This window comes from Phocoena phocoena, chromosome 9 (assembly GCF_963924675.1).
Source record: "Phocoena phocoena chromosome 9, mPhoPho1.1, whole genome shotgun sequence".
Taxonomy (NCBI): Eukaryota; Metazoa; Chordata; class Mammalia; order Artiodactyla; family Phocoenidae; genus Phocoena; species Phocoena phocoena.
In genome coordinates, this window is record NC_089227.1 from 83,960,962 (window position 1) to 84,032,485 (window position 71,524).

At 44.7% G+C, this 71,524-nt stretch overlaps 3 protein-coding genes across 3 annotated transcripts in view; 2 read left to right on the forward strand and 1 right to left on the reverse strand.

The window, feature by feature from the left end:
* The first annotated feature begins 1,066 nt into the window (after positions 1-1,066).
* Positions 1,067-20,276, forward strand: CPA5 (carboxypeptidase A5). The gene is given in 11 exon segments (XM_065883483.1): positions 1,067-1,182; positions 2,346-2,427; positions 3,429-3,563; positions 12,083-12,181; positions 13,332-13,433; positions 14,627-14,728; positions 15,084-15,194; positions 15,659-15,749; positions 19,057-19,256; positions 19,511-19,595; positions 20,089-20,276. Coding segments are annotated over 11 exon segments (1,311 nt in total).
* An 11,156-nt stretch (positions 20,277-31,432) lies between these two features.
* Positions 31,433-37,967, forward strand: CPA1 (carboxypeptidase A1). The gene is made up of 10 exons (XM_065883388.1): positions 31,433-31,515; positions 31,986-32,067; positions 32,525-32,758; positions 32,996-33,097; positions 33,632-33,733; positions 33,925-34,035; positions 34,661-34,751; positions 35,259-35,458; positions 35,973-36,057; positions 37,703-37,967. Exons 1-10 carry the CDS (start codon positions 31,451-31,453, stop codon positions 37,888-37,890), a joined length of 1,260 nt encoding a protein of 419 aa, XP_065739460.1. The 5' UTR covers positions 31,433-31,450; the 3' UTR covers positions 37,891-37,967.
* A 9,610-nt stretch (positions 37,968-47,577) lies between these two features.
* Positions 47,578-71,524, reverse strand: part of CEP41 (centrosomal protein 41) — a 35,660-nt gene continuing 11,713 nt past the window's right edge. Inside the window, 10 exon segments of the mRNA XM_065883582.1 lie at positions 47,578-47,764; positions 48,447-48,620; positions 48,623-48,661; positions 49,104-49,218; positions 50,262-50,329; positions 50,735-50,886; positions 52,587-52,731; positions 58,227-58,296; positions 59,598-59,659; positions 64,087-64,134. Coding sequence (XP_065739654.1) covers positions 47,616-47,764; positions 48,447-48,620; positions 48,623-48,661; positions 49,104-49,218; positions 50,262-50,329; positions 50,735-50,886; positions 52,587-52,731; positions 58,227-58,296; positions 59,598-59,659; positions 64,087-64,134 — 1,022 coding nt within the window. The 3' untranslated portion in view covers positions 47,578-47,615.

A 71,524-nucleotide genomic window follows, 5' to 3' on the forward strand; every position in this document is an offset into this window, starting at 1 on the left:
TGTTAGATTCATCGTTTACCATTCAGGCATCATCTTTCACTTTCTCCTTCTAATATGACTGCTTTGTGTGCTGGCCTCTGCTTTATTCCTACTGTTCCCACACTGTAAAGGGGGCTGTGTGGGGCTTCAGCAGCACTGAGAAATTGACTCTGCTCTCTGTTGAGAACTATAATAATGACTGCAGTGACCTTCATGTATAGCAGAAAATGCACTACCTATCCTGGCATAATGGTGACCACCTGAAGATAGAGAAAAGGGACTCTTCACTGAATTCCTCCTCATAGAATAGACATTTCCTTTGTTCCCCTCTCCATTTTCTTCTCTCCCCTTCTCTCCACTGCAACTGGAGTCCTGAGCTAAGATGCAGCTGTGACTAAGAGCTAATGCTTTGAGATAATGACATTATATTTTGCAGGCTTTGTCAAGCCAATTCACCCAAGTTGTTTCATCTAATGCCCCCCAAAAATCCTGTGAAGCAGGGAGGAGAGATTTTATTAACCCCGTTTGATTGACTGATGAGTAAACTGAGACTTAGAGAGATTAGGTCAATTGCCCCAGACCTTTTAGACAGGAAATGAGCACCGGCTCTGTGTCTAAACACGGCATTGTTTCAGTGGTGTCCACATCCTTATGGGCAAGGAGGATATGTGTGAGTGGATGGGGAAGGAGAAGGAGCACAGAGAAAGATTAGGAAGAGGGAGGAAAGGAGTGGTTTCCTTTGGCCTCTGGCTTCTCTCATCTTTCTCTGGAGATGGAGGATTCGATGTTCACGAGAGGCTGGCCCAGCAAACCTCTGGGGAGGAAAACAGCTAAAGGCCTTGTCTTCCTCTTTTTCCTCTTTCCCTCCCCTCCTCCCCTTCTCAGGAGAAGACTCACCTAGGAGTGGGGAGGGGCGCCCGAGCTCTCCAAGACCTGGCGTGTGGGAATCCCACGCAGGGTCTCCCCAGAGAGAGCCTAACGCACATTCTCGGGTCTGGCCTGTCGGCCTGTAGGTGCTCTGCTGTCCTGAGGCCTGGCCGTGCCCGTGCACGAGGAGAACCCCTGAAGTTCGCCTGGAGGAAGAAGCATGCAGGGCTTCCCCAGAGGAAGTGTGGGCCGAGGGCTGTCCCCTGTGGACAGGCAGACGCTCCTGGTCTGCAGCTTTGTCCTGGCAGCAGCTTTGGGCCAAATGAATTTCACAGGGTGAGTGGCTGCTCCTTAGTGGGAGGGAGGATTGCTGGGAGCCAGGTGACCGGGTGGCCCAGCGGGACCTGATCAAGGTGAAGGGATTCAGGATTTGAGTTCCCATCCTGAACCCACTTCCAACTCCGTCACCTCTCAATTTCATGTGAGAGGGCAGGACACGCAGCTGTATTATTGTCCCTCCTGCAACCTAGAGTTCTTAGTCTGGACTCCAAGGGTAAGCTTTCAGGGCTCCAAGAACCCCCTGAAATCATATGTAAAATTTTTTGTGTATCTACTTTTTTTCTGGAGGAAGTGTTTGTAACTTTTCTCTGATTCTTAAAAAAGTTATAACCCCCCAAAGACTATGTACTCCTAACGTATGGGTGTGGTATTGTCTTCCTTTGAGTAAAAATAAGTATGAGTATTATATACTCTCTACGGACATGATTTCTCAGCTTCCCAAAGATCCTGCAAGGTAACCACTCCATAGTATTTCCATAGTAGAGAAGAGGAGACACAAGCTTAGAGAGGGGGTTCATCATCCAGGGTGTCAGAGCTGGTCAGGGAGGGAGCCATCGCCATCCCAGGCTCAGACCCCAGAGGTCACACTGCAGGCTGCTCAGTTACATGACCTCCCCACCCCTCTGGAGGGACAGGAAGGAGCTCAGCTTCCCCCTGTGGGGTAGTGTGAGATTGATCTCTTCCATGTCCTGCGGCTCTTGGGAGAAGGCAGGAGAGGGCACGGGGCTGGGGGCAGACATGGCCTTGGGCCCTTGTATGAAGAGCACATGGGGCCACCATTGGTGCCCCCGACTCCCTGTGTCTGTTCCTTTCTCTCCTTTATTCCTTTTGTTCTCCCTCCCTCCTCCATCCCCCACATTCCTTTCCCATCCTGTTTCCCCTGTCTTAGCATTGGGTTCATCAGCGGCACTGACAGGCTTTTTTATATTTAGTCCCCTGGGTGGTCTGTCCTTGGGGCTGGAGAGACCACTGGTCCTGGGCTAAAGGGCTTTCCTGCTTCCCAGGGCTACAAGTCCTTCTGCTCAGGGGTCCTCTAGCCTCCCGGCTGTCCTGCCAGGTCCCCACAGTCTGGCCTCTTTTCCACTCTGCCTCTCCCAAGCAGCACAGTCTTCCAGGAATCCCTCTGAACAGCTCCCTCCACCCTCTCTGTGTCTTTCCAGTGACCAGGTTCTTTGAGACCTGGCTAAAAATGAGAAGCAACTTTCACTTCTTAGAGATCTGGAGGGCCTGAAGCCTCAGAAGGTGAGGACTCCACAGGGCTTGGGGACGAGTTCTCTCCTCCCTCACAGCAGCCTGCACCTTTGGCTCCGTGTCCTGCTTCCCCCACCCCAAACCTGCCCTCTGGGTGTGTCTGCCAAAGATCACAACACTGTGGAAAAATCAAATGTGCCTCCTCTTCAAAAGAGGTTGGGAACACTCACCTGGAAGGTTGGGTGGCCCTTCTTGGCTTTCCCCTCTGTCCTGTAGGGGGGCTGCTCTGAAAATGGCTGGAATGTCCTGAAGCCACACGAGAGGTACATGTATCTCTGGGTGGTATGCGATGCAGCATGCAGACTGGACACATCTGTTTCCCAATTGCAATGGCTTAGCTTGGCAAACCTGTGTTTTATTTGGGTTCGTCCCTGTCAGCCTGAGCATTGGTTTCTGAGAACATTTGTCCTCAGCAAGTATTCCACAAAGGAAAACATTTTCTTCAATAATAGAAGGGTTTTGTTTGAGGGCTGTTGAAACAACCGGATATTTCTGGATGTGGCCCAAAGCCCACGTTCCTATTTGTTTGAGTGCCCCTATCAACCGGGACTCAGAAAACTTTATAATAAGTCTCTCCATTTTACAAACTGAAAAATAGACATGGCAGTCGGATGGCACAGGGATCCAGATCAGGCCTCTCCTACCCCTTTGGGGTTTAGGGGCAGTGATGTCTCCCTCTTCTCACCAGGGTTCTTGTCCATGTTAATGTTCCAGATGATGAGCCGTCTCATCTTTAGAAATTATTTTGGGCTCTTTGCATCCAGGTGAAGTTACATTTTGTGAGTGAGGCTGGGAGATGAGGTGCTTAACATCAGGGAAGGAAACTCAGTGACTTAGGGATTTTGTTTGTCCCTGTCTTTCTGCTCGGCCTTAGGGGTTTCATTTTGGAACTGGGGCCCTTTCAACTGTATAAGAGAAGAACATCTGGCCCTCCCGGGTGCCTACAGGATTGTGTGATAAACATGCCCATTTTTTTCTCCTTTGTGATCAAGGTGGACTTCTGGCGTGGCCCAGCCAGGCCCAGCCTTCCTGTGGATATGAGGGTTCCTTTCTCTGAACTGAAGGACATCAAAGCTTACCTGGAGTCTCATGGCCTTGCTTACAGCATCATGATAAAGGACATCCAGGTGAGGTCCTGCCCCAGCGCTGTGGCTGGGGTCTCACCTTCATATCCTGTTTTGGTTTGGGCCCAACATGGAGAAAGAACATCCAGGGCTAAAATGGACGTTTTCTTTCTGGAGTTTCATCTGCATTTTTGTGAACCTACCGTGGAAAGAATGAAACCTCACACTTCTCAAGGAAAATTTAAATCTAAGACAGACTTCATAAGTCATAGTATGGTAATGGCAGGGTAGCTTGTGGAGTCCTCTTTTTTTTTTTTAATTAAAATTTTAAAAAAATTTATACAATTTTAAAGGTTACTTTCCATTTACAGTTATAACAAAATATTGGCTATATTCCCCGTGTTGTACAATACATCCTTGAGCCTGTCTTACACCCAACAATTTGTACCTCCCACTCCCCAACCCCTATACTGCCCCTCCTCCCCCCACTGGTGACCACTAGTTTGTTCTCTATACCTTTGAGTCTGCTTCTCTTTTGTTATATTCACTAGTTTGTTGTGTTTTTAAGATTACTTGTGGTTTCCTCTTATGGAGGAATTTGTAGTTCATGACAAAGGAGGAGACGGGAGAGAAGGGAGACAGGAAGAAATAGCTCAGGTCTTCTCTAGGCACCATGGGGAGGGAGGCACCTCTTCTGGATGGCTCCTTTTGCTTTTCTGACTGCTCCCTCCTGTCCCTGTTGTGCCTCAGCCATTTGATAGCAGGGGATTCCTTCACTCCAGAGAGGCAGGAAGAGGTGAGAGAAGCCAAGTGTGAGCCCTGCTGCAGTTTCCCTCCCCCAACCTCCACTGCGGGGCTCTTAGTACTGGGGGCCTCTCCCAGGCAGGATTCTGCCAGAGGAACAGCTTTGGGAGAAGCAGCTGCAGGCCTGCCCTTGGGGAGGGCGAAGGGAGACTTCATCCCAGGCACCTGCCCTCACTTGTTGCTGCACCTTACAGCGTCTTTTCTGAATGTCGTGAAATTCTATTTTAATTGTCCTGTCTTCAAGGATATCCCAAGGAGTCTCTTTCCTAAATCGATTCTTTCGGGCATCACTGGGTCAGACCCCTCTGGCCGCACCCCTCCGCAGACGCCGTCGTGTACCTGTAGATTTGTATCCACGGAGATTCCTGCGCAGCCACGTTGTGCTGCAGCTAATCTCCTCTAAGGGCTCTGCGTGTGGGATTACACAGTGCCCAGAGCGCACACACTTGACATCACATACCAGTAGGTGCCTTCCTTCCCCTGTAAGCACGGGCCTGGGGCACTGCGGTCCAAAGACCTTTCTTCCTCCTCAGGCACATCTGTTTCCCGCTCGACATTTCCCTAATTAAATCCCCCACAAACAAAAATGGGGAAACTCCCACAGACAAGAGAGGCTACCACATCAAAAGACTTAGTGCTCAATTCTCATTTTTCACCCGTGCCTGCATTTTGAAGTTTGCATTTCCCTGCTTCTGTCCTGCCCTGGAGACCCTGCAGCATTTGGCAAAGAGATAGGAAGAGGTCTCTGACATTTTTCTGTTGATTTCTGCATATCAGGAATGGACCCGGAGGCACCTGTGAGTCTCCCCCGCTTCACCGGCTCCTCTGGAACTGTCCTCTCCTGTCATCCCCGGCCCCTGGATTCCCTTCGCTGGTGGGAAACGGGGAGCTTTTCATACCCTCTCAGTAAAATGCCCTCGACTCCGGGCCTTAACCCAGTCTGGCAGGATTTTCACCAACAACTTGCTCTGTCGGCAACGCATCAAGCTCTGATTGTTATACTTGAGATCACATTTTGGCTCCCAGGGAGCTGGGGCCGGGAGGAGGCTGCTGTGTTGAGTTGATTTGTGGTGATGATGGGGGAAGGTGTCTAGGAGGAGGGAAGCTCAGAGGTGCTAACAGGAGGGAAGGGCTTTGCACCACTCAGGTTGTTGGCCTCCAGTCTCATGTTTTAGTTATTGACGCACAGACCTGGTTGCCTTCTGTCTTCTGGATCACCTCACCCCAGTGTCTGGCATAGTGTCTCCTGCATGGTGGGCCCTCAACCACTGTGTGCTGAATGAATCGCTCTGTTGGCAGGTCCAGGAGGAGCATGCCCGAAGAGAGACCTGGCTAATATGCTGGTCTTTGTCTCCAGAGCCCCCTCCCCTGAGCCCCTCAAGGTACAGAATCATTTGCCTTATCTATCTTTATATTCCCAGCACCTACCATAGGGCCTGCCACTTAGGCGGGGCTTAGTAAATGTTAGTTGACTTAATGGACATGAGAAGGAGAGGGAAGAGGAGAGAGTAGGCTTGCTTGTTAGTACCAGGCTGAGAGAAAGTGTGAAAAACCTTGGTGCCAGCTTTTACTTTGGCCAGAGGTGCTGGAGATTTTTGAGGAAGGGAAGTGCCCCCTGCCACTCCTGCCTTGTGATCAGAGGGATGCTTGAGATCTGCTTATTCATTCCACCCACAGATGCAGAGATACCTACTGTGTGCCAGGTATTGGGCAAGGCACTGGAAAAACAAAGATAAAAAAATCTAGTCACTGGATCCAGGGGCGCTTGAGTGCTGTGGGGATGGGAGAGTTGAGGGGAGTAAATCAGTGATTACAATGGAGTGGATGATGCGCTGATGGAGTGGAGCAGGTTGCTATGGGAGCGAGTATAAGAGGCACTGCATGTCGCTCCGAGAAGGCGGTAATTACGGTGTGGCTGAAGAGCGGGAGGGGGGGGGTGGGGAGGGGAAGGGGACTATGATTGGCACTGAGGCCAGACCAGAGCACAAAGGGCATCCTCCACCAGGTGAACAAGTCAAGATAAAATCCCGAAAAGCGTGGGGGAGCCATCGGAGGGCTCTGACATGATCAGATTTGCATTTTAAGAAAAATCGCTCTGACAATGTTGACAATGTTGAGGTGGGGACAGGAACAGGGAGAGACTGACAGACAGGAGGGTGGTGAGGAAATTGCAGTGGGCCAGGGAAGAAATTATCTGATTCTGAGTGAGCTGTATTTGCATTTAATTTTTCTTCACCTCCTCATTCTTTTCAGCCCTTTGGTTTTGTTTTTTTTTTTTTCCCTGGGATGAGTCACCATGGAAAAGCTTCACTTGAGCAATCAGCTCTGTGGATTTTAATGGCTTTTTTCTGATTACAAAATTAATAAATATTCATGGCAGATAATTTGGAAAATAGGGGAAAGCACAAAGGAGAAAATAAAAATCACCCATTCTCCGAGCACGCTCTAGAGCAAAATACAATTTAGTGTAAATACTGCTTCTCCAATTTTCCCCTTTCTCCTGGATCATTCCCATTAGCATACAAATATAGAGTTATTTCTCTCATCTTAAAAAGGTCCTCTCTTGATCCTTTCCCCCACCTCCAGCTATCACCCCATTTCTCCTCTTCCTCATAGAGCAAAACTCCTGGATATATTGACTGTACTTACCATCTCCATCCCTCTCCTTGGGTGGACTGTCCACCGCCTTCTTCACCTCAACTGCCCTTGACAATGTCACACACAGCTCCTAGGTCCAACGCAGCAGTCAGCTCTGAGTGCAGTGTCCTGTTCTTTCATCTTTCAGCCTGACTGGTCACTCTCTCCTCTCTGGAACACGTCTCTCCTTCTGGCTTCCACGACACTACACTCTCCTGGTTGTCCCATCTTACTGGCTGCTCCTTTGCATGTTGTTTCCCTGTTTCCCAGCTCAGTCCTTTGACCTCTCCTCTATCCCCTCATCCAGGATCATGGCATTGAATACCTTCAACCTCCTGAATACTCCCATATTTATAGCTCCAGCCAGACTTATATATCCGACCTGAACTCCAGATTGACGTATCTGACCATCTACTTGGCATTTCCACCTAGGTGTCTAATGGGCATAGCAAACTTCACAGGTACAAACCTAGCTCCCCTGGCCACTCCCTGGCCTGCTCCTCCATAGCCTTCCCCAACTCAGGAAATGGCAGTGCCATCCTCCTGTCACTCAGACAAGAAACCTGGAGTCATCCTTGACTCTTTTCTCACATCCCACAGACAGTCCATTAGCAAATCCTACCAGCTCTCCCTTCAAAATATATCTTACCACATCCTGTTCTATCACCACGGGTCGACACCCCATCAGCCTTCACCTGGATTATTCTGGTAGTTTCCTAACGGTTCTCCCCTGATTCCACCCTTGCCTCCTTATTGCCTAGCCTCAAAACAGCAGAGGTGACCTTTAAAAATATGCAAGTCCTATTATGTCACTCCTCTGCTTAAAACCCTCAGTGTCTCCCCACATCATTCAGAGTAAAACCCAAAGTCCTTAAGACTGCTGTAAGGCTCTACACGATGCAAGCCCTACCCCACGTCACTGGCCATTCTCCCCTTGCTCACTCTGCTCCAGGCACTGGAACCTGCTTCATGTTCCTCCAGCTTGCCTGACCTATTCCTGCTTCAGTGCCCTTGACTAGGATCATACCTCAGGGCCTTTGCACTTGCTGGTCCTTGTAGCTGGAATGCTGCTTCTACAGATACCGGCATGGCTTATTCCCGCACTACTTTCAACACTTGATTCACGTATCAACTTTTCACCCTATTTTAAGTTGTACCCTTCTCCTCCCACACTCCCCCAGTTCCCCCCCCTCACTTTTCTCCTTGGCACGTACAGCGTTCTAATATCCTATATGATTTACTTATTTGTCTTTGTTTGTTGTCTGTCTCCCCTACCAGACTGTAAGCTCCATGAGGGCAGGCAATTTTGTTTTGTTGGCTGCCATATCTTTAGTGCCCGGTGTGTGCTTCACAAACACTGGTCTGCTGAGTAGAAGAGACTAAAAAGTGGGAAAGGTGTTGGCTGGGTGGCAGCTCTAAAGAGGAGAGGAAGACAGGAATAGGCAAGGAAAGGAAGGAATCATGGGTAAGGCCCTGAGGGAGAGCCAGAGTCTGGCTGCATGGGGATAGGGGGCTGAGGAGGGTTGGGGGTAGGGGTTGGGAGACAGGGTCAGCAGAAGGACTAGGCCCCTCTCTCCCAGGGAGGGGCAGGGGCTGCCTGACTCACCCAAGTGACCACTAATGGGGGTCACCTGCTGTCCAAGTCCTGCAGACACCACTTCTCCCTGGAGGAACCCAGATTTCCTGGTCATGCCCTGTAATGATTATTCCACCAGAGTCCTGGCGTCACCCAAGAGTCACTGTTGTTGTCCTGTCGTTGTCATCATCATCATAGCTGGCATTTACTGCATGCTAGGCAGCGTTCTAAGCATTTTACATGTATTCACCCTTCTAATCCTCACAAGAACACTTCAAGTATGTGTGAAAGTACATGGTAACATGACCCCCATTTTATGAATGTGCAGAGAATTTCCTAATTTAGGAGACTGAGGCACAGAGAACTTTGCAATTTGCCCAAGTTAGTGACAACGTCAGGATTTAATCTGAGACAGCCTGACTCCAGGCCCTGGACCCTTTACTCTTATGCCGTCTGCCTTCTCAAGCGGTGTCGTTGTTCGTATGGCGTTTTAGCTTTGCCTTTTGGGCAGGGAAGCCCCGGTTTGGTCTTGAATTCTGAGGGATCCATTCCAACAGCCCCAGATCTGTACCCCCTCACCCACCATCCAAACGTAGGCATGGACTGTAACTGCCACCGGCCATGCAGCTGCGACTGCAAATGTTAGGCCTGGAAGAGGAGGCATGGGATGCATGAGAAGAGGTGACTGCCCTCCTCACAGAGCGGACATTAGAGCCCATCTCCTGCCCGCCACCACTGTTTCTGTGAACTTCGTCCATTTTACGTCTGTGGTTGGAGTGAGCTGTGAATGCAGATTCCCCTCAGGCGTCATCTTCACCGTTATGATCAGCTTCCCCCAGCCCCCCATCTTGGAGGTGCTGTTCTTAATGTCCCCATCCTTCCTTGCTCCTGTCATAAATTAATTTACACCGAGGTATTACTTTCCCTGTCAGCTTACGGCTTCCAGGGAGGCAAATGGCTTACTTCTGAGTCTTTTTTTTTTCTCTGAGAAGCCTGACAGGGCTGTAATTAGGCAAGCCTGCGGCAAGTCTGCATTCTTAGTTCTCCCATCCCCTTCCCTCAGCCCTGTGAAGGGAGCAAACATCTGCGTATTTTTCAGGCCAGGGTAGATTAATGTTCCTGGAATCAAGGGCCCAGCTGTGAGGGCTGAGCATTCCCAATTTGTAAGCGGGTGTCATATCCATTCACAAGGCTGTGAGCGTGTTTGGAAAGTTATTTGCAGTTTAGTGCCGACTTCCCATTTGCCTCCAAGCTGTTGTGTGGAACAAAGGACAGCCTTATTGGAACTCTCTTCCTGTGGGTGTCCCTGAGCTGTGGGGAAAGAACTGGGTCCTCAGGTCCTATCTTCCCAATTTTTCTTCCCTCTCCTCCACCTTCACTCACCACCTCCATCCCTAGGAAGTTAGATGTATGGGCCCTTTAACTTTACGGCATTGGGGCCCTGACTCCCTGTGTGTTGGCCTGACCTGCTCTGTGCTCTGCAGCTGCTCACTGCAGCTGGTCATGCCCGGCCCACAGTGAGGGACACACATTGGTCATGGAGGCTGCTGAGATTTCCGTTGATTTTCTGGGAAGAAGACAAATTTCCTTTGTTAGAGCTTCCCAGGCTGGTGCTTGTGCCAGTGAGGATCAGGGCTCCTTCAGCCATCTCTAACTAAACCAGCAATCCCAGCGTTGCCCAAGTGGGAACGTCCCCAGCCCAGCGAGTTCAGCTAGAGAACATTGCAATTACAAATGCCTAGCGTGTAGTTGGTGCTCAAAAAGAGAATGAAATGAGCCCCAAACATTGACTTCCACTCCCATTTAAAAATCTGTGAACTTGAGGGTTGTGAGCAAGCTGACAGGGGCGATGGGGTGAGTGTGTCATCTGATAGTGGCCTCGGCTGCAGCGGGGCAGGGCGGGAGTGTTTCTTCTAGCCCTGGGACTAAAGGTGCCATGGCTGCTGCTTTATTTTTAGCCATTTGGGTGTTTTGTCTTTGTTTTAGTATTATTTATTCATTTAGAAGATTTTCCTTATTGAAGTAGTGTGAGCACGTTGCCAAAATGCAAAAATAGAGAAAAGGAAAAATTGCTTGAAATCATAATCTTTCTCTCCTAACAGGCATTTTGGGGTTTTTTTTGACATTTTACTGTGTTGTTTTCCTATGCTTGGGGTATTGCCTTTTCATTATTTTAAAGCATTTTTAAATTACAAGAATAGTATGATGGACTTTTCACCTGTTGTTCATATTTTATATGTGTGCTTACTCTTTCTCTCTCTATGTACACACACACACACACACACACACACACATCGACATGTGTGTGTGTGTGTGTGTGTGTGAGAGAGAGAGAGAGAGAGAGAGATTCTTATTAGCTTTTAGTTTTGATAGCTAGCTGGCCTTAAGGAACATAATGTTAGAAACTAGGATATCTGGGTTTTTATCTCACCTCTGCCCCTAGTTAGCTTTGCTATTAAGTCTCTTCACCTCTCTAATTTGCTTTTTCTCTAAAACATGAATAGTTAATTCTTGCCCTGTCATCAGGTCATCTGACCAGATCAACCGAGATGACGAGTATACAGATGCTTGGTTAAACTAAAAGACTCTGGCCTGAAGCAAGGCATTATCAGGATTTACTTGTGACCCAGAGCTGCAAACCAGAGTAGACTCTGGGTTGACGGCCTCTGCTTTCCCAGCACCCCTGTGGCAAAGGGGCCCAGGTACCTCCCATGCTGCACAGGCAGGGCTGAGTCCTGGGGTGCTTCGGTCCCTGGGTGTCAATGTAAGGGTATGAGCTTAGGGTGAAGGGCACCTGCCCACCTCACTGAGTCCCGAGCTGAGAAAAATGCCCCAGGATGATGTGGGAGGTCAATTCAACCCAGGCACTATACTGCCCTCTCTGTGGGAAGTACCACATGAGGACTGTGTGCCAACTCCAAATTGCCACTCAAGGAAGGACATTACTTTGGCTCATCTGTACTTGTGTTTAAGAGGCAGTTAAGATGGTGAGTGACAGACTGTTGGCACATTAAGTATAATGATTTGGACTGGCTTTTCGAATGGCTTGGACATCAGCTGTCTGGGCTACTTCCTGGGGCAGAGTGCATGCTGTGGGTCAGGGGAGCCCTCTGCTCCCCCAGGGGTCAGTGTACATAGTTCAGCTTGGGCTTTGGCTCAGCAGTGTGTTCACAGAGGACAAAAGCAATGTTGGCAGTAGCTCATGAGCATCTCTTCCAAGACACTTTTATATCTTTTATTACATTTTATCCTTTTGAGATGGGCAAGGCAAGTCCCAATTTTAGAGCTGAGGAAACCAAGATCAAGGTTCCACAGCAAGTTAGTGGCAATGGCACACTTAGAACCAAGTTCTCCAGACTCCTTGTCCTGTGCTCATCTGGGAAATGGCAGCATGAATGCCAGCTTGCCAAGCGGAAGAATCACCCAGCAACCTGGCATCTCCTCCTTTTGTGCAGTTGACACTCACAGCGGCTCATTCTCACGTGTCGATGCTGTGTTTGTGCAGCCAGCTGAGGCAGGGCCTCAGAAGAGACATGCCTGGCCCAGCCTCCTCCTCCCTTCCTAGGTGCTGCTGGACGAGGAGAGAGAAGCCATGGCGAAATCCCGCCGGCTGGAGCGTAGCACCAGTGGCTTCAGTTATTTCTCGTATCACACCCTGGAGGAGGTGGGTCTGCCAGGTCAGACTCTGGGCTCTGTTGTCCTCTTGAGCCCTCAGGATCTCCAGCCTCAGGACTCTGGGGTCTACAGGAGACTGTGAGCTGACGCTTGGGGAGTGCAGAGCACACACTGGGCGACAGGAGGTAGACAGCTCAAGGAGGTCCAGAAGCCAGGATTCAGATAGAGGCGACTGTGGCCTGGTCCAGAGCAGGCGTGGGAGGTGGAACACTAGAGCAGGGATCCAGCACCGGCCAGAACAGAGCAGGTAGAGGCACCTTCCTATCTGACATTCTGGCTAGGGATCCAGGGGTTTTAACCTCTGAACGACCATTCCTATGTTAAGTGACCCCAGCTGTGAGTGCTAGAGCATAGAGGGACAGGAAGCTAGGCATGTTAGAGAGCCATTTTGTAGAATTAAAGAGTTGCGTTCAGCTGGAGAAAATTTATGATTATAGTTACAGCCATCGAGGGCAGGCATGACTGATTGTGACTTGTTTATAAAGGTAGAATATGCAAGAAAAGCATAGAGATGCCCAGTCGAGAAAGAAACTCTAGGCACACATCCTATTTCCATGTGAAGGATGACATTATTGATATTGTCCATCTATTATTATCATTATCACTCTCCCCGTTTCACGAAGTCCGTTAATAGAGGATCTCTTTTCTTTTGTATATTTGTTAATTTAATTACATATTGGAAGAATAAGAGAATGAATTCGTATATTCCATCAGTATTTACTGATGTCAGAGATAAATAATCCTGCCTTCAAGAGGCTTAGAATCTAAAAGGGTCAGGATGACTAAGAACAACACTGCAAGAACTGAGATCTGTCACATGGATTGAATGGGCCAATAATATGGAAGCAAGAGAAACGTCCAACCAGAGAGAGCCGTGCAGGCCGACCCTGGGGACTGAGTAGGTGCAGCACATGCTGCTCTTCCAGGCAAGGCTTAGGAAGAGCCTGGGAATCCAGGCTAACCACAGCTCCTGCCTTAGACCCAAGGTAGTCTTTGATTTTTGTGATACTTTTAGATCCTCAAGGGAGGTGGGAAAGCATTAAAGAGGGTGGGATGGGACAAGGAGAATACTCAGAGAGATCCTGGGATTTGCCCCCTCCCTGCTTAACTGCCCATCTGAGAAACTTCATTCCTTTCAGATATATACCTGGATCGACAACTTTGTAACTGATCATTCAGATATTCTCTCAAAAATTCAGATTGGCCACAGCTTTGAAAATCGGTCCATTCTTGTTCTGAAGGTAAAAGCTAGCAGTGTTGACCACTAGACTGTACAGTGAGTGCCTCTGGCGTAAGTTGAGCTCATATGGGGTTGTGGCTAGGTGGGAGTTTTAGGGAGAGAGATGTGTACACTCTTGTCCCGAGGTGACCCACAAGCTTTGGGATGGTGGTGTTCGGGGACCCACCCTTGTAGGTGTGGACAGGTGGTAGTGCAGTGACCTGGCATGTCTGGGTCAGGAATCTGGTGGGAGGGTTGCTAAGGAGATGGAACTGCAGAGTGGCAGTCATCACCTTGGACTTGGGATGTGAGTGTGAGTGAGTCAGCATTCTTCCTGTTACCTCAGTTGCTTCATCTGTTCAATGGGAAGAGCGGTACCCAGAGGCTTCATTTACAACAACTGAAGTCATCTGGCTCAGGCAGCCCCACAGGCCTGAGTCTATGAGGACACCTTTCAGCCCTTCACAGGGGCCACTGGAAACAGAGCTCTAGCAAACTTGGCAGCAGCAGTGCCCTTGGCCATGAAGGAGGCAGGATGGGTGAGAGTGTGGAGCCTACGGGAAAATGATTCTTTGTGTGTGCCCTAAAGGGCACTCAGGAGCGTGGACCACGCAGGGCATTTGACATCCAGCTCTCAGAGAAGACAGGCACTGCAGTCCTCAACAATGCCCTGGGGGACTCTTCTGAAGGGTCAAGTGGTCTCATCTAGATCGGGATTTGACTTCTTCGCCTGTGCCTGCTTTGATTTCCCTTAAGGGCTGTCTGTGTTCCCCCTTTAATGCTAAGACCTTGCTACTCAGTCCTTGGACCAGGAGCAGCAGCATTCCTGGGAGCTTGTTAGACGCTCCCAGCCACACACCCCTTTCCAGGTCTACTGAATCAGAATCTGCATTTTACCGAGCCCCCCGGAGGATTCACGTGCCCCTCAAAGTTTGAGAAGCACTAGTCTAAAAGACTTTCAAACTTGGGAAATTCTGTGCCTCTGGCTGGATCACTTTGCTCTCCAAGAGCATCACTATGTCTCCAGGGCACCCCCACACGTGTGCACTTTCTATGGGCTCATGCACAGGTACCTCTACCTACAGCCCCCCTCTCAGGAACATGGGGCCGCTCCAGGCAGTGAGGATACGTCTGGGGCCTCCTTCCAGGCAGTCTAGGGACAGCCCTGTAGCTGTTTTGGTTCAAACTTGTATGGGGTCCGGTGCTTTTCCCCAGTTCAGCACTGGAGGTTCGCAGCGCCCAGCCATCTGGATCAACACTGGAATCCACTCCCGGGAGTGGATCACCCATGCCACCAGCATCTGGACTGCTAGGAAGGTCAGCACAGACCATGGGGGCTGGGCTGGGGGAATGGGGGCTGCTGAGCTATTTAAGGGCACCTCCAGTTGAAAACTTAATTCGTGGTTCTCCTAACCCGGGGGGCTGTCTACGCTCCTGCCCTATGGAACAGCTGCCATGTGCTCTGGCCTTTTGCAGCACAGAGCCCCCAGCTGTCCTCTGCCTTCTAGTTGTTTAAAATCCAAGCCTTTGGTTCTGCACAAGGCTGAACCTGATGACTGATACCACCCCTGCCTGCAGCCACTGGCTGTACAGATGTCCTGCTCTGCTTCGAAGGAGAGCCCAGCAGGGCCTCCTGTCCCTCACCCTGTCCCCACCCTGCCCTTTCTTGCAGATTGTCAATGAATATGGCAAAGACCGCATCGTGACAGACGTACTGAATGCCATGGACATCTTTATGGAGCTTGTCTCCAACCCTGACGGGTTTGCTTATACCCACAGCATGGTGAGAGTACCTGAGAGGGAGGGGGTCAAGGATCAGGGGTCAGCTCTGGGGGAATGGAGGAAAGGTCACTGTGGCTTTGGGATGCTTGGCTGAGGTTCCCTAGGGGCAGGCCCCGCGGGGGCTCCTTGCAGAGCCTCACTGAGGCAGGCGGGCTGCTCAGATACTGTAGCTGCAGCTCTTGCCCTTCAGCCTCCCTCTTGCTGCCCAGGGAAGGCCACTGTTGATTGACTGTGCTTGGGCCTCTCTCCATACCCATGTTTAACCTCATAATACCCCAGGTTTAGCCACAAAGCATCTGATCTGCAGCCTTGGCCCAGCCCCATGCCAGCCTCATCCTGCCCCAGAGATCCCTTCCTTTTGCCCCTCCCTGGCCCGCCGGACCCCGCTTCCTAGACCAGGATGTCAGAGGCTCCCACCCAGGAATGGGCCCAGTGAATGAGGTCACCTGCCCTGCGCATTTTCAGAACCGCTTGTGGCGGAAGAACAAGTCCAGCAGACCTGGAATCTTCTGCATTGGTGTGGATCTTAACAGGAACTGGTAGTCAGGCTTTGGAGGTGCTGCAGTCTGCTGCACCCGGGGGCAGGGCTGGGGAGGACTTGGTTCCTGGCACGTCTCCCACACAGTCAGATTATGTTGACTCATAACTGGGGAGGCAAAGCAGTTAGCTAATGCAAGTGAGTCATGGCCAGGGACAGGCAGGCACATGCCTAGGATCGGCCGTGAGGTATGGGGAGAGGTTGCATATGTCTGTTAAATGTATACATATGCTAAGCCTTCATGGGAAACAGCTCCTTGCCTGGGGACTAACTGCAAGGGTCAGATCCTAAATATGGCAGAGAAAGGCTTAAGGAGGTCCAAAGTAGTCTTGCTCATTGTTCAAAACCCAGAATTTGTGGTGCCCCACCCAAATATCTCTAGCCCTTCCTTGAATGGAGCATGCCACAAGAAAATACCTCCAAATTCATTCCCTGAGACCTGTGACCCAAATTTTGCCCTCTGGGGAGGCCAGAACAAAGGTTCAAACATAGAATAAGCTAGTTCCTTATCATAAACACTGACTTGAGCCTGGCTTTTATTTTTGGCCCAATTACTTTGTGACCCTGGGCTGTTGGACTGTTGTTTACCTGCAGGGTTGTATCGTTCAAGGGAGGGGGTAGGCAGCTTCCTCCTGAGTTCCCTTGGTGTTCTTCCTGATTATCTCCCTTGCCACACGAGGGGCTTAGGGACTAGATGGGGAAACTGAGGCTTCCAGAAAGCCCAGAGATGAGTATGTGGACCCTGGGAATGCAGCAATTTGATGGTTGGGGTTCTGGGTCTAACCAGGAAAGTCTCCAAAACAGAGGGGTGTATGGGTACAGCCCTCAGCCCCCAGATATTGCTCCCACACTATACTGGGGAATCAGGGTTTGGCTCCACAGGAGACGATGCCATGCTGTTGGCTGCTCCTACCCCCTCGCCATGCTGTTGAAAAGCAAATCTGCAGATGGGAGGTCAAGCCCATGAGATAGAACATTCTAGATCTGGATGCCCATTGCTTTGAAAATCTGATTTGAGTCTGTTCTCATTGAAAAATAAGGACAGCTCTGAAGCATACAGAGCGAGGCCACCAGCCCACAGTGTAGGGGTTGCCTGAGAGTCTGGGGCTGTGTTTTAGCTGCTTGTGTAAGGGAACACAGCCACATAAAATTAGGTTTCCACCTCCAAATAACCAGACATTTGCCCCCAAGAGGGCATCCACGTGGGCCCCTCAGAACTGGCTGAAGGGAGTGCCCACGTACCCTGAGACAGACTGGCTAGAAGAAAGACAAATTACCTCTTAAAGAAAATAACTTTTGTGAGTTTCACCACAGGAAAAAAAAAATCAGTATATATATATATATACACAATGTAAAAAAAAATATGTGGGAAAAAAGCCCAGAGGGGACAAAAAGCTCCCATAATCCCCCTGCCCAAAGATTACTGCTTTTAATAATTTACCATGTCCTTCCAGTGAGTTCCCCTTGCTACAAATTACATTTTTAGAGAAGGAAAAATAAATAGCTAATGAATCCATTAGCAGGTACTTGTGAAACAGGCAGGCTCAGAGGACTTTGACTGTGAATGTCAGAGGCAGACAGCTAATTCCCATTTGGTCAGGGGAAGATTAGTTTATTCTGCCTAGCTCAAACCAGAACTAACGGCCTGAAGTGTTTCTCCATATTTGGGCAAAGCCACCTGGTCGTTGGCAGGGGAACCACTTTCCATGCGTGGGCTGCAAACGCAGACAAAGCTTGCAGCCTCCCTTGCTCTGCTCATCTGTTGCTATTTGTCATTCATCAAGTGTAGCAGGTGCAGAGGCTCCCAGCAGACACAACAAACAGGGCCACTGTTATCTGGGCCAGCTCCAGCCTGTGAGGCTGCTCCTACCCCCTCGTTTCCTGCAGGCACATCCCCTTCTAACCAGGGTCAGTCCTTGCCCTAGGCAAGGACCCGAAGACCAAGAAGAGATGCGCTCCCAGGTGACAGAACTGCCTCTGGGCCTGCCTGTGGCCAGAAATAGTGAGTGTCTGGTTAGTGACTCAGGGGGGAAGATTTTGTTTATGGTTTTATTATTGCCTTAATTTAATTGCTGCATAAAGAGTAATCTGTAGATCATCCCTCCCACCCCGCTGCCCTCACCTGCACCCTTGGGGAGGACCTGTTTGCTGCAGTCCTAGAGCAGCATCTGAACTGGTGGGCAAGCCTCCCAGCTCTCTGGCCAACTCACTGCCCTGAGGGGTGCTCTGGCATCCTCAGGAGGCTTCAGAAGTTGGGGCAATCTCTGGCCTCTGACTGGGCTTCTGTGCAGTCATTTCAGGGAGGAGGAGTGAGAGCAGGACCTGGGATGCTCTTTCCAGTTGTGTTTCTAACCCACAGATCGTGACCAACCCAGCCTAGCCCTCCATGACATGGCCCTTGGGGAGGGGAGGAAAACAGAAGAGGAAGAAAAGAGATGGGGAGCAAAGAGTCTAGTAGGAGATGGGAACAAATTAAATTTGTGAACAAAATAGAAGCACAGCTGCTCTTTGCCCTCTCTCCAACTTAGGTCCCCAAGAAGAATTTTCAAAGACTCTTTGCATCTGTGGTTCCCAGACCAGCCTTGGGCAACTATAGTGATCTAGTCTCTCTTTTTCTCCAAGTTCATGCTGTTCTTGGGCTATGGCTGTGGCAAAGCTTGAGCAGACAATAAGTCTGAGCACTCAACTGACCCAGGCCTTTCCCATGGCAGTGGAGGGTCAGCAGAGAAGGATCAGCTCAAAGGGGTCACTGCTTATAGGGGAGGCCAGGTTGGAGACCTACTGGCAACTGCTGAGGCAGGCCTACTTTTCTAATGGAACCACAGTCAGGACTTAACCAAAGGACAAGCCAAGGGAGCTCCCTACAGGGCCACAGAGCTGCTGAGTCATGGTGTGGCAACACTCCTCTGATGTACTAGGCTAGGGTATGAAGCAGTAACAAATATCCCTCCAAATCTCAGTGGCTTAACACAATAAAAATTTATTTTTCATGCATACAAAGTCCAATGTGGGTAGGTGACCCTCCTTGACAGCTTTCTTCCACTGGTGACAGAGGGATCCAGGACACTTCTCCATTTAGAGTTTTTTCCTTCAAGCACACAGACAGAAGAGAGTGTCGAGAAGTCGCACTTGCTCTTAGCCTCCAACTAGAAGTGACACATCATCACTGCTCACATTCTCATTGGTCAAAAGTAGTCACATGACCTCAACCAAACTGCAAAAGAGGCTAGGAAATGTAGAGGAGTACAGTATATTTTGTGAGCACTAAGTGTCTTTCCCAAGCCTGGGAATTTGAACACTTTGGGTGCTTTGATTCTACTTCCAGGAAATGGTTCTAACAACAACCCCTGCTCAGAGACTTATCATGGGCCCTCCCCTCAGTCAGAGCCAGAAGTGGCTGCCATTGTGGACTTCATCACGTCCCACGGGAACATCAAGGCTCTGATCTCCATCCACAGCTACTCTCAGATGCTCATGTACCCCTATGGCCACTCTCTGGAGACTGTTTCAAACCAGGAAGAGTTGGTGAGATTGGCTGCTTAGGGCTTGGGGGAGGCATCCAGCAGACTCCCAACAGGCCCATGGTAGGGAGTGGGGGGTGGGGGGACTTGTTCTCACATGTGATCAAGTTCAAAACTGGAGGTGCTGTGCTTCCTTCTCACAAGAGCCATCTACATGTTCAACTTCCAAGACTCTGAAGACCCTGCTTCCCAGCAGCTGGTGAGGGTGTGGGAGTGTGGGGAGCGCCGGCATCTCACTCTCTGGATTTAATCTTGCAGTACAGTCTTGCCAAGGATGCTGTGCAGGCCCTGTATGAGGTTCATGGGATCGAGTACATTTATGGCAGCATCAGCACCACCCTCTGTGAGTGAGCCTTCCCTTGTCTGTTGCTGCTTCAGGCACCACCACATCCACCTAGGGTCGGGCCAGGTGCAAGCTCTGCTGACTGGCAGGCCTGGTTGGCCACAGGGTTGTGCCATAGATCTAGCTGGGCTGGGCCAGAGCTGATTTCCACATTTGAATAGAAGGGTGAATGGCGGTACCCAGACACAGGCACCTGTTTCTTTGCAGCATTAATTAGTGCCTATCTCCCAATGCCTGGGTTACTGCAATGTTCTTTGAGGGTAAATATCCCAAGTCTGGTGGCCTCCAGAAGCTTTCTTTTTGCCAGGGCAGAGATTGGGCTGGGTGAGCAGCATATGGCCCAGGTTGAGGCCTGGGCCAGGAAGCTTGGTGTGGTCTGGAATGGGTGGGAGTTTGGCCCCCAGGGCCCACTGTCCTCTCAGGAGGCCTCTGTACCTTGTGACCACACCCTGTTCTTCCTTTTGGGGGCATTTCTTTGCCCTTTTGTATCCAGATGTGGCCAGTGGGATCACTGTCGACTGGGCCTATGACAGTGGCATCAAGTACTCCTTCACCTTCGAGCTCCGTGACACGGGGCACTATGGCTTCCTGCTGCCAGCCACACAGATTATCCCCCCAGCCCAGGAGACGTGGATGGCCATTCGGACCATCATGGAGCACACGCTTAATCACCCCTACTGACAATACTGCTGAGGGCAGAGCCAGAGGGTTTGTCTTCTTTCCCAAGGCCTGGGCTCCTCCTGAAACCCAAGTTATGGATCCCTTCCCCACCCCTGCCCTGACTCCTTAGGAAATAAAAAAAAGTTTGAAGAGGCTTGGTGGCCTCTGGCACTGACTGCCACCCCTTTGGGCTCTGCATTGAGGAGGGGACAGGGGCCTTGGAAATGCCTCTTCATTCCTCAGGTATCCAGGCGGACAGGGGGACTAGCAGCCCTTCCCTTTTCTCCTCTTGAAATGTTCTCGGGGCCTAGAACTGATAGCACACCCCCTGGAGCGACTAATACACGCACTGTCCCTTTGGTATTTACATTTTAAGTGAGCCTGGAGGGGACAGTATTTGATCTGAGGGAGTGGTGTTTGTGGTGGTGGTGGTGGCACCCGGTGGTGGTGTTTCTGGCACCCGGAGCGAGGGGTGGGTACAGACAGGCAGCCTCCTCCTCTTCCTGCTTCATTTCCCGTGCTGGGTAGGGAGTAGACGCACATTTCAGAGTCCTCCATTCAGAAGATCCCTCTCACCCTGTTAACGAAAGTGAAAAAGTTACTGGTTTGTGACCTGCTCTTCCTGGGCACCCTCACAGCATCCCTTGGTCTTGGGAGCAGAGTCGCAGCCAGTCAGAGCCAGCACAGCACAGCACTGCACATCCAGAGAGAAGTCCTCTTTTTCCTCCTCACGATAATCATCGTGGTTGTCGTGCACTGAGGAGTTAGTTTAGGCAAGGCCATTTACTTTATCTCAGAGAGATTCTGAGATACAAATGAGGTCCCTTCCCCCATCCTCAGGCTTCCTTGTACCTTTTGCCTTCCGCCATCACTGGGCAGCCGGGATAGTGGGTGGGTCTGTTTGCCCTGCTTTTAGGGGAAGGCAAGTACCCCCGAGAACAAGAAGTCAACTGGAGAGCTGAATGGGCTTGTGTAAGTCTGAGGCAGGAAGCAAGACTTTCATTTGCAAAAGCCAGACTTTAGCAATTGTTGTTGCTGAAGGAAAGGATTGTGGATACCCATGAACTGGCGCCTGCAGGACACGGGGTGCAGAGTTTTACAGACAGGGAAGAAGGCGGGGGAAAATAGGAACAAGTCCCCCTTTCCACCCAACCTGTAAAAGAAGACAGAAGTTGGACCAGTTAACGGAAAGAGGGGATCAGTGGTGATCAAAACTCTGGGTATGGGCCATGTCCAATATGGCGCCTGAGCCTCAGATTAACAGTGGCTGAGCAAGTGCTCTGGACAGGTGATTAGAGGCAGCCATATGGCTGGGTACACATCAGTAATGCAGCTGTTGAGAGCTCTTAGCAAAGAAATGAGAAGGTTGGCGGGTAAGAAGGCTTAGGGTAGAGGCAAGAAGGCTTAGGGTAGAAGCAAGTAGGCTGAGCCGAGGGGCCATGCAGCCAGCAGCCATGATGGCACAGTGGGCATCAACTGGGCATGCCTGTGCCCAGGACCAGCTGTTCCGTGTGGGAGGCCTGAGAAATCAGGGAAATGAACCCCTGAAGAACCTAGATCATTTCCAGGGGAAGGGCCAGTGACAGAAGATGAAAGAATCCTGACTTGGGCTAGAGTTTCCCAAAAAAGATGAGTTTTTTTAGAGCTGGAAGTGGTCTAGAATTTCCAAGCTGAAGTTTTCTGCTATTAACAGAAACCCGAGGTCATGGGCTAAGTTAGATAAATAAAGCAAGTCATACTTTTGCAAACTGGAGTCTGTGATTATAACTTTTATGCCCTTTGCACAAATATTTTTATTTCATCCTGAGGGGGAGGATATTACCGGTATTGATAAGCTTATTAATAAGCTCAGATAAGGAGAGCGTGATTTGGAGAAGTTTTAAAGGCCACAAAAGGCCATATAGATTGAAAGTTGAGGGAGATTTGAACTTGGGTTTGTCTAACTCCAAACCCACCATGTCACCATTTATCCAAGCGTGGCCTGTGGCAGAATCTATAGGAAGTCATTTAACATAAAGATGTTTGGGTTCCACCCGCGGGCTGAAACAGAATCTCTGGGGTGGACCCCCAAATCTGCTTTTTTTACCATCTTCCCCAGAAATTCCGAGGTCCCTTAAAGGCTGAGAATCTCTGATCCCTGCTTTCCTGCTTCCCAGAAGGAACACGTTCAAGTCTTCTAGGGGGAGTGGGGCTTTGGGCCTCCTACCCTCTGCCATTGTCTATTAGGGCTGAAGGTGACTACAGCAGTGGGAAGCCAGTCATCCTTCCCTAAAATATTCCCAAGGGGCTGCCTTGACCCTAGCCAAATGCAGTGTGGTCTGCAGACCACAGGCATCAGCATGACCTGGAAGCTTTTTGGAAATACAAATTCTCAGGCCACCCCAGCCCTACTGAATCAGAGTCTCTGAGGATGGGACCCAGGTGATGCTAATGCCTAGTTGGAGAAGTATTGCCTTAGAGGCAGGAGTATGTGGACGCTGATGGGCTTCCCAGTAACAGTGAAAATAATAAACTCTTTTCTGGCACATAGTGTGCAGCAGGCATGGTTCCAAGGATTCAACACATTGCCTCCTCACAGCTCTAAGAGGTAGGACTTTTTTTTTTTAAATAAATTTATTTATTTAATTTTTGGCTGCGTTAGGTCTTTGTTGCTGTGCGCAGGCTTTCTCTAGCTGCGGTGAGCGGGGGCCACTCTTTGTTACAGTGTGCAGGCTTCTCATTGCAGTGGCTCCTCTTGTTGCAGAGCATGGGCTCTAGGTGCACGGGCTTCAGTAGTTGTGGCACGTGGGCTCAGTAGTTGTGGCACGCGGGCTCAGTAGTTGTGGCGCACGGGCTTAGTTGCTCCACAGCATGTGAGATCTTCCTGCACCAGGGCTCAAACCCGTGTCCCTTCCATTGGCAGGCAGATTCTTAACCACTGCACCACCAGGGAAATCCCGAGGTAGGACTATTACTGTCCTTATTTACAGATGAGGAAGCTCAGGCTCAGAGAGGACAGTGGCTTTTAAAAGGCACATAGCTACTGAGTGGCAGGCCTGGGACTGGTCTGCAGGTGACCCTGAGTCATGCCCAAAGCCCTTCAGGACCAGGGCCAGGAACTTGTTGCACAGATCTCTGTGCAGCCAACAGGCCCACAGAAGTTGGGGCTGAAACTGCTTTCCAGATGGGGGGTCTTCTTAAAAGGCAATTTTTTCCTTAAAATCCTTCAGTGACTTAAAATAAAACCCGCCCAAGGCGTCGCATGGCTGGCCCTGCTATAGGCCCTACAAGGTGGCTGGCCCTCTCTCACCTTGTTTCAACGCCTCATTAGTCAGCCCCAACCTCACCAGCTTTTTCTCAGTTCCTTCAGCTCCTTCCCAACTAGGGGCCTTTGTATGTGCTGCTCCTCCTTGTCTGGAATATTGTTTCCTCTTACTCTTCCTTCGTGTGGCCCACTCCGTAAAATTTCCCCTTCAATTTCATTGCCTCACTAGTCCTTCTAGGACCACCCACTGGAAGTAGATCTATTATTTTCTTTTCCTGAGCCTTATTTCTTTCTTTGATAGCAGTGATAATAATTAATTGACTTCTTTATTTGTTATTGTCTCTACTGCTAGTTTGAGAGCCTATGAGGGGAACGACCATGTCTGGGTTATTCACTCTCAGTTCCTGTCAGGCCCACAGTAGGTGCTCAATATTCATTAAAGGGGGGGGGGTGTTTCTTCTCCTCAGCCTAGTGCAAATTACAACTAGGTTTAGCGTATGTGACAGAAACCCACCTTACTGTGGCTTAACCAGATCAAGGTTTTGTTTCTCTTACAGAATAAGTCATCTGCGGTGGGCAGTGCAGGGCTAGTTCAGTGACTCCTTAATGCACTGGGGACCCAGACCCCTCTGGCCTATTCTGTTTTGCCACTTTCCTACCATTTTGACCCCTAGTCTGTTGCCATCATATGACTGAATTCCAGGCAAAAAAAGGGTAAGGGTAAGGGGCAAAAAAATGTGAGCCAGCTGAATTGGCCATCCATGGGCTTAAACTTACATCTTATTGGCTGGGACTGTGTCAGGTGACCACGCCCAGCTGCAAGAGAGGCTGGGAAGTTGCTTTATAGCTGGACACATTACTGACCCCCCCAAAAATTGGAGTTCTGCTGGTAAGGAGGAAGGGGAGGATGGATATTGGGAAGGCAGCCAGCAGCGTCTGTTGCAGCTTCTCTGATGGGAGAGAGGATTTGAAGGGGCCTTTGAATCCATTTCTTTGCTCTAGCTCATCAAGTGACTGACTTTATCATAAAGCCATAGAATTTTCCAGATGAAAGGGTCCTTTGAAAGCTTCTAATCCAACCCTTTGCAGTTATAAGGACTGGGGGCCTCCGGATCATCTAACTTACGCAAGGCCCCACATGAACCTAATGGCTGAGAGAAGCCGGGGATCGTCCTCCAAGGACCGAGGGGTCTCCTCAGCAAGCCCAGGGGGGTGATGGCTGGGGATTTAAGCTTATCAAGTAAAAGCTCAAGACTTAGACATGCAAGTTTTGAAGGTATTACAGAATAATCTCTTTTTCATAAAACTTGATTTCCCCCCACCCTCATTTCTTAGGTATATAATGCTAAACAAGAATTTATTTTTCTGCATTCTGCTTGTTTTTTTTTTTTTTCCTCCCAACAAGCTGTCCTTTTTTGGTATGTTTTTTCATCCTTTTCACCAGTAAAATTTATGAGCATTTATTTAAAAGAAAAAAACATTGGAAAAACTGAAGAGAGAAAGAGCGATTATACATATGGAAAGCTATAAAGAACCACAGTGAATGTGCTGTGGTTATTGCTTTCTTAAAAAAACAAACTAGGCAGGCAGTTTGGAATGTGAAAGAGTCCTGTGTGAGGGCAGGGCAGGCGGCAGAGGCCAAGGGTGATGCACTAATGGCTGGGGTCCTGGGAGTCCCGTGAGGTGCTGTCCATTTCCCCTGTCCTCCTCCATCTCCCCTCTGACCACCCCATACAGGGCCAGAGAGAAAATGAATTTACTGAAAAATAAAATTAAAAAGCTTCTTTAGAAAAATAAGAAGGCCCAGGCAGCCACTTAGTACAAACTGAGGGAAAAACCAGTGAACCTAGGGCCTGTCAGTGCTTGACAAACTGGTGAGGACATGTTCCTCTTGCAGGTGATGGTGGCGGGGTGTGTCCTGAAGGACAACTCCAGCCTGTTCGCCTTCAGAGTCTCCTTACCCCAGGATTCGGGACCATCCTTGGGAATGATGATACAAAGCTATTTGTTCGGCTTGTCCCTCACTAACTTCTCCCCAGGGTCTGCACTCGGCCTCTTGCTCTCTCCTAACCAGCTTTACCAACTTCTGTGGCTCTCATCCACCCACCCATCAGCCCACCTCCCTCAATTCCCCAAAGCATAGCCAAGACCACAGGGTAACATCTCACAAAATTTTACTTGGGAATACAGAAGGGAAATGCAATGTAGAAAATAAAGCACTTAGATTGGATGCTGGAGATTGCTGTCGTTGGGGTTGGTTCATGTTCCTTCATGAGGTAACCCCTACAGCCTTCATTCTCCTTGACCCTCTGCCTGCTCCCACATTGCCCCCAAGTGTAGCAATGCACCCTCAAGTGCTCCCCAGCTCCTCTCCCAGGCTCAGGCAGAGGCAAACCTCCCCTTCCCCGTTTTTCCTTCTACACATGGGACATTCCTGCTTGGCTTCTCTCTCTTTTGCATCTCTGTTCTGAGATTTGGGCTCTGACTTGACTTTTTTTTTTGCAGTACGCGGGCCTCTCACTGTTGTGGCCTCTGCCGCTGCGGAGCACAGGCTCCGGACACGCAGGCTCAGCGGCCATGGCTCACGGGCCCAGCCGCTCCGCGGCATGTGGGGTCTTCCCGGAACGGGACACGAACCCGTGTCCCCTGCATCGGCGGGCGGACTCTCAACCACTGCGCCACCAGGGAAGCCCTGACTTGACTTTTCCTAAAGACCCACTGGAGTGCTGCTCCCTCCAGATGACTCTTCCTCCAAAGAAAAATTCTGCCTCCATTCTGGGGACAAACACTGCTAGCTACTTTAAAACGACAGTTCCACAGCTTCAAAGCAAACAAATAGGCTCTGCTGGACACTCAGTTACGAAAGCAAAACTCAAGGAGGCTGCTGATGGGCCTCCACCTCCTTGTCTTCCACGTCACCCCCACCTCCACCCCACAACCCCCTGCTGCAGCTTCAGCAGGATGTGGTCCCTCCCAACCTACACTACCCTGGGAACACTTACCCACTGCAAACCCCAGGGCCCCTGTGGCTCTATTCTGATCTTCCCACAAACCTGGTGAGCCTCTCTCCACCCTGCCCAGACCTGTCACGATGGCTGAGATTTGTTTGGGGGTAAAAATACAAATGTCCCAGAATCATAAAGTGTCACAGCTGGAAGGGACCATGGAGATCATTCTGACCAACTCCCTCCCTTCGTAGATGAGGAAACTGAGGTCCAGGGATGTATAGGGACCTGCCCCAAATCGTATGCTGGGTTTGTGGCAGTCTACTTTTACAAGGCATTCCTCTCCCATTTTGCTCTCTTCTGAAGTTAGACAATGTCTGTGTGAGCTGGGTACTTTTTTCTTTCTTTTTCTTTTTAAAAAAATTTTATTGGAGTATAGTTGATTTACAATGTTGTGTTAGTTTGGGGTGTATAACAAAGTGAATCAGTTATACATATACATATCTCCACTCTTTTTTAGATTCTTTTCCCATATAGGCCATTACAGAGTATTGGGTAGACTTCCTTGTGTGATACAGTAGGTTCTTGTTAGTTATCTGTTTTATAGCTGGGTATTTTTTTCAATCACATGTGACAGAAAACCTACTTGAAAAAGCTTGAGGAAAAAAAAGAGAATAGAATTTGTTGGCTCATCCCTAGAGCTGGGGTGGGGGTGGGGTGGCTAGGTCCACCTGAATCACAGGCCTCGGAGTTGGGAAGGATGGACCCTCAGGGAAAAAGGAGATGCTGTTATCAGGAGGAGGAAACTCGGTGGGGCAAATGAGAGATGTCCTTTACAGCCCACCACTTGGCTGCCTCAAATTCCCATATAGACTTCTTTTCCCACATGCACACTTTACCACATACAGCCTTAAACACACTTGCCAAAGGGGGATAGCTGAAGTCTCATCCATCTACTTCTTGCAGCCATTCTGACTGCACCCGTTTGTGCTCTCTTCAAAGTTCTCCCTTGCCCACTGTCCCTCTTTGATCTCTAATATGGACATGGGGGACTGCTTCTCCTTATGCCACTTTAACAACCCATTTTCTAGGTTTTGGTTTGGGGGTCTCTTAAGCATTGTCTTAGAGCTTCTGTTGACCATGCCTGGACATTCTCTGGCAACAGGGCTGCCACGGATAGTTGCCCAGTTTGTGCACTGCACAAAGGTATTCTGCTGAGGACAAGGGATGATGTCTGTCCAGAGTGGGAGGGGTGCCTTTCTCCATTTCACATAAAGGCTCCCCTGGGCTAAAATTTATTGTCTTCTGACAATACAAGTACTTTAAAAGCTTAGTAAGTCCACCAGTTAAAATGCTTTTTACAGCAACAACAGAAATCCCAATTAATGAAAAGAAAATGAATATTCTTTCATATTATATAGTCCGAAGGTGGGGCAACAGACTTGACAATATTTGAGAAAGGTACCTCCTTCTCAAGAGTGGGGAAATGTTTTCTAGAAGCTTCCTCACTGGCTTCCCCTCACATCTCATTGACAAAACTGTGTCACGTGCCCACCTCTAAACCAATCACTTCACTTGCAAAAGAGAATGAGATTCCTTGAAGATTGTCTTAGACCAATCTTAGAATTTATCCCTAAGCTGGGAATGGGGGTGACTTTCCTGAGGGGTGACACCTGCATTCAATCTGGGTTTGCTCAGCCAGCAGGAAGGAGAAAGGGATGCTGAATGCTTGTCCACGTGGAAACAGCAGGTCTTTTGTCTATTTGCACTCAGGCACTTACCTAGTGACTTGTCCTTGAATCTAGATGCCAGCCTGGTGGTTTCTTTCTCATGCTAATAGGTCTTGGTGCTCTGCCTGTTCCCCCAGCTTTCAGCCCAATGGCCCTCATCCTTTGCCCTTGCTCTGGACCGATGTCAAACATACCCATGGGTAGAGAGGCAGAGTTGTGGCCCTCTGCCCCAGGTTCCAGTCTAGCAAATTGGTCTTTACCAAAAGGCAATTTTCAGCTTACTGAGGTGCTTTGGAGGGACCCCAGGAATTAGGCTTAATTCCCACCTGAGACCCACATTCCTCTGCCACTGTGCTTTCAGCTTCCTGCCAGTGCTGGCCTTAATTTCAACTTGCAACATTGAATTAATCTTTTCCAACCTTGCAAGAAAATAGACTGTATGACTCTTGGACAACTTAGATTTCTGGCTGGAGGCAGCAAGAGGCCCCTTGGCGAGGCAGTGCCTTCCCCCCACCCCTTTTCCAATGGTCTTGTCTTTTCTGGAAGAAATTCACAAAAGGCCAAGAGTTAGCCAACACACCCTTCAACATGTGTAGTGTGCATGAAACATTAAAAATTATAGGACCGCATTTGATTTAGAAATAGAAAAAGAAATATTGTTTTCATAATGCAAACTAAAGAAAGGCTCTACAAAACTTTCTTTCCTAGTGGGGAACAGATTAGAGCAGCTCGAGGGTCTTCCTTGGTGGCGTAGTGGTTAAGAGTCCACCTGCCAATGCAGGAGACACGGGTTCGAGCCCTGGTCTGGGAAGATCCCACATGCCACAGAGCAGCTAGGCCCAGGTGCCACAACTACTGAGCCTGCGCTCTAGAGCCCGCGAGTCACAACTACTGAAGCCCATGCGCCTAGAGCCCGTACTCCGCAAAGAGAAAAGCCACCCCAGTGAGAAGCCCGCGCACCACAACAAAGAGTAGCCCCTGATCCCCACAACTAGAGAAAACCTGTGCGGAGCAATGAAGACCCAACACAGCCATAAATAAATAAATAAATAAATAAAATTAAAAAAAGAACAGCTCGAGAGCACTGCAGGGCAGTAAGAGATGAGGGGGACTGAGGGATGGGTGAGACCTGGTTCCTGGTCTCAGGAAATGTCTAGTCTCATTGGGGAGACAGAAATAACACTCTAGGAACAATTAAGGAGAAATAAATATCAGTTTGTGCTCAAGAACCAAGCAGTGTGATAAACACCACTTCCCTTCCATCCCTGGCAAAATCCAGTCATTAAGACCCAGATCAAGTTTCACTTTCTTGGTAAAGTCTTCCCTGGACACTCTTGGATGAGCCCATAGTTCTAAGTCCATACCCCTACTGGTACTTTTCACTTCATATCACAGGAAATGCACTGCTCAGGTCTCCTACAGCAAGGAGAGCAACCCGGTGAGTGTCTTTTATGTTTAATCCTGTCTCGGTGACAGCTTCTCGGAGACATGTTGGAGAACCAACATGTTGGTTGGTTACTTCTGTCTTTCCCGCTAGACTGTGAGCTCTCTCAGCTCCCTGACAAGTCAGTGGGGAGTATCACCGTGGTATGGTGTGGCCACACTTCCCACGGGCTGTTCCCAGCTGGTGACTGAGCACAGTGCGGCACTAGGACCAGCATTCCTATAGGACGTAGGGCTCCCTGAACTGCAGTGTTGGCTCCAAGATTCAGAACTGCACTGCTGCCTGAGTTCCTCCTGCCCAATCCTCTCCCAGGTGTCAGACCTGCAACGAGGTGAGGCTCTTCTCTCTCCCCTTTATCCTTCATGGATGTGTCTCCCCATGAATCTCTTGCATGCTTAATCCTGTCTTGTTGACCCACAGCTTCTTGGAAAGCCTGAGAGGACACAAGTTAGGTGGTTACTTCTGTCTTCTCCACTAGACTGAGTTCTGTGAGATCAGGGACCCACCCATCTGCTTCGGGCATCTCTCAGGGTGGAGCACAGGACCTGACCCAGAGGATGAATGAGCAAAGAGATGAACATTCAGAAAAGGGGCAGGTAGGTGAGAGAGAAAGAAGCCAGAGGAAGCTTCAGGGAGGTGGTAAGCCTTGCCTGGGGTCTGGAGGGCAGGAAAGGCTGCCAGAGTAGAAAGGAACAGTCTTCATGGAGGCTCAATATCTGTTGAGGATGGATTCAGTGTTTCATCATCTTCCCAGAGCTATGCTCAGGAGAGAGTTGTGGGTAAATGTAATGGGGTCACTCTGCCTTGGCATAGGAAGATTGGACCATAGGAGGTGGGCTAGGGAGGCAGAGGGAAGAGATGGAAACCAGAAAGGGCCGCCTTCGTTGTTGGCAGTGCCCAAGCCTGAGGCCCTGACCCAGAGCAGGGCCCCCAGATGCTGCTGGGGAACCGCTGGGGCCCTGGTGGATTAGGGCGGATTTGTGTTAGATGTCTCTGCAATGAGGTCAGCATCCAGAGCCAGAGCAAATTCCCCGTTGTGAATTCCAGTGTCTCCTTTACAGTGTGCAGTCCCAACAGGGTTCTGGCCCTGGTTCCCACCACCGCACTTTCTACTCAGAGGACATCTGGTTACAGTTCCCATCAAGGGCAACCCTTGATCCCAGAGCCCTAGAGCAGTGGGGGTGGAGGGAAACTTCTGCTTCTGTGCTGTGGCCTGATTCCCACAAGGCCACCGAGACTGGTAAGAGTGGGGCTGGGAAGTTTCCTTCACAGGGTTGTACCCTAAAGGTCAGGTAGCCCTGGACAAAGCCCGTGTGGTGAGGAGCCAGGAAATCTGGGAGCTGGCTGGGGTCCCAGAAGGTCCCATCTTGCTCTCTCATAGGAACAAAAGAGCTGGTGCTCAGGGAAATGGGAGAAGAGGACACCTCACATGAGGCTGCAGCTGGTGTGGCCACTCCAGAGTCCTGGCTCCTTCTCCGTTGCCGGGTCAGTAAACAGGACCATAGGGTCTGTGGGCTGAAGGGCTCTGGGCAATCAGGGCTCCAGCTGCGAGGCCTCAAGCCCTAGCTGACCCTCAGGCCCAGGATGGCCCCTCATGGCCAGGGGTTGAGGCCTGGCTTATCTCTCCAGCTGTCCTGTTCCCTGCCACTTTATCAGGGAGAGTGGGTAGGTGTCAGAGCTTGGAACTCCCACCTCTCCCTCCCCGTGGGATAGAGCCCAGGTGCAAGCGGAAGGACAACTCTTGGGCACAGCCAGGAGACCTCTGTCCTGGGAGAGTTTAAAAGGCCCCAGGACCTTCTCCGCCTCAACTGACCTTTCCAACTGGCTGCAGCATGCAGGGGCTGCTGATTTTGAGCGTGCTGCTGGGGGCTGTCCTTGGCAAAGAGGACTTTGTGGGGTAGGAGCATGGAGAGGAAGGGGTGCTCAGAAGGGAGATAGGGAGGACTTAACCCCCAGCCAGCATCTGGAGGAGAGGGACAGACAGACACATGGGAAGATGGTCAGAGAGGAGCAGACTAGCACATCCTGGAAGGCAGGCTGACCGGGGACCAGGACTGAGAAGGGGTCAGGTCTCTTAGGACAGCCTCTTGAGCCCTGGAGAATATCTGAGCTCTGAGGAGGACTCTTCAGAAGAGGAAGCAGGAGGAGGCCTAGCTAGCTTTAGAGAGAAAGAGTCTAAGCTGGGATAGGGACAGCAGCAGTGTCCAGAAGGTTCCGAGGAGCCCAGGCCTCCCGTCGCTAGGATCCCTCGTGCTTCCCCTGCTCAGCCCAGAGGACTGAGGCCCAGCTGCCCTCCTCCCACCTGGGGAGCACGCATAGCCAGTAGGAGCTGCTCAGGCCCTCAGTCTCCCCTCCCGCTCTGCCCAGGCACCAGGTGCTCCGAATCTCTGCGGCCGATGAAGCCCAGGTACAGATGGTGAAGGAGCTGGAGGACCTGGAGCACCTACAGGTTAGAGGATGTGGGAGCTGCCCTGAGGCCCCAGGGTACGTCTCAGGGCAGATGGGCTCGCCTCAGACCCCCTCCCACCTGGAGCCAAATGGGGCCTGGGCTCTCTCTCCCCAGCCGCCCAGGAGGGAGCCATGGGACTGATCCCTGTTAGGAAGTGACTTAAACTTCCCAGTGCTAGAATCTTGCTGCCTTTGAGCATCTGAGCAAAAGAGCCCCCCACACCGCCCCAACTTCTAATTCTTCTCTCTCCCTTGCTGCCTCAAAGCCTCTCCACTCTGCTTCCTGGGCCATTTCCCTGACCAAACTGGACTTTGTCCAGCACCCAGGGATTCCCTGCATCCTCTTCCCCTAACAGCTGTGCCCCATCCCCAATTATATGGGAAATTCTGGTGCCGACACCCCGTCCCAGGCAGACCCTTTCCCAGCCCGCTGTGACAGTGGCTCTTGTCCTCCCCAGCTGGATTTTTGGAGGGGCCCTGCCCAGCCAGGATCCCCCATCGACGTCCGAGTGCCCTTCCCCAGCATCCAGGCTGTCAAAGTCTTCCTGGAGGCCCATGGCCTCAGATACACAATCATGATAGAGGACGTGCAGTCGCTGCTGGACGACGAGCAGGAGCAGATGTTCGCCTCCCGGAGCTGGGCCCGCAGCACTAACACCTTTAACTACGCCACCTACCACACCCTGGAGGAGGTGAGGGACCCCGGGGCCCCCCTCCACAAGCACCAAGCTCTTTGTCAGACTGGCAGAACGCGCCAGGGCCAGCCTGGGTGTGCGTGACATCTGCTCTGTCACCATGTGGCCTCGGGGCTCTGGGTCATGGCTCCTCCGCATTCAGGGCTCACAGCAGGCTCGCTAACAGAGCTGCTAAGGGAGGCATCCAGGTGCCTGGAAGCCATGAAGGCAGCCTTCCCTCCTCTGCCTCCTCAGATCTATGACTTCATGGACTTGCTGGTGGCCGAGCACCCAGAGCTTGTCAGCAAGCTCCAGATCGGCAGCAGCTACGAAGGCCGTCCCATCTACGTGCTGAAGGTAATGGGCACCTGCAAGTGGATGTACGTGAGCACACCTGCAAGACTGGGCACCCACGTCTGTGCGTAGGCACCCATGGGTGAGCCCAGGGTTACAGAGAACACACTGTTATATGGACTCCCTGTGTAGCATAGGTGTGTGCATACCAGTACACACACAATTTAAACTTTTAGGTGACGCAAGTGTTTCCAGTCAAGTGTCACATTGTGGAAAGTATCCCAGTGTCTGGTAGTCCAGATAAAATGTTTTGTTTGTGACCTCCGACAGAGAACTATGTATGGGCATTGGAACATGGAGGGGCCCGAAAGTCTGGCTGAGTCATTATTTGTGCCAAGCTTGAGCTGAGGGCAGGAGGCAGAGCTCTGCAGGATCCCGGTCCAGACCCACTCCCACATCCCACCTGAGTGATGGTCCCACAAACAGAGCCTCAACCTGAGATACCAGAGAGCAGACAGCCTCTGGGTGGGGGTGCACTCCCCTTCAAGGAGGTGAGACAGGGCCCCACCTGAACTATTTCCTGCTCTTCTCATCCAGTTCAGCACTGGGGGGAACAACCGTCCAGCCATCTGGATTGACACGGGCATCCATTCTCGGGAGTGGGTCACCCAGGCCAGTGGGGTCTGGTTTGCAAAGAAGGTAAGCCTACGGAGGTAAGGGTGCTCTTGCCTGGTAGGGCATCGGTATCCAAGACCCATAGAAGCCCTGGCCCCTGCTTCCATCCAGAAGCAATGACCACAGAGGGAGGTCGAGGGCAGGCATCCATTGCTCTAGCATGGCAGATTCCTGGCCTGGCCCGCTCTGCCCCTCTGCTCCCCAACCTCCACCAGATCGCACAAGACTATGGCCAGGACCCAGCTTTCACTGCCATTCTGGACAACATGGACATATTCTTGGAGATCGTCACCAACCCTGATGGTTTTGCCTTCACCCACAGCAAGGTACAGGCCTTCTCCTCTTCTTGGGGAAAGCAGGGTGGGCCTCTGTCCTCTGAGCCCCACAAGCTACTCACCCCTAATCTCAACTCCCAGAAGTTGAGAGAGGGACAAACTGACCTGTCCTCCTAGACTAGGGGTTCTTGACCGTGGCATTCTTGACATTTGGGGCAGATAGTTCTTCATGTGTCGGGGGCTGTCCTGCGCAAGCAGCTTCCTGACTGACTCAAGCCCCCAGAAGAGACAACCGAAAACATCTTCAGATATTGCCAAATGTCCAGGTTGTGGGGGACAGAACTTTCCCCAGTGGAGACACACTGCCCAGACCTTCTTCCCTGGTTCTACTTTATGTCTATGGGACAGCATGCTACCAAACAATTTTGTAAGGGGCTGGGGGGGCGGGTGGTTGCCACATGCCTTCCTCTTTCTGCCAGTAGAACCCCCTGGCCAAATGCCATCCATCGTCTCCCCCATTTTCCTTCAGCCAAGAGCCCCCTTTGCAGACCTTCCTCCCTGACAACCAGCTGAAAGTGGCTTCTGATTCCATACTGTGTCCACACCCAGGCTCCAGATTGGGGCTCTGTGTTGATTGTGGCCTCTGTTGGGTGGCTGATCACTTTTCCTTTCTCAGAATCGAATGTGGCGCAAGACTCGATCCCTGACGTCGGGCTCCACCTGCATTGGGGTGGACCCCAATAGGAACTGGGACGCTGGCTTTGGGAGTAAGGCCCAGTGTGGTTTGGGGAGCAGGGATGGGACACCCCAGAATGGCTTCTTACTGTGCTTTGTCCTGTCATCCCCCAACCCTCTCCTGCCCCAGCAGTGGAGGCACATGGGTAATGTTGGCCTCTCCTCCAAGGTGCACAGTGAGGAAGGTGGCCCTCTGAGATCTGCTTGTCCCTTGCCTGTAAAGTCCTTCCCAATGGAACTGAGGTCTGAAACCAATCTATTGGTTGTCTAGCGTAACTTCAGCTCCTTCCCTCTGTGGTCATTTCACTGCAGGAACTGGTGTTGCTTGAGGAGCCCCTCCTACCTCCCTGGGCATGTCCATCAGCTTTGTCCAAGTTTGGCTGGGGAGGGAGGCAGGACCCCCAGCTTATAAAAGGCTTCTGCCCTTTCCTTATCCGGGGTGGGGGTGAGCCCTCCTGCATCTCAACTCACGCAAAGACCGGAAGCCACGGAAGCTACATTGCTTGGGTGTAAGGAATGCCAACTCTCCCCTCCCACAGAGGCGGGATCCAGCAGCAACCCCTGCTCGGAAACTTACCGTGGCAAGTTTGCCAATTCCGAAGTGGAGGTCAAGTCCATCGTGGACTTTGTGAAAGACCACAGGAACATCAAGGCCTTCATCTCCATCCACAGCTACTCCCAGCTCCTCTTGTATCCCTTTGGCTACAAAAGAGAATCACCTGCAGACAAGGATGAGCTGGTACGTGCTGATCCCTGCTTGCCCTCTCATCCCAAAGGCAGCTTTGGGTGGGCCTGGGTTTATCCATCAAACCTGCTTAAGGTACGAGGCCCTACACTGTGCCTAACACCCCTTTCTCCCATGGACCCCTGATGGCTTGAGAAGACCAGCAGGGCAGACTAGCCTTTCTGTCTGGAAAGCTGAGGCACAGAGTGGTTGAGTCACTTCTGTCACATGACAGAGGAAGGGGTAGGGGTGGACTTTGAGCTTGTACCACAAGTTTAAACTTGGAGCTGCAGGGTGACCAAAGGGCAGTGAAGTAGCAGCCAGACATCCCACAAGGTCACATCCTGCTGAGTTCCCGGGTCTGACCCTGCAGGGCCCAACAGGTTCCATGCTCTCTGCTAGGGGCCGGCTTCTGCAGGGTATGTGCTCCTGGGTCATCCTGCCAGTCCCCAGGATACCCTGGCCCTGCGGTTCTGGGGGTCTGGCACTGCTGGCCATGACAAGCAGTCTTGCTTGGCGTTTTCTCCAGGATCAGGTGGCTAAGTCTGCTGTTGAGGCCCTGAGCTCTCTGTATGGGACCAAGTTCAAGTATGGCAGCATCATCACAACAATTTGTAAGTAGGTGCATTGTCTCTGTGGGCGGTCTGGGAGGAAGCTCAGCTGGCTTTCCCCGCTGGAGGAAGTGTCTCTCCTGCGGGAGGTAGCCAAGGGTTCCCCAACCTGGGAGCATGGGTGAGGAGAACAGCCCTGGCCATGCCTGACTACTGCTGGCTTGGTGGGCAGCGGGGCCCTTTCCTCATGTGAACTCTGCCTTCCTCGATACCTTCAGACAAACCCTTCAGTTCCTCTGAGAACTCTTATCTTGGGGTTAAGTTCAGCTTCATGCATGGAGCGGGTAGAGAGTTCTGCTGGCCTTTGTATTGTAGATCCCTAAGAAATTCAACTTAAAAAATACTCTTCCTCCAATGCCCTTCAGTTAGGGAATATATCCTATCTTTCCCCAGCTTACTTATCCATGCACTGCCCCTGAGAGGAGGACTGCTACATCAACATGGAATTAAGTCAACAAATGTTTCTTGAACACCTATGATACACCAGGCCTTGTTTTGTGTGCTTGGGATACAGTTGGGAATAAAAACAAGCCAAGATCAGGAAACCTCCATTCTAGCCAGCCATGACAATAAACGTGAATAAGGAAATGATACCATGTGTTAGGTGATAAGTGCTGGGAGAAAAAGAACTACTAGGACAGGGTGAGGGGACTCAGGAGTACTGGGGGTGGAAGCAGGGCAGGTGGACTGAAGCATAGGCCTCATCGAGAGAGTGAAATTTGGGCAAGTATTGAAGGAAAGGAGGGATGGAGCTAAGAGGCTATTTGAGGAAGAGACTTCCAGGCAGAGGAATCTTCTAGAACAAAGGCCTTCCCGTGTGCCCTGACCTGGCGTGTATGGGAACGGCAGGAAGAGCACAGAGACCCAGTGGCTACAGCAGAGACAGGTGGCGGGGATGGCAGCAGGGGTTGAGGTTGCAGTGTTCAGATCCCACTGAGCCCTGAAGAGACACAGCAAGCCTGTGGCTGACAGGAGGTGAGAGTACTGACGAAGCTGGGCGCAGGGACACACCTCAGACTTCCTGCCCCAAGTGTCCAGTTCTGGGGGTGAGTGAGTCACAGTCTCACCTGGGGCTGGCCTTACTTTTGGACTCCAGGCCTTCTTTGGAAACTGTTTTAACCCTGAGTCAAAAGGTTTTTGCTTTGTTCAATATTGTGGAGTTAAATTCTGATATGCAGCCACCTCCCTCTCCCCTGCCCGATTCTGCAGCTGCTTTGATACCTACTGCAAATCTGTCTGCAAAAGACAGACGAGGGGCTTTTGCTTTGACTCTGACCCTTGCACTTTCCCCCTGCAGACCAGCATCCGGGGGACAGTCCTGGTTACCCAAGTGGGCAACTCTGGTATATGTGGGGGCTTGACCCAAGTGGCTGTTAGATAGAGGTGGCTTTCAAAATCATGGGAGCTTCCTTGCATGACCCAGTGAGAGGAGAACCATTGCTGGTCTGCCTCTCTGGGCCTCTTGGACTAAGACCCTTCAGGGGAGCTTCTTGGGAGGAAGCCAGGCTGCTTGGTCAACAGTAGGAACTTAGCAGATGCTGACTCCAGTCAACAGTGCACGAGGCTCTGGGCTTTGGACCATTAGCCCAGCCCATGCAAATGTTTTCAAGCGAGTGACCTTTGTTCTGCCGGTCTGCTCCTGCCCCAGACCAAGCCAGTGGAGGCACCATTGACTGGACCTACAACCAGGGCATCAAGTACTCCTTCACCTTCGAGCTCCGGGACACCGGGCGCTATGGCTTCCTGCTGCCGGCCTCCCAGATCATCCCCACGGCCCAGGAGACATGGCTGGCACTTCTGACCATCATGGAGCACACGCTGAATCACCCCTACTGACCCGGCCCTTCAGCGCTGTCTTCCTCCTCCTCTCCGTCCCCACCCAGGCAGCCAAATAAAGTTTGAGTGTACATGGACCAGAATGGGGCTCATGTGTGGGAATGCATGTGGCATGTCTGCCTTTTCAAGCTGTGGCAGAAGTGATTTAGTTCCTGCAGGTCTCACTGGAAACGTGTGGGTAGTTGGACTAGATGACCCTTAAACTCCCCTGCATTCCAAGGTCCTGTGAAGTTGTATCCAAGTGGCATCTGTTTTAATTAGACCACCCTGAGCTCAGCTCGTCAGTGGGGTGATTTGTTCATACCTTAGGAGCAAGCAGCAGCCACAGCTGCTAACCAAATGCCCGGCACCCCGCAGTGGTGAGGAATTCAGCTTGTACAATAGTGTAGCTGGTTGGATCCATTCATCTACAAAAGCAATAACCCTGAGTACAAACTAGAATAATCCTGGTGGCCAGTGTTGTCCCAAATCAATGTTGCAGCCAGGTAAAGCAAATTTCTATAGAGCAAAGTATGGTCTCCCACTCCTAATTAAGTTGGAAGGACACAATTGGGTTAAATGGAATCATTTACTGAAGATAAAGAACAAACACCAATCCCAGGGCATTTTATTAATTGAAGTGTATCAGGAAGACTTTGCCTTTAGAGACAGAAGTAGTTTACTTCTCACTGCCCCATCCTTTCTAGCATCTCCTGCTACATTGTCTCCTCTTCCACTCACCACCACTCATTATCGTTAGCAAAATTTCTCAAACGTAAGGCTCTCCTCTCCTTCCCCATACCCTCCACAGCTCCTGGAATTTGGCTTCCCTCCCTTGGCTTGGTGATTCTGGTGGCTGTGATATCACACTTAGTGGCTAGCACCACAGCACATAGCATATATCTCAACTTTTTTTCAAAGCAAGAATCTACATTCCGTTTCTTCCAAATCTCTTAAGGTGTGACTGTCAAGCAGGGGGTTCCTCCCACTGAACTTGCTGGGAAGTGGATGGGGGGTGGCTTGGTAGCTTCCCAAATAGGGGGGCTGGGGTAAGGATGGCAGCCTCTCCCTGTATCAGTCAGATGAAGTATCACAATGCAGCCATCTTCACTGACTTAAAATCTGTGTCTTTTTCACATAAAATAGCCTGAAGATCAAATGATTTTTTTCTTTTTTTTTAAAGGCCCATTGGGGAATTTTCATCTTGGAGGTTTTTTATAATTTTTAATTTTCTAAAATTGAGGTATAGTTGATTTACAGTATATATTAGTTTCACATATACAATAGAGTGATTCAAAATTTTTATAATTATACTCCATTCATTTTTTTATTTTAATTTTTTTTTTGCTACCAAACATTCTAAAAAACAAAAAGAATGAGGCTGACTATACATATAGTACACATAAAGTTATACATATATAAGTTTATGAGGCAAGGTTAAATGGTGTTTCAGTCTTTACAGGAGGATGATCTAAAGATTTTATGACACTTCCTTCAAGTTATCTTTTGGGAACCATTTCCCTTCAATTTATGTAGATAAGCTGAAACCCACTGTAATGGCTCAGTTTGGGCAAGTAAAAAAAAAAAACGAAGCTGATCTTACTGTTTAATAAAGACTGATAAGTGAAAAAATATTAAGTTAGCAAGACAATATATCATTTTACGAAATTGGATTACTTAGGCTTCAAGGGTAGAATTGCTTAATTTAAAATAAACTGTACTCCCTGATAGCAGAGACCACTTGATTTGGCATTCAATCTCCAAAACCATCAACAGTACTTGACATACAGATACCCAATAAATATTTGTTGAATGAATGTTCTCCACATATACTAGAGAACTTATAAATTTTATAATCTTTATTTTGTAGGCTTGCAAGTCATTTTGAATTTCCCTGAGTTGTAGTTTAGAAAGTAAGGCTCTGAGCAAGTAAGAGTCTTAAGAAAGCTGAAAAGGCAGGAGTAAAGCACCAGAATGAAAATTCCATGAGGGCAGGGATTGTGCTGTTTTGCTCAACACTCAATTTCTACTGGTTGGCCAAGTACATGACACAGAGTAGGCACTTAATAAATGCTTGTTAAATGGAGACATGGAAGTCATTAACATTTCTTTTTCTATTTTCAACTACAGGAAGAACTTTCCAGTTTGCAGATACATATTTTTACAAATCTATAGGTAAAAGCATTTTATTTTATAAATAAAATCATAAAGCTAAAAGAAACAAAAATTTTAGAAAATAATGTGGTGTATATGAAAAAGTATTAATAACCTTGACGGGAAAAAAGCTCTTATAAGTAAAACGGGGTTAAAAAAAAGACTAACATTTCAAAAGAAAAATAGGCAATTCCCAAAAGAAGAAACACAAAAAGCCAATAAATGAAAGATACTGATTCTCTGAGTGACTATTTTTTGTACATTAAAGAAAAATGTATTATTTTTCTCCCATCAGATTGACAAAGAATAAAAAGACTGACAACTCAGTATTATCAAGAGTATGAAGAAATGAGACCTGCCATATACTGCTGGTGGGAGGATAAATTTACACGACCTTCCTGGAGGGGAATTTGGCACTATAAATAAAAAATTTCAACGTATTGACACTTTGACCCAGTAAGTCCACTTGGAGGAATTTATTTTATAAAAATACTTTGAGAAGTTCAAATAAACATATATACAAGGTTGTAATAATAAAAAGTTAAATTAAAAGGAAAAGAACCTAGATAGATACCAGTATTAATACGGGTATTACCCATTTACACAATGGAATATCGGGAAGCCATTGTAGTCTGTGTTGATATGGAAAAATGGTCACAATATACCGGGCAAAAGAAGCTGGTCACATGATGGAAATATTCTAAAACAGGATTGTGGTGGTGCTTTCTCAACTCTGTACATTTACTAAAAATCACTGAATTGTATCCTTAAAATGGGTGAATTTTATGGCATGTAATTTATATTTCCATACAGTTGTTTAAAAAAAAGCAGGCTACAACATAGTATATTGAGTATGAATCTCATTTTTGTTTGAAAAACGCACACCCACTATGCCTGGAAGTAGTTATTCCCCAGTAATAATAATTGTGGTTACCCCAGGCAGCGGTGGTGGTTTTCCTCTTTATACTTTTCTGAATTTCTTGCAATGAGTTTGTATAATCAGGGGGGTTAAAAAAAAGCTATTTCAAACACACCAGATTACCTGTGGGTAAAGTTATCTAAGATCAACTTATTATCAAAATCAAACATCTAAATGGCCATCTTAATTTGTGCCCAGACTCTTTTTCATAATTTGTCTAAACTCATTTCTTCTGCTGTTGCCCAGAACAAGGTCTTATTTTTGGAAAAGTTTGTACTCCAGATAGAGCTGGAAGCAAGTGTTTCTACCAAGGGCAGGGTACTAATGTCTCCTGGTTGGGGGCCATTCCCTAAGCACTCTGTGGTAGCTCAGATGACAACTGCCAAGAGCCCTTGCTGCTCACTTTCAGTTCCCGCAGCAATCTGGGGAATTGATTATGCTAATGCCTATTCTCTAGGACTTTTCAAAAATCTTTATTTTTAAATGAACTCATTTTACTTTGTTCTTAGAGCATTATCTATGGTTCTCAATGTGGCCCGTGGGCCATTCGTGGTCTATAAGAATCCTTTGGGTGGTCTTTTGAATTAACACTAAGATATGCATGTCTAGCTTTCTGGCTTTGGCCTGAAGTTAAAATTGAAATGTCATTGAATACAATCCAGATATGACCTCACTGGTCCCTCATCCAGTACAGGGCTATTCATCATCTCAGCAATTGTTTTGCAAGGGCAAGTGGGACTAGGTGGATTTGAAGATGCAGACGAATTCTTGCTCTAAGGACAGAAACATCATTCTGTGAACACACTACGACCCAGATGCTCCTTACAGGAAACTGATATGACCAACCAAAACATTCAAATTGGCCAGACGAAGGAAGAGCTCTGAGAAAGAAGCACAGAACACCCGTCAAATCTGAAAAACTGTCAAAGGGTAATGAATTCTCCCCAAAGCTTTCAGGATCCACATTAATTTGGCAACTCAAACTGTGAGCATCATCTAACGACCCCAGAGGTGAAGACTGCCAAATGTTTACTGCCCAACTAAAAGAAAATTAGAAGTCTTCTGCTTAACTACCATGGTATGTTCGGCTACATTTTTAGAAGAGTGCGGTGGAATGAGAGCTCTGCTAACATGGACTGAGGCACAGAGGTTTGCCTCTGCTCCCTCCCATGAAGCCCAGGCCTGCGGCCATGAGCCAATTCACACAATTTATGTTTCAGCCTAAATCAGAAACATCACCACAAAGGAAAGAGAAATTCAGACACAAATCATATCAATATGGTTTTATTGGATAGTTCAACCATCAGGAAAACAGCCTTTTTCCCTACAATCTAATGAAAAGTTTGTAACTCCCATTCCTTAAGTGATACCTCATTAAGAAACAAATCTCACAAACCCTGGAGCACCTGTCTTCTAGATAGGTCACCAGACACAGACAGTGGAATGGTCCCAGGAGCAGATGTTTCAGTCCCTGAATTCCTCACCTTTTATGCAGGCAGAGGAGGAAAGCTTTCAGTGGAATCTCAGGTGACAAGGAAGGAAGGGAAGCCAACAGCCAAGGGAAAGTTACTTTTTTTTTTGCGGTACACGGGCCTCTCACTGTTGTGGCCTCTCCCGTTGCGGAGCACAGGCTCCGGATGCGCAGGCTCAGCGGCCATGGCTCACGAGCCCAGCCACTCCGCAGCATGTGGGATCTTCCCGGACCGGGGCACGAACCCGTGTCCCCTGCATCGGCAGGCGGACTCGCAACCACTGCGCCACCAGGGAAGCCCAGAAAGTTACATTTTTGTTAGTGAATTGGAGGTGTAGCCAGGGAGAGAGTGGCTGTACCCACCCAGAGTGGACAAGCACAGAGCAGAATGGTTTCTCAACCTTCCAGCTCAGTGACACAGGGCGAGTTGCTTAATTTCCATTTGACCCTCAGTCTCCTCACCTGAAAATGGGGGTGCCTACCTCGTAGGGATGTTCTGATAGTCAAATGAGTCAAAACATAAAATGAAGAATCTAGGAATACTGCCTAACACATAGTAAGCTCTCCATAAATGTTTGCTAACATTATTACCTGGAAATCTTCAAGATTTGAAACAAAAGAGAAAATAAAACCCACTCTCAGATGAGGATGGTGCAGTTGAATTCTGAAGGCTACTTTGAGCTTGAGGGGACCATGGAAACAGGCAGACTGCAGACAGCCAGGCTAATAATAACGGCCCTAACAGCTTCTTGGGTACCTCCTGCAGAGGGTAATCTAAAAATCTCAGAGTGATGAATGTCTCACATACAAAAGTAGGATGTACAAGAGGACAAGGGATAACAAACTTTCCGGGTCTCCAGAATGGCAGACCAGCGCTGAGTGGCCACCACAATGGGCTTTACATCCCAGACTCCAGTCTTGACAGGTTCAGTTCATTTATTCACACACCCTTATTAAGGGCCACTGTCATGTAGTTGGTGATTTTCACCCTCTGGGAGGTTATAGTCAAAAATAATTTTAAATAATTTTTTTTAAATGTAGTCCATCAGTCAATAGTATTTAATAAGTGACCTCTGTTTGCCACACATTTCACCAGGTGCCTCAGGATGTTATGCAGGTGAAGAGAATCTGCGTCTGCATTTGGAACAAAGAGGATAAGCATCAGAGAGTGAGACCGTAAGGAGATGGGGGAGGAGGGGGGCAATATAGTCTTGTAAACACATAAAATCATGCACTGAATCCTGTCCTGTCAGAATTCACTGCTGACAAATTGCCACCATTACATATTTTATGCTATAACTGACCTGTGTGCCAATAAAGGACGTGGCAATAGCAATTTCAATAATTACTGCAACTTTAGGAACGTATTACTACCCAAATGTCTTCTGAACACTTTGGAAGCACAATGTGTCCTATTTATTGTTTTTTATAGGAAAAATATATTTTAATCAAAAAATTAATTGAACAGTAGATAAGCATATCATCATGCTCACATAAACTGATATAATATCCACATTTCTGATGTTTCTTGAAAAAGGAAAAGGAAAGTATTATGGGAGTTAAAACTTTGAAAGAATTGTGAAAAAATAAACGCACATTAGAGACACTGGGAATATTTTGGAACTGGGGAAAGAAAGGTTCTTAATGATTATCTTCAGAGTAGAGCAGGAAGGGAGTCATGGATTTAAATCCAGGTGGACAGAAATTAATTATCCCCCCTAAAAAAGTCAGATAACATAAAAGACAGAATCTACAACCAATTTATAACATGACAGAAACCAAAACCAACACAAGAAAAGTTGGCTACATATTTCTTCCTAGCCTAGGACTCTGATTTCACTTATATTCCACAAGGGAATTAGAGAAAAGAAGGTTTTGTTTTGTTCTGTGTTCTTGGTGAGTAGCCTAAAGTCTTATGAATTTTTGTATAATCTCAGTAGTATCACAGGAAAAATCCCTCAGCAACTAATGAACACTATTTGTTCTCTTTTAATTCTGATTTACACCCCAAGTCCAATCTGATTGTGCTAGTTCTGGTTTTCTGCTAAAGGTAAAAAATAAAATTACGTTTAGGTAATTTGATTCATTCTATGCCTTTCTTTTTACTTTTTTTTATAAAGTTTTTTTTGATGTGGACCCTTTTTAAAGTCTTTTATTGAATTTGTTACAATATTGCTTCTGTTTTATGGGGGGTTTTCGTTTGTTTTTTTGGCTATGAGGCATGTGGGATTCTTAGCTCCCCAACCAGGGATCGAACCCACACCTCCTGCATTGGAAGGCAAAGTCTTAACCACTGGACTGCCAGGGAGGTCCCCATTCTATGCCTTTCAATAGATTAAACCTGACATTGTAACAGCCCGAGATGTTCTTTTTGTACTCAAATGAGTAATGTTGCCTTCCCCTTCCTCTCTCCACACTTCTTGTTTCCTTGCTTCTCTCTTTCCTTCCCTCTTTTCTTTCTTAAATACAGTAGATAAAGTACTGAACTTATTATTTAGACTTTGGCCATCACCATTGCTCACATGGAGCAGCAGTTGTACATTGATAAAGCATTCTCCATCTAGGGGGTCATAAGTTCCCAGGCAAGGGAAGCTCATCAACCCCCAACACTGACAAGAAAGCCCCGCTCTAATGAGTTTAAGGTGGCACTCAGTCCCTGCTGGGCATGAGGAGAAACCCTTCTGACTAGAGAGCTAAAGTCCGCTGCCCTAATTGGAATGATTTCCTGGTTCATTTACACAAAGAAAATATGCATTACTGGGAGATAGAGCAAAAAGAAGTACTCTTTCAGATCACTCCAGTCTCATGTGACTCCCCACAAATCATCTCAACAGAGAGGAAGAGAGAAGCTGGCAGATCTCAGCATATTAACAGCAAACAACAAATTAAGAACTATGTACTTTAATCTTCAACATTCATAATTGCACAGAGTATCACAGATCGCTTAGATAATACATGTCAGTTAATCTAACGAAGAAACTAGCAAAGTAGAACATTCAAAGCAATACCTTGAGCGTGTAAAAACTGCAAGTGACATTTAACACACAAAGTGCAGAACCAGAACAGGTCTTTGAGGAGTAGTTATTTAAAATCCTTACCAACAGGCAAAGCGCTATGGAGAAACACACATAAATATCTGGCAGTCAACCTGCCAGATCTCTCAACTAAATGCACTGCAATTCTAATAGGTTCAGCTATACTGACTTTGCACATATACATAGTAGTTTCTAACACTCTAGTGTTGTGTGGTGATGGGAATGCAGAATAGGAACAAAGGGGGACTACCATTTACTTTCAAAATAGAATTGAGTGGGGAAATCTAAACTCCTGACTAGTCGACTTGAAAATGGCATAACCAGAACTTTGTCACAGAGAAAAAAAATTTTTTTTCTTAAAAATGCATATGTGTCCAAAATGGCTGAAAATCTTGTCCATGCTAGGGGAAAGTTGAGTGTGGAAAAATTTGCATTTTTAAAAACCTATGCTGTAAAGAAAATAAAAAGCCAGAGCATTTTGGCATTAGCAAAAGGCTGAACTTAGTTCTCAGGCAATAAATTTATGGGGAAACATGACAGGCTCCTCTTTAAAGCTATGTGTACGTTGGCTGAATTTTATACAAGATTCTTGAATCTTGTGGAAAATTGGGCACAGCTTGACATCTGAACAATGTCCCTGGTTTGTTTGATTTCTAAAGCATCGGAAAATGTTGCACTTTGGAAATCAAGTAGAGAAGAATAAACACACTAAAACAGAACTGGGCTGAATGTGAAAGTTATTTTTCCATATGTCCCTATAAGATATTTATTACCTTTATTTCTCCTACAAACACAGCCCCCCAAGCTGGAAATACTGTGATACATTTTTTTTTTCGGTGGTGAGAAAAATAGTCCTGTTAAGACAAATCTTACCCAGCAGCAATAACCACCTAAGGAAAGGCAATTTTCAGCTGGCTTTTCAGAAGCTGGTTGCCATGACAAAGAGAACAATTTATTCCTTAGTCCCTTATCACAGCTGCAGATCACAGACCATAAAAATTAACAAGGCTCTTTTTCCTTTGCCTGATGATTTCATAGTTCCTCATCCTTACCTGAGGTCTTTTGTTCCCCCAATTAAATGGAATGAATGTCAGTCATCTAGCAATTCAATTAACGCTGATTCAAAATTCTGGCCCAAACAAGAATCTATATTCAAAACCTCCTAATCACAGCTCAGTCATGAGAATGAGAAGTAAGCAGGGAATTGCACTAATTACTCAATTAGACTAATACTGTATTTTTAAGCAAGGGTTTAAAGGGTTGTCAGCTCTGACAAAGGACTGTGGAGTTGTCCTCACCTTGTGTGCGGGCAGTGGCCCAACCAAAGCCAATGTTTTCAAGTGGCCATAATTTCTACCCATCTAAGATGGATGGGCCTGAGCTGGGTAATGGGAGTTTACAACTAATAAACCAACCGCAAATGAGGGACGGCTCCAGGGGGCTTCAGTGGCTCTCAACCCGGCCCTGAACAGTGGGCAGGACTTGCCCGTGAAGGCAGCTGAGCACACATCATCACCTGTGCTGGTTCCAGGAAAACATCTAGTGAGGAGGAGAAGCGCTGAGCACATGTGAGAGCTACTACTAAATCTTAACTGAGTGACGCTCACAGGTACCGGCTTCCAAACTGAAGACGGAGCCTGCGTCGGGTGCTGGGCGAAGAGCTCCTCAGCCAGCGGGTCCACAGCTGGTGGGGGCTGAAAGCTACGAATCGTCTGCACCCCCGGGGACAGCTTCTCAGGCCGCAAAGCCTACCGAGAGAACCTTCGTGAAACCAAGAAGAGTGAGTGAAAAAGAACTGGCTGGGAAGGACACACCAGATGCGCCTGAAGTATTTACAAAGCAACGCAGGATATAGACCAAAACAAACTGGACCTTATTAAAAAAAAAAAGAAAAGCCTAAAAAAATTAGACTTTTTTCCTACTCAGTTTCAGAGACTTAAATATTCTGTAAACAACAGGGAGGACACTAGAGCCTGTCATGCCTCTGGTTTTTGTAAAAATCCTTCCCGGGTTGGATGTGGGCGAGGAGCTGGAGACAGGAAGAGGGAAGAGGGCCTGACACACGTTGAGGTCTTTCCTCTGCAGCAGCTTCTTAAAATGACCAACTTGGGAACTGCTCAGGGGTTCCGAAAGGAGAGAAAACATTTATTTGACTAAGACAAAGTCTTTACTTCCAGGGTTTGCCTTGCAGGTGGCCACTGCCCAGCGAGCGGGGGTTCTGGTGGCCGGCAGGGCCCCCGGCAGGCAGGTTCTGACCGCTGCGAGAGCCTGGAACCTTGGAGTCTCTTCCAGAAGCATTACCTTGGCTCAGCCGGCCTGAAGGGAGCAAGAAAGCAGGGAGCAGAGCTGCAAAAATGATTCCAGGGACAACCTGCCAAGTACACTTTTAAACTAATGAAGTCTTATGCTACAAACCACGTTTAAACTAATGAAGTCCTATTCAGCATCTACTTTAGGCTAAAACCTACTCTTCATCCTTGAGATCAATTAGAAGGTGGGGAAGGGGGCAGGGATGAAGGGAAACCCAGATAGCTTTTCTTTCCTTCCTCTCCATTATCCAATCAACCTCATCTGTCCTTCATTCCTTCTCAGTAGAGAAGGGTACAGGAATGGTTAGAGGAAAAAGAGAAAGCAGTGTGCCAAAGGAAAGGCCAGAAGTAGTTTAAAGGTACCCAGAAGCAGCAGAAGGAAGCAAAGCTTTCCGAGAAGGAATCTGAAAGCCTTAGCTTAGCCTCTCAACTCTGCCTGAGATGCACACTTTATTTGACTGATACCCTCTCTTCTCTTTCTATGTCTGTGTGCAATGCCTAATTCTTACCATAATCTCCCCTCCACTCACCTCCCCTCTCCTCACATAGCACCTGCGCCTTCCCCTTCTCCTGCAAATATTTGATCTGAATATAAGAGATCAAGCTTCTCATATGATGAGGTTGATGTTCAAAGCTGCAAATCTCAAGTTCTACAGAAAACATTATTTCTAAAGGTCAAAATATCTTACTAGTATTGTCTGCAGGACCCTGGTCCTCTTCCAGGTAATATTCTATCTTCTTTAGGTCTTCTGGGGTAAATCTCCATTTATTCTCGGCTGCTGGGGGCGGCACTTTCGGGCCGGATCGTTTCCGGGCAGAAGCAGGCGGAAGGGTCTGCTGGCAAGATGCTGGCAGGGAACCGTAATCAGTCCTTCTGGGAATTTCTGAGCTAAGACTTTTAGACCTAGGTGTGGAAGATCATCAGAAAAAGCCGTGTTAGCACGGTGAGGCCAAGGCAACCTGGAAAGGAGCCCGCATGCCTCCTCAACACAAGGACAGGAAATCTTTCTTAACTGCTTCACCATTAAGTAAATTACACCAGAAAATGTCAGTTGTTATGTGGGATTCTGAGAATTCCACCAGAAATCGTTTAGCTCAAGTCTGCAGCATTAAGGCTTTCTTACAGAGCCATAAAGTAACATCATTATTTCAGGAATTAAAAACATGTGCTGATGGAGCTAACGGAAGTTTCACGTATCCTGACTCCTTTCTGCCAGCATGGTTGTCTCTGTTTCCAGAATACTAAGTTCTGAGCTCCAGGAGGGAAAAGGCGATAGGGGTGGAGTTGAAGGAGTGTGAGCCCAAGTATTCGCCTTTTAAGTCCTAAGCAGAACACAGCCCCTCACCTCCGGAAAGCATGAAGAGGTTCTCAAATCCCCGCTCGCACATGGTGGTAGCTGCCTGGCTGGCCAGCCTCTCATCGTCGTCATACAGAATGATGATCTTGCCATGGGCATTTTTCTAAGAAGCAGATGAGTTAAGGTTCGACCACACTGAGCTAATGCTCCTAGACTATACAGAAACCCCTGAGGAAGAAGAGCTGTCACGGTTTACCTCTCTGAGTTCAAGGGCATCGGATGACCCCTCTTCAGGGGGTACAGGACTTTTTCCTGTCGTGGAAACCACACAAGCTGGTATCCTTTTCTTCTATGAACTAGTATCACCATGTCCAAGACGGCACTAGTTACACACTGTACACTCTTTGGTTCTTTCATCTGTACAATCCTGGAGAGTAAGTATTACAACCTCCATTTTACAGATGAGGAAACAGAAAAACTTTTATGCCCAACGTGTCCACTGCAGTCTTATTTATAATAGTAAAAAAATGGGAACCACCTAAAAGTCCATTCCTTCAAAGAGGAATGATTTAGTAAATTACAGTAAATCTAAAGATGAGATCTTATACTGCATCAAAAATAGAGTTTATAAAGAGCTTGTGTTAGTGTGGGGAAATACACTGTAATATGAAGTGGGGAAAAGCAACATACTAAATTATATATACAGTATAATTTTTACTTTGTTAAAAAGACAAAGAAGACAGTCTGGAATAAAATACACAAAAAATGTAGTAAGAGTTTGTTGTTCAATTGTGTGGTTATTGGAGATTTCAATTTTCTTTTTTATATTTTTCAGTATTTAAATTATTTTCTATTTGTATGATTTTTATGAGCAAAAAATTAAAATTTCAAGAAGCAAAAATAATTAAAATAGAAGGAAAAAAATTCACTCCTTACATTTTACTTGGGAAAACTTTCTGGGGAAAACAGTCTTAGGACTGACTCTCAACAGATCATAACCTTTAACCTAATGTTTTTTGTCCTACTGCAGGATGGCTTGGAAGCATTCTCAGCAACAGCTAAGGATCAAAATTCTAAAATATCCTAAGTAAACTAATTAATATCAAAGGTCCTTCATAGGGTTTTCTTACTAGGAGCATGATTCATGATAAGATTGAGTCTTCAGTCTTTACACCATCCAACTCCTTAAAATGCAACAAAGGATACATATTCAAGAATATCATTTGAATAAGGGTTCATTGTTCTAGACAGAGTTGCAATTGGGTAACTGTAAGCTGCAAAGAGAAGAAAAAGCTTAGGAAGTTTGTAGCTCTCGGTACAACCTGGCCCCAATTCTCAGCTGGTTTAAAGTCTAAGAGTTAAAAGAAACATATTTTCAAAATCAACTAGTTATAAACCTAAATACTTTTTGTGAAAGAAAAGAAACAGGACACTATGAACAAATAAGAAGTGTCACTTCACTGTTTCTGACATTTAGCACTGGGCCCCTGAGCCCCCTGAGAGAGTCACCAGCTTCTCTCAGGGCATGTGGTAGAGCCAACTTACAGGTTCCCAGAACACATCTGGCTAACATAGGGTTTCCCCAACTGTTGACCACAGGCTGTGGTTTGAGCCTGCCTGGGCTCAGTACCGGGCTGTGTTCTCAGGAGTGAGACACTGTAAGGCCCTCTCTCTCTTACCTCCAACAATGTGGCACTGCTGGTAAGAATCTCTATCTCTCACATCTAGCAGCAGGAAGGGGCAGTCGGGATAAGGTTTGTCTTTGGTACTGGGCTCTACTTTCTTCACAAGCCCTTTGTCTAGATCCAGTTCCCCAACGCCACTGATGACGCTGCAAGTGAAAAAGTAGGTCAGTAGACACTAGTCAGGGATTGGTGGCTTAAAGGTCAAATGTGTTTCTTCAGAATGGCGAGAGGGTGCTCAATGTCTCTTTAAAAGACGCTTCAAAGAAAAAGGAAAATGGATGTGGTGTCTCAGTTCTGCCTCTGAATGCAAGATCCTACGGATGGATTCCTGTTCTCTCACCCTGGACCCAAAGGAGGGGATCCACTGTCCATACTAACCTTCAGAGAATGCACGTTAGGTCATTAGCACGCAGAGGGGCAGAAACTGTAAGCGCAAGCTGCCTCCAGAAGCAAGGGCAGCATTCAGAGAAAGAAAGAGGCAAACAGTTACTCCAATGGAATTTTGATGAGTGTCAGAAAGCAGAGCAAAAGAGGAAAGAATACGGTTGACAGGGCAGGAAAACTGAAGGCATTTCTATGTATATCATATGTAACATAAAGTAACAACAGTGTTTTCATATATTTCATATACTTATACAGTGACTCATCCAGTATGGATTTTGAACCTTAATGTTTTCAATAGTTGCTGTAGTCACTTCCATTTTATAGGTTACAGTGTTGAGGCTGAAGAGGCTTTTAGATTTGGCAGCATTCGTGTAATGAGACAGTGGAAAAGCTAGGATTAAAACGAGGGAGGTCTGTTTCTGACCTGTTTCTGAGGTCATAAAATCACTGCAATTGGTCGCCAGATTAATATAGGCAAAATGTGGCAAAAACATGAATCAGAGAAAAAAGGATAGGTGTTATGATCAAAGTGGCGAGTAGTGAAATATCTGTATTGGGAAAAGAAGATAAACACTCTTCCAGGCAAATATGAAGACACGCGTGCCAAACCACAGATTAGTCTAGCGATAGTTCCTCTCCCATCACAGCAAGTCAAATTCTGCCTTTAAATCCAATGATCACTACAACTATATGCCCTATAGTGCATATTTTGTTGAACCAAAGGAGAAGAAACTCTATTTCATGTGAAATTACGTGCTCAGTGGAAGTCTTGTTGGTCTATCTTGTTTTGAATGCAATTTTAGAGTCCTTCCACAGAAGTAGTTATAAAAATAATAATAGTGCAGTCGACAATAGCAATTCTTTCTCTAGTAGAACTAGCTTCTCTAGTAGAACTATTTTACCAGTAGAAGGGATGGATATGTGCAGAAAATCAGCACCGTCTTATAATCAACAGTGAATATCTGTGAGGAAGTGCTGCATCATGAAACTGCCATGTGCATTTGAGAGTTGACACCAAGGCTGCTTTCACTCTCCTTTGCACCTATTTAATATCAGAGCACTATGTGTGGCACTCTATTTTTCTTCTGATTCTAGACAGGGTAATTATAAGCTGCAGCAGACAGAAAAGGAGGGGGGGGGGGGTGGAAATCATACTCCCTGAGTCAAAAGATAGTGGTTGTAAAGCTAAGTCCTAATAGCAAACTTGCATATAGGAAGACTGAGAAGAATGGGGTTGAAGAGTGAAAATTAATGCTCTCCTATCAATATATTCTTACATTAACTAAGAATGCTGTGACAAGATCCAGGAGGTGGCATTGATATAAAGAGAAAATAGAATGGCTGAGATGAAACTGTGGGACTTCACTACGCCAACCTGTTTCTAAGGGCATTAAATCGTTGACATTGGTATCTAGATTAATGAAGGTAAAATGCAGTGAAAACATGAATCTGATGAGAGCACCTCTGAAGGGTCGAGCGGCTGGAGTCCCCGGCTCCCTCACTGTTTATGAACTGGACGGGGCTTGGCGACTGCTCCCCAGGGCTCCCTTTCCCGTTGGTCTTGGCAGTGATTTCAGCATCAGGGTCTGAGGTTGCAGAATCATTGTCTAAAATTTGCAAGTGAATAAATAAATAAATTTAACCTCAGAATTTGTATTTACTTGTTAGGCAGTTCCACTGAAATTAGGTCAAGAAAAGGAACTCGTATTACCATTATTAAATTGTTCTAAGAGTTCTAACATATAGGCTCTCAAACTGTAGTCTGTGGACCCCAGGAGCCCCCAAGACCCTTTCAGGGGATCTGAAAGGCAAAAACTATTTTCATAATACTAAGATGTTATTTGTCTTTTTTACCATGTTGATATTTGCACTGATGGTGCAAAAGAAGTGGTGGATAAAACTCCTGGCCCCTTAGCAAGAATCAGGGCAGAGGTACAGAGCTTTATTAGTAGTCATTGTATTTTTCATCAACATGCACACACTCACAGTTAATAAATATGGCAGTCACATTTTTAAAAGTCCCTGATGAAGCAGTAATAATAATTTTATTAAATCTCACCCTTAAGTACACACTTTTTAAATATTCTGTGTCATGAAATGGGGGAATCCACATACAGCAAGTTTGCTACATACCAACGTCCCATTGTTGTCTCCAGGAAAAGTATGTGTGTGATTTGTGCTGCTTTTGCCTTGAACACCACTTTTACTTGGAAGAAAAACTGACAGGAAAACTATAGTTATTTAGACTTGTGCATTTGGCAGCTATTTTCTCAAAAATGATCTAAAGTGAATTTCTCATTTCAAGGAAAACAACTGATGGTATTTGTTGCAGTGATTAAATTTTGAACAAAAATCAGAATTTTGGAAACTATTTGCCACCAAGAGCTTGACTTCTTTACCATCTTAATGACTTTTCTGATAAGACACGTGTTGTGGTTAATAAATGTGACTTTTTTGATATTGTGTAATGAAATTTGTCAACATTTGGAAGATCTTCATAACTCAGTGAACCAGTATTTTCCAAATGACCAATGAATGATGTTATAAAATTATGTATGAGTAAAAGATACATTCAGAGTGCAAAAGAGACCAATGGGTTTAATGTAACAGGGTATGAAAAGTTCATTGATGTGGTTTCAGATTCCACACTACAACTAACCTTTAAGAAGGTACCAGCTATCAAGTTCTGATGTAGTGTCAAAGAAAAATATCCACAACTATCTGAAAGGGCTATTAAAATATTCTTCCTTTTTTCAATTACAGATCTGTGTGAGGCCAGATTTTCTTCATGTCCTCTAGCCCAAAGAGCAAACTGCAACAGACTGAATGCAGAAGGTATGAGAACCATCTGTCTTCTATTAAATCAGACATTAACAAGACTTACAAAAAAGTGTAAAACAATGTCATTCTCCATATATATTTTTGTTTTGGTAACATAGATATTTTGCATAAAAATATGTTATTTATGCTTGTAATGGGTTTAGTATTGTTTCTTAAGGTAAACAGCAAGTATTTTTAAAATTCTTGGTTTAAAATTTTAATACCCTAAATATTAATAGATATAATTCACAAAAACCAAAACTCTTTGAGGTCCTCAAAAATTAAGTGTGGAGGGAGACTGATACCAAAAGGTTTGAGAATTTGCTGTTCTAACTAATATAATGAGAGAAGACATAGAAATAAGAGGCCTAGTTGTTAAAGAGCATATTAAGTTTTAATTTGTGTATGATATAATACACCTAGAAACTTTAAGAGAATACTATGAGAATAAGGGAAATAAATATGTTAGATTATAAAAATACTCTAGGTTTTAAGGTTAATTATAAAAATAACCTATTTATAAAATAAGTTAGATTAAAGAAAATATGGACAAAGTATTTTTCCTATATACCAATTAGAAAATAACATGAAGAACCTCTCATTTACAGTAACAACTGCAGGTACAAAATATACTCTCCTAGAAAATAAACCTATTAAGAAATTTAAAGGCCGTATAAAAACTTATAAGTCCTTTATAGGTCTTATAAAAATTTTACTTAGGTACATTAAAGAAGACCTGAATGAAGAGAGAGTGACATACCTTGCATATTCCTGACTTGGTGATTAAAAGTGAAATGATGTTAATCCCTTCCAAATTTCCAAATTTTTAGCCTTAATACAAATCCCAATGGGCTTAAAAAAAGCTTAAAAGAATTTTAAAGATGAGAAGAAAAAAGATATATGTATATATATATATATATATATATATAGAGAGAGAGAGAGAGAGAGAGAGAGAGAGAGAGAAAAGTAATTGGGAGAACCTGCTTTTTCAAATAGTAACATATACTGAAAAGGTAAATAATCAAAACAATGCACCAGAACAATGGAAAATAACAAAGAACTCAGAAACAAATCCTAGAATATATACAAAAATCTAATGTATGTTAAAGGTAACATCAAAAATCAGTGGGTAAAGGGAGAACTATTAAATAAATGGTGCTGGGATAATCTGTCAACTATCCAAAAAAATCAAATTTAGATAACCCCTTCATATCATATACCAAAATATATAACAGATGGATTGATGTACGAAAAAACTCAAAGCAACCAAGCAAGCTAACAGATGAAAATATAGGTGAATATCTTATTTTGGATTTTATGAATCTAAAGCATTAAACGAAAACACAATACGAAAGGCTAATAGATTTAATCATGTAAAAACGCAAATCTCATATATGTCAAAAAACAACACAAAGAAAATTAAAAGGTCAATAACAAACTAGGAAAAGTATTCGTGACATATATAAGTGAGAAAAGGTTAATACACTTTATTAGGAGTTTTAAAACTAGTTTGTTAATAGAAAAAAGATCATGTGCACAAGGTAAAAATGCAAACAAGATAAAATTGCTAATATGGAAAGGAAGTCTTCTTTTCACTCCAGACCTGCAGGCCCTCAGGCCTCCACCCCCAAGGGAACTACCTTCAAATATTTGTCTCCTTCCAGAAATGAAACAACTACATATTTTGTATATATTTTATTTCCTCTCCTTTTTACATATCTAGGAGAATGCTATTCATACTGCTCTACACTTTGATTTGTTGTTTATTTTGTTATTTATTTATTTATTTTTTACTTAATAATACCGCTTGGGTATTATTCCAAATCATCAAATAAAGATTTTTCTCATTTATTTTCAAGGCTGTATTGGTTTCCAATGAATAAAGATATCATAATTATATAAAGATTTTACAAATCAATAAGTAAAAGATGAACATTCCATTAGAAAAAAAAAATGGGAAAGGACATGTAATGTCCTCAAAAGAAGAAATACGTATGACCAACAAACACAGACATATGCAAAGCTCAATCACACTATTAAAGAAATCCAAAATAAAAATATTAGATACCATTTTTCCTCCATCAAATTGGCAAACATTTACAAAAATGAGAATTATTCATCATTGGCTAGGATGGGGAGAAATGGGTCTTCTCATTTGCTTGGTGGGAATGCAAACAAGTGGAACCTTTCTGGAGATAATGTGGAATCAGCACCAAGCATCTTAAAAATGGTTCCACCCTTTGACAATCTGCAGCAATTTATCTTCAGGAAATAAATCAGAACCATACAAACATTTATGGGTTTACACTGCAGCATTATCTTATAAAAATGAAAAATTAGAAAAACGTTAATGGCCAACAATAGGAGAATAATTAAATATGTGGCATATACAAAGGATAGACATTATATGACAACACAACCTTTACAATTAAGCTTTTGAAGTCTATTTAATGACATAGGAAAGTGTGCATGATAAAATGTTAACTGAAAACAGCATAATACAAAACTATATACAAAGAGTATGGATGTGGGTGGGGAAAACAGACCAAAATGTTAATAGGGTTTATTAGTTATTTTAATTTTCTTCTTTATATGTTTTTTACAGTTTTCTAATTTTCTAGAAATATACTTTTAAGTCAGGAAAAAAAATAAACATTATAAAAGGAGTTTTTTTATTCCTTCAAAGTTGGCCAATACGCATACAGATACAATCTGTGCTACAGGCATTCCTGAGTTATTATTCTGTATAGAGCACTAGAAAAACACTAATATTACTCACACATTATGGTGTCCTACTTTACAAAAGAGTGCAAATTTATCTCAGAAGACAAAATTGCATGTGCCCATATGTTCTGGTGTTGTAATCTCAACAATGAATTAAAGGACAAAATCCAGGTACTTATATAACCAGGTTAAAATTGGGAGTACTGGTATGAGGAGACTCAATTATCTCTATTACAAAGAGCCCTTATTTCTCTGCTGTGTTAGAGGCATCTGTCATAGATAAATTCCTGTCTTTTACAGATTCTTTTTATCCTCCCTAACAAAAACAAGCCCAGGGAAATGGCAGTCGAGTTGTACAAACCCAGTGTTCAGACTTCCTGAGAAACTTGTCTTGAAATCAGAAGTCAAATTCCTGGCCTACATCAACCTTAACAAAACACATTCCCCTTCAATAAACAGCCACACATTGACAGCTGAGGACTTCAGGATAAAATAAAGACCTTCACTCTGTGAATTCTTTTCATGACAGAACACCTAAGAGGTTTTCTTTTCAACTTGGTATTTAAGAAAGTAAATCTGGCGCCTATCTATCTTTCTAGCCTTATCTCCTAACCCCGCACCTACCCCTCCCTCAGACCACAGCCAGACTGGATTATGAGATTCCCCAAACACGCCTGGACTTCTTCTCTGTGCCTTTATTCAGGCTGCTCCTCAGCCTGAGACACCCTCACCCTTAACTTGCACCTGTTGAGATTCTACCCCTAAAGGGGCAGAGACCCAGTTCAAAAGCCTGGAAGAAGCCTACCTCAGTTTCCTAGCTGGAAAATACAGAGTTCTCACAGCACCCTGCATCTCTCGAAAGGCACATTCCAAGACCCCATAAGGATGCAATAAAGGCAGTGAGAAGACACTGGCTGCTACCAGAGACATGCAGATTTGTATCCTATGTCCATTCCTTATTGGCTGTTTACTTTGAGCAAGAAGTTTAACCTCTGAGGCTTGGGCTTCTCATCTGTACAGTGTACCTTCCTTCTAGAGTTTTTGAGAAGATTAAATAAGAAAACTCATGTGAAGTACCTAGCAATATATATTCATCAAACGATGGTTTCCTTCTAGTCCTCCGTGAATTTCTGTCATATTAGTAATTCTGTGTTTCTGTTATCATTTTCCTCACCCAATACACATACATATGTGCAGTGCACACTCGTAGCTACAAACTCCATGTAAGCAGAGCTGTGTTTTATTCATCTTTGTAGTCTCATAGCACCTAATTCTGTGACCTGTACTTATATAGAAGGCACTAAAAATATTTGTTGAAAAAAAGTAATTAGTATATTAAACACGTTTAAAACATTTAAGACTACAAATGTTACAGCCAGAAAACCAGATGGCATTTTTAAAGAAATAAGAATTAGCAAAGCACCGGATAGCATTTCTCAGAGAGTAACAATCTAATTACATAATAACATAATAACAGATACATCAAAGTCCCTGTGAACACAATAGCACAGTCAAATGGCCAATTTGTTATTTTCCCCATATCCTCACTTCTCATTACCTTCTAGCCTTTTAATCTCCTCAGCTGTCACTTCCAATGTTTGATCAGATAGGGAAGCAACTTGGATGACCTGATAGAAAAAAGAATGAAATGTGTAGAAGTGTGTATGTTTGTTTGTCTTTAAACAGAGGCAATTCTGTTTTTAACAAAAGATGAGGAAATATCAAACATCAAAGATCTCCTGTTTTAAGAAACTGTCAGTGTCCCCAACTGGAGACTAAATCTCAGGTCTTCTTACTTTGGGGGTGGTAATTACACTGCAGATGATCATTCCGGAAGAAAAGATTTCTTTAAAACATTACACAATAAACTTAAAAGACCAAAAGGATAATTTTGGACACGAAACATAAGTAAGAGTTTAAAACTGCATTCATACATATTCTAGTCCCAACATAACATGCTATTTCTTGAAAATGCAATACTTAAAATAACAGCATTATATCAGAAATTCTTCATGCAATGAAGAAATAAATGTAATTATGAATATATTGATTACAATGTTGTATACCCAACATACAGTTTTTAAAGCACTTTTGCCTGGGGGAAGTGATAAATTAGGAGATTGGGAGTAACATATACATACCACTATATATAAAATAGATAACTAACAAGGACCTACTGTATAGCACAGAGGACTCTAGCCAATACTCTGTAATAACCTATAATGGGAAAAGAATCTGAAAAAGAATATATATATATATATATATATATATATATATATATATATATATATATATATATATATAAAACTGATTCACTGTGCTGTACACCTGAAAGTAACACAACATTGTAAATCAACTATACTCCAATAAAAAATTGTTTTAAATGCTTGGTAGAATTCAAATTAAAAAAATAATAAATCACTTTTCACGACTTAGCTCATAAGACCCAACATCCACCTTAAGTTACATCACTGTAACCCTTGTTTGGGGGTCAGAGAGACACTTTGTCCATAATTTTCAAATGAAAGAAGAAAGCGACTTTCCTAAAGTAACAAAATAGACCATGGCAGAAAGACTTGGAAAAAGAACCCAGTCATAGATGGGAGATCACCTGCTTTCCACAGAGAAAAATGTCCAAGCAATAAAGAATCCAGAATTCTAGATTCTCAATATTAAGATAAATGGGCAAGGAAAAATAAAACCTAAACTACAAATTTGATGATTAAAAGGGAGAATGTACATTTTACTTTATAAAATTCTTATCAAAGAAAAAAGAAAATTTCATACCAATTAGTCCTCTCATAGGTGAAATATAAAGAATCAGAAGAAAACCCTCTGCAAACATTACCTAGAGTTGAATTTAGAAATACTCACATAAAGCAGCACAAATTAGAAAGTCTTTACTCCAATGGAAGATCATTAAACTTACCAGCTGGGCAAAAGTTGTAACTTTTAGTCTCTTAAAAAGCTCATCTTTTTTGTATCTATAATCTGAAAAGCAGAACAGGACAAATATTTCTTCCAGGCTTATTTTGCTTTCTTAGAGATATTAATTCTTTCTAGTCATCAAGTTATATGGTATATTTTTCAAGTTATTTACATGTTTTATCTCATTTGATCCTCATGATATCCTCAGAATTAAGCATGGCAGGTATTATATCACCTTTTCATTTATTCCTTTGCTTTGGCCAGTAAGAAGCCTGAAGCTGAATTTATAAGCCACCTTTTTGGGTCTAATGATTTTACCCCTCCCCTTTATTTGTGTACCATTTTCCTTACTATGCTGTCTCTACTTTGACCATATTGTATTGCATGCATTTTTGTAAGCCCTTTAAATCCTTTTCAGAATAAGCAGGGAATAAACATCTGCATTTTACAAATGAAAACAGAGACCCAGAGAAGCTGAGTTGCCCTAGGTCAAGAGCTGGTAAGACATTTACTATTCTATCTCTGCCCTGAAAAGAGTACAGTTCTATTCCTGAGGTTACAAACTATGCTAGAGACACAGGCCAACCCTTTTTTTTTTTCCTGGAGTACAATGCTGGGCACAAATTTGTAATTGGTCCTGATAATCTCTTACATCAATTTTCCCTCAACTCCACTTCAATAAAAATCAACCTATTCAGTTTTTTTTTTTTTTTTTTATGATACGCGGGCCTCTCACTGTTGTGGCCTCTCCCGTTGTGGAGCACAGGCTCTGGACGCACAGGCTCAGCGGCCATGGCTCACAGGCCCAGCCGCTCCACGGCACGTGGGATCTTCCCGGACTGGGGCACGAACCCGCGTCCCCTGCATCGGCAGGTGGACTCTCAACACCTGCGCCACCAGGGAAGCCCAACCTATTCAGTTTTGAATATGAAAAAGTTCTGGAGATCTATTGTACAACAAAGTAAATATACTTAACACTACTGAACTGTACACTGAAAAAGGTTATGATGGTAAATTTTGTTATGTGGGGTTTTTTTTAACCACAATTAAAAAAAAAGAAAAATCAACTGAAAACATCAGTATTTACTCAGTGCTATCTTTACAGTTCTGAGACATAACTCAATGGGGGTACTTTTGCATTTGTTTGTGTTAATAATTCTTCATATCATATTAAACAGTTTTAAAAAATTTAGCCAATCTCACTTTATTATTTGTCCCATAGAGGCATATTAAAAATTGGCTTGCCTAAACTTTTCTGAAGATGACTTGCCAATTCTGAAGAGTTTTCAGCGTTGAACTCCTGCCTACTCTTTCCCTTCACTCCTCTTCTAGGTTTATATACTGATGTCCTTGACTCCTTAAATACTGCCTCATTATTTCAGAATTACTGATGGTTAGCTGGATAATTACTATGGCCTTCACTGTCTCATAAACCAAGACTCCTAGCAACAAAGGAAAGGATTAAAGGTGCTTAAGATTATTTACCTGGTGATACTAATCATTTCCATGAATTTTCCAAAAAACCAGCACAGACCAAATAGTTACTTTGGAGGATAATGTTAGCTTGGTTTACCAAATAGCTTTCGACTCAGAGTCGGGAAATGATATTACCTTAAAAACAGGCCTTCTGTAAATATATCAAGACTCTTTCTTATGGGAATTAAAGCTTCTCTGTTCCAAAATGCCCTAAAGATAGCAATTTGGCTAAAAATTGACCTTTCTTCCAGAATATTCTTAAAACAGCTTCTTCTAGATACAAGATGCAAAGGAGCTTCTAAAACCCACCAGGATGCAGACCCGAATAAGCTGAGCAGAAGCTTTAAAAAGTGCAAGTGAACGACTATAGTATTTCTCTCAATTGCCACCAACTTGCCCACCAAAAGTCATTTACGTAAAGCAAAATTTACGTAAAGCAATAAATCAGCCAGTGAAAACAGTCAACAGCTTTCAAAGTAGTTTGCACTGTGGCATTTATCCACTGATATTCTTTTGGTATAGTAACATAGTTTGAAATACTTCTCCAATTCTTCACATTCTAAGTATAAAAGGTACACATTAAAATCCCCTTTAAATAGAAATCACCTTAAACGAGAAAACAGGCGCTGCTATTTTCTAATGATCATAGTTTCTAGCATCCTCTCATAAGCACTAGAAATCCCAATGCACATTTGAGCCTGAACTCTACATACCTGGTTCTGGTTTAGAAGGACAGCCATCATTAGGACTTTCTGACATTATTACTCAGAGATAAAAGATCAAGCTAGACGTTTTACAGTAAGTTTTAAATTTTATAAAAAGGATAACTTGGAAAGCTCTGACAGTCTGTCCTTGCAAGGGCGAACAGAGCTTTAAGAATGGAGCTTCTGCTACTATAGCTTCTCCCAAACTCTGTGATGGAGACAAAAAATCCTAGTTTCAGATACGTTATCAAGTTTTGCTTCTCTGGTAAGTCTGGAATCTAAGTGTGTCTCTCTCGAGTTACTGGAAGGACAGAGACCTAACTATCTAGGATGTTTCACACTGGGCCCAACTAGTGTCATCTAACCACTGGAAGCCAAGAATGGGCTTTGTGAATGGTCAATAGACACAGTGTGTCTATTTTCCCCAGGCAGAGTTGAAAGAATATTCAGATTACAAAGGAATTCTGCGTTTTCAGGGTTCTGTTAAAACACATTATTAGCAAAGGGAAGTTGGGCTCACAGTGGAAGACAAATCAAAGGAAGTAACAGCACAAGGTTTGTGATTTCACAGAAAGACATGGCATCTAAGGTAATCCGAGAAAAGTGACGGGTTTAGGGTGTCATGAAACAAGGCAATATTCTCCTCCCTTCTGACCCAAAAGAACACCTACAACAGAAGATGGGAAAAGAGAAGGAAATATCTTCCAAAATATAGATCCCAGACCAGAATCTGAAGTAATTCTAGTCGGGGAATCAGCACAAAGCGTGTAAAAGGTGAGAGGAACCTGCTGTCTTACTAAAAGGAAGCTCACAACTTCTAAAGAAGGAAGGTGAAGTAAGCATTTTCGAGGACTCTAATCCACAGGTATTTCTTTTGGGAGATAAGCTCCATTTAAAGTTTAGATATTAAAGAAACCACATTGTGCTTTTAAGAACTGTTTTAAACAGGGTTTCAGCAATCTGGGTGGAATGGGACAATTTTTATGGGACAAATTTTGGTGTGGACAGGTGAGCTCACACTCAGCTACAAATGCTTAGGAGGTGAAAGGGGCTACAAACCAAGACAGAAGCAGGCCAGTTGAATTTTGCTTGCCGTGGATGAATTAAGGACGACAACAGTGAAGTTTAGGTGAGTAAACAAGATTTTTTTCCATAGTTTAAAATTTTAATATACACTTAAAATATATATACTTAAAGTGGAATATTTTACAGATATATAACATTTAAAATATATAGCATAAAATGTTTAAAATATAAAATATATAAGAAGAAAAGGATACTGCGACATCACACATTAAAAAACAAATGTCTATAGCACCAGTCCTTGTAGTTGAATGTGGCAAATAACAAGAGTCAGCAAGAAACTGCTCCTGAGTCCAGATCTATCGTCTGGGGTTTCTCAATATGGCAGCAATTCGAAAGGAACTGGAACATTATCATTTAAATTAAAAGGCCTGCTGTGCAGAAACAGAAGTTCTGGTGAATTTTGGATTTGTAATATTCTCTTCCCAGAAGATATATATTACCAGAGCCAAGTCCTGAACTGCTATCAATCAGAGTACCTCTTCACTGCCATTAGCTCAATATTGCCCTAGCACTGGGTTCTCCTACTGAAGCTATGAACAAATCCATCTTAGAAAATAGATGTTCCTACTTCTCTAATTCTAGACTTGATGTGTACATTTTACATCTGTTTTGGACACAGATTGAAAAATTATGATTTTGTGCGAGGGCAGTGCACTCAATGACTAGAAGCATATCTTTGCCGAAGATTAGTTTTTTAAAAGGATGTGCATGAAATATGATTTTTAATTAAAAGAAAGCCAACTGCAATGAATTTATAATGTATAACACCACTTTCAGAATAAGCTCTTTCTTACACCACTAAGTCTTTCATGAATACTGTCGAATTTATACTCAAAAGAATGTTATAAGTTATTATTACTCCTATCTCAGGTATAGAGAAAATAATAAAATAGGAAAGATTAAGTACCTTGAATAAAGGTCATAAAGACTACAGTACAATGAAACTAGAAATTTGGGTTCTCTAGAGGTTATTTCACATTCCAACATTAATATCTCCTATGGGATCTAAGTCAGGTAGAACTCAGACTCAAAGGCCACAATCTTAGCAGCTGACCAGAATGGCACACAGTGTTTCCCACATCCTTCTAGGCACCTGCCACACTCACCTGACACCCATAGCTCTGTGTGTGTGTCAGCTGTAGAGTGTGGTTAGGCTCGTTAATAACCAACTTGTAGAGCAACTACAGGGTTCCGTTATCCCAAACCATCAGTAGTGTTACTCACTTTTTTTGATCTCTTCTAGCTTCTCAATGTATTTAGTCATACTGTTACCTAAAAAGAGAAGCAGGATTTTAGCTATGCTTTTCATGGAAGAAAACGAGTAACACTGTGAAAACAGAATGGAGTACAAGTATTCCCTAAGCCTTCCCATTCTGCTTTTACAGAATTACAGTAGACAAATGGATCAGACATAGTAAATAGCCTTTTGGATTATACAGCATTATTAAAAGGTAAGGAATCCAGGGAAATGTTCTGGCCAAATGTGTTAAGCTGAGGTGCACACCCAATAAACATTAAGTCCCCCCAGGCAGTACGAATGATCACTTCATGTAATGTTTTTTCTTTCTGAGTTAAGCCTTTCCTCTTCCATTTATCCCCCCGTAAGCTTTTTGTGGGGAAGATATGCAGAGGAAGAGAAAGAAGCAATGACCTCTGAATGTCTAAAATGTGCCGTTGTGCCTACCCAAGCAACCCTTTCCTCTTCACTTAATCTTTGTGGTTTCCTTCTCTTTCCTGAACTTGGTCTTCCACTATTCATGCTGATGTTGCAGCCTGAACTAGACCACACGGTCTGTTCACCAGTATTCACTGTGGATTTGATTTGCTGAGAAATAACAGCAGATTCCCACCACTGTGGAGAGTCCTCAACCCTCATGTTTTATGGCCTGGTTCTACAACACTAGGCTCTAGCCAAGGTGGTTTGGAGAGTTTTCATGCATTAAAACTGGGCCAGGATCCTTCTGGTTTCCGAATGAACTAAAGTCTGCTTCTCAAGCCAGGGGCTATTATTTTTTACTAGGCATGCTTCAATTTGATTCAATTCAGCACAGCAAGCTCTATCTGGCACCTGAAAGGTATAGCAAAAGAGGAAAACATTCAGAATAATTTCTCATTTCTAAAATTGTGCTCCTAACTTTTAAGCCTTGAGAGGAGCTAGTCAGTTTCAGTCACAACTTCAGGTAAAAGAAATGCTTCCAATTAATGGCATGAACTGATGTTTTCAAGCACTATTCTGAACTTTTCTTCATGTTTAGGTCAGAAGCAGAGAAAGAAAATCCTTGCTCTAAAACCCAAAGTACATTTTCAAAAAACAATTTATATCATTTGTTATTATTAAGTCCTTGTTATGAATTCATTATAGAATAAAATTCTACTGAGTTAAAATTTTTTTTTCGTCTGAAGACACACAGTCCCCAAATCAGAACCAAAAAGCAGGACTCAGTGTAGTCCTGGACCCAGACCGTATCCTTCCAAAAGCTCAGAGAGACATGACAGTAGTCAGGGCTGCTCAGAAGCTGAGGCTCCTCAAGACAGACACTGAGAACATCTCAGAAGAAGTCCAAATAGCACCAAAGAACAAGATTAGAACAAAATATGATCTTTTCTAGGTTCTTCAGGCTATAATGGACCTGAGATGTGACCAGATCTCCACAGTGGAAACCATGAATCCTTCCCAGACTCACATCCTCTTCCCTGCAACTCTGCACTTGGACGGGAACTCGACTGGTCAGTACTGGGGTTAGAAGACAGGGCAAATGGTGCGCTGTTCAGCGTCCTACAGTCTTATTCTTAAACTATTTTACGTAGGAGCTTCTGGTTATATGTTCCTGAGTCCCTTACAGTGCCAGGCTGTTGATGTGGCAGTTGGTTTCTTTTGGCTGGAGAAGCTTTATGCCTCCTTCCAGAATCGTCAAAAAACTGAGGTACAAAAAGGATCACTGACTTGTCCAGTGACACAGCAAGTTGGTAACTAAGTCAAGATTAGTACTCCCAACCTCCTGGTTTCTAATATGGCTCACAAAAACATATCATTCTCTGGCTGTGCTGTTTTAAAAACATGATTTCACTGTGAGGTAAATATGTAGGAAGTGTTACTTCCTTTATAGTATTGGGTGGGAACCATTTTATGCTCTAAATTCCCTGAGGCATACTATGAACGGAAAACAATAGCCAACCTTATTATATAGTCTTTATTATTAAAACATTGCATTTCCAATCTATAGCAGTTTCCACTAACAACATGTCTAAAATCCACTTCTCAGTCAGTTATCAACATTTTCGGTGTATTTACACAACACTTCATCTTCATACCAGCAGAGCCTCGCAACGACCCTGTGAGGTAGGTTGTCATTCCTACTGATTATTTTTCCCACTAAAGGAGAAGGCAGAGAAACAAAATCTTTTGCAGAGGTGTACAAATACTTGGCTAAATTAAGAATAAATCTAAGAGGGCTATTGATAAGAAGTTCTTTTCATTACAGCCATTCATTCTATCCAAGTAGAGGGGGGTGGAAAGAATATGGAGGATTTCTGCATTGCTTCAATTGGAGAAATGACTAACTGACACAAAAAAATCTCTAAAAATGAGTTTAGAAAGTATGAAAAGTAGTATTTTATCCCACTTCATATACTGCTTATATCTTAACTAAGCAGCTCATCTTACTGGATCTAATTTCATCTGAGAATAGTTTTTTGACTACCTTTTAAAAAGAATACAAATGAATCAATTCTATAATTGACTTATTTATAAACACATTTTTGTTTTACACAAAAGTAAGGCACCCTAAAAGACTATCAACGGACTAATTTTTAAAAATTAAAATTACACATTACTGCCAGATACATTTTCCTAGACAATACTTTGATTAAAAAAAGTCAGCGGCTCCCCATCACTTACTGACTGAAGTTTAAACTCCTTGCTCTACTCGTGAAGGCACCAACATCTTACCTACCTCTTCAATCTTGCCTTAATTACTAAACTTGACAAACTCTCTGTTAGTCTTTGGTTCTCTAACATGTCACCTTGCCCATGTAATCATAATAGCTCACCCAGCTGGAAGTGACCTTTCCCTCCTCTGAACTTCTACAGCACTCGGCTTACCACTCACAAGGCATTTATCATTGTACTGCCTTATTTGTGCGCAAGTCTTATCTATCTTATTATACTGACAGCCCAAAACAACTATTTACACACACACACACACACACACAATATCTTTATCCTTTCCATTGTCTAGCATAGGAGGCACTCAAAAATATTTGCTAAATGAAAAATACTGTGAAGATCTACTAGCTGAAGAATCCTTATAATGAATTATATTATAATGTAAATAATCACACCCCAGTTTGGTTTGAGTTTTTGGATACCTGATTTTCTCTAAGCTATGCCCAACCTGATTTATATATAGTACATATATGTTACATACTACTTAAATGACCTATATTGTTTCAGGACTCAGGTAACCTAGAAATGTATAAGATGGTATTTAGCTTCTACTTAGTTTATAATTTAAGTTGCAACAAAAGATATATAAAAAAGTTTTACAACTGGAATCAAGAGAAAGACACAACTCAACTATATCAATAGTGCAAAGCAAAGAGAGCACAATCAACGAACTGAGTGACTCATTCATTAGATTTTTTCCTTTGTTTTCCTATAATTTAATAACATTATTTGAACTGAGCCAGTAAGAAAAGCAAGTGATTTTGAGCAGCAGTAATCTAAAGTGGGTAAGATTTATAAGGCACGAACTCAGTTGCTAAGAGACAATTCCATTGCTTTATTTTTCTTCAATATTTCCCTCCTCTACGGAGAAGTTCTTTTGGCTCAGAAGGAGCAGAAAGCTTGAAAAGAGGCACAGTGGTCCTTTGTTAATCTCAATAAGTTATACGAGTGCATAGTGCTTTCTGGTTTGTAAAAGGCTTTCACATACATTTCTTCCTTTGACATAAGAAACAGAATTAAATACCAAATAAAAATGAAGAGTACTTAGTCTATAATGAGTTTGAGTGCTTAAGATCAAGGCTATTAGCAGATATTCAGGAAAAGTAAAGACTAAGAAGAAAAAAGGAAGTGACTAGTTTGTATGGAGATAAGAAAACTAAGGTGAATTTCTAAAAAATAAAAAAAGGCTAGAAAAGACTGAATGGAGATAGTCTACAGAATTTTAGAAAGCTAAAGAAATTTGAAATTAGATTGAATATAGATTGAAATGAGAGAATAATGCCAGCAATGAAAGAGTGTAGGAGACTAACAAAGGGAGAGCCCTGTGGTTTGGAAAGTTAATCAGCCTGCAGTGCTACAGAGCAGAAACCCAGAGAGGGTGCTTGAGAATACACAAGAACCCTGCGGTGGAGACTGAACAAAACGCCGTCAGGGATTTCATCGGAAGCATAATCCATTCATGGCACAGTCTGGCAATGCTGGGGAGCTGGTAAGATACACTCAGGCACCTATGGAACAAAAGAAATATTTGAAGTTCAAAATAATTCTGATATTTCTAGCCATGGCTATACACTGGTGTTTGAGTTTATACGAGAAGTAGCATCAGAAGGATAGAAATAAAAAATTATCTTTACCCAGGAAGAAGATATCAGTCTTTGAAGAGCTCAGTAGAAGGTGATTTGGGTGAAGACAGGAGATGCCACGAAATTCTTGATTTCTTGTGATTAACTCTGAACTGCTCACTGTTTGGTAAGAAAAGATTAAAGACCCATCTATTTAGCCTAGAAATGAGAAATGCTCACTCATTACCGTGCCTATTTCCACGGCTCTGACTGCAGAGCTTAAAATCATACCACAGACAGGAGTTTCTTACTTGACCTTTAAAGTAACTCTGGTGTTTTCATAACCAGGACTCCTCACACTTTTCACCTCATGGCAGACATATATAAGTGATAATATTTGGACAAAATGCTGAGGTTTGGGCTGTCTCAAGCCCTGATGGCTCTCCAAAGGGTTGAAGGGATCTGTATCCTGGCTCATAACCCATAGGCCACTGTACCGAATACAAAGGGAGGAAAGTCACAAAAATAAATAGAAAAAAAATTAAAATCTTTCCCTTAAACTGACTTTAAAATAATTTCTAAATCTGAAACAAACAAAAAATTGAACACTAGAATTAGATTTCTCACACACTGACTTTAAAATATGTTGAGTTTTAAGCAATGAAGCATACTCTGGCCCTTCCAAAGGCATTATAAAACTAGTTTGGGAGACTTCTGCTTCCAGGAATATGAGGTAGATGTACTTTTCTCTACTCCTCCAGCTAAGTACCACAAAATCCCTGGACAACCCGCAAAATGGGAGAAAATATTTGCAAATTATACTCCTGATAAGTGTCTACTATCCAGAGTACGTAAAAGAACTCCTATAACTCAATAATAAAAAGACAAATAACCCAACTAAAAAACCAATGATATGAATAGCCATTTCTCCACAGGAGATATATAAATGCCAATAAGCACATTAAAAGGTGCTCAACATCATTACTCATTAGGAAAATGCAAATGAAAACCACAATGAGATACCACTTCACACCCACGAAGATGACTATAATCAAAATGATGGACAATAACAAGCATTGTTGAGGATGTGGAGAAAAAAAGAGCGCTCCTACACTGCTGGTGGGAATGTAAAGTGCAGCTACTTTGGAACACACTTTGGCAGTTCCTCAAAAAATTAAACACAGAGTTAATGTCTGACCAACAGTTCAACTCCTAGGTACATCAACAAAGAGAACTGAAAACGTATGTTCACACAGAAACTTGTACACTAATGTTTTAACAGCATTATGGCCAAAAGGCGTAAACAAACCAAACATCTACCAAATGATAAGTAGATAAACAAAATGTGAAATAGCTATATAAAAGAATATTGTTTGGCAATAAAATGGAATAAAGTATTGATACATGCTACACCAATGATGAGCCTTGAAAACATTATGCTAAGTGAAAGAAGCCAGACACAAAAGGTCACATATTGTATGATTCCATTTATATGAAATGTTCAGAAGAGGCAAACTCATAGATACAAAAGATAGATTAGTGATTACCAGGAACTGGTAAAAGTAAGGAATGGGAAATGATTACTTTGGGTATGGGATTTCTTTATGGGATGACAAAAAAATTCTGCAATTAGATAGTGGTGATGGTTTCACAACCTTGTGTGAATGTACTAAAAATGTCTGAATTGTACATTTTTAAAGGTTGAATTTTATGATATGTAAATTATATCTCAATTTAAGAAAACACACCAATTAGAAAAAAAGATTGAATAAAAAAAAAATCCTAGATGGGATAAATTAAGAGTTTGGTATTATCAGATACACACCACTATATATAAAATAGATAAACAACAAGGTCCTACTGTATTGCACAAGGAAGTATACTCAATATCTTGTAATAACCTATAATGGAAAAGAATCTGAAAAAGAATATATAGTATATATATATAAAAAACAGAGTCACTTTGCTGTATACCAGAAACTTAACACAATATTATAAATCAACTATACTTCAATTTAAAAAAATCCTGTACATTATACATAAAACAAACATAAGAAGACTCTAATAGGTAGAGAGAGGAAGGCAGACTGGTTAGGGACCTCAGGACCCAAGGAATGACATAATGGCTGAGTTACCTGGGTGCTGTCTGTTTGTTTTTTGCCTCATATACACTAGACTTGGAGCTGAAGAAGCCAGAAACCCAGAAATACCTACGAATAGACCAAAAATGTCCCTAACAAAAGCCTGCTGTCTCCAGCCAAAGGACAGCAAGACAGAAAACTATTAGATAATAACTGCCTTTTTCCAGCCACATTCCACAGAAAAGCTATGTCCTACCCTTAACTGCCAGCAAAGGCCAGATGGAGAGCCTTGATTTCCATCCTTGCTGGACTGTGATGAGATGCCATCAAAGTACCAGAAAGAGGAGAAAGAGGCTGGGGCTGAAAATGTACTCAAAATATAATTGCTGAAAACTTTTCAAATTTGGCAAGTGACATGAACTTCAGATTTATATAGAAGCTGAGTAAACTCCAAACAGGACAGACCCAAAGAAATCCACACCAAGATATATCATAGTTAAACTTCTGAAAACTAAAGAAAAAACAATCTTGAAAGCAGCAAGAGATAAGTGACACCTTACCCATATGGGAAAAACAGTTTGAATAACAGGAGATTTCTCATCAGAACTCAGGTGGCCAGAAGAAAGTGGCACAATATTTTTCAAGTGCTGAAAGAAAAGAACTGCCAACCCGGAAACCTATACCTAGAGAAGATACTCTTCAGGAATGAAAGGAAATCAAAACATTCTCAGATGAATGAAAACTAAGAGAATTTGTCACCAGCAGACCTATCCTAAAGAATGGCTAAAGGAAGTTCTCTAATTAGAAAGGAAAGGATAAAAGGAGCCTCGGACTATCAGGACAAAACAAAGAACACACTAAGCAAAACTATGCTTCTTTTCAAGTGCCCATGGAACATATACCAAGATAGACCATATCCTGGGCAATAAAATGAACATCAATACATTTTAAAAAGTTAAAATATACAGAGTACATTCTCCAACCACAGTGGAATCAAACTGGAAGTCAATAACAGAAAGATGACAGGAAAACCTCCAAACACTTGTAACTAAACAACACACGGGACTTCCCTG

Excerpts from the sequence above, each read along its gene's own strand:
- CPA1 (XM_065883388.1), top strand. The coding sequence starts at position 31,451 with ATGCAGGGGCTGCTGATTTTGAGCGTGCTGCTGGGGGCTGTCCTTGGC. Across the intron at positions 32,068-32,524 it reads AGGACCTGGAGCACCTACAG|CTGGATTTTTGGAGGGGCCC; the intron begins GTTAGAGGATGT and ends TGTCCTCCCCAG. Across the intron at positions 36,058-37,702 it reads CAGCATCATCACAACAATTT|ACCAAGCCAGTGGAGGCACC; the intron begins GTAAGTAGGTGC and ends CTCCTGCCCCAG.